The 72,089-nt window shown below is 31.6% G+C and overlaps 4 protein-coding genes across 5 annotated transcripts; 3 read left to right on the top strand and 1 right to left on the bottom strand.

Moving 5' to 3' along the window:
- Positions 1–37,721: 37,721 nt before the first annotated feature.
- On the top strand, positions 37,722–48,719 carry LOC107951191 (protein NETWORKED 1D). The gene is made up of 5 exons (XM_016886138.2): positions 37,722–38,043; positions 38,340–38,418; positions 38,541–38,833; positions 39,243–46,597; positions 47,282–48,719. Exons 3-5 carry the CDS (start codon positions 38,731–38,733, stop codon positions 48,476–48,478), a joined length of 8,655 nt encoding a protein of 2,884 aa, XP_016741627.1. The 5' UTR covers positions 37,722–38,043; positions 38,340–38,418; positions 38,541–38,730; the 3' UTR covers positions 48,479–48,719.
- Positions 48,720–50,444: 1,725 nt separating this feature from the next.
- Positions 50,445–56,884, top strand: LOC107951203 (serine/threonine-protein kinase Nek4). The gene is made up of 16 exons (XM_016886157.2): positions 50,445–50,614; positions 50,697–50,798; positions 51,414–51,552; positions 51,773–51,839; positions 52,077–52,142; positions 52,258–52,304; positions 52,428–52,473; positions 52,567–52,647; positions 52,731–52,773; positions 52,895–52,944; positions 53,028–53,109; positions 53,228–53,277; positions 54,195–54,268; positions 54,433–54,484; positions 54,965–55,411; positions 56,025–56,884. Exons 3-16 carry the CDS (start codon positions 51,467–51,469, stop codon positions 56,655–56,657), a joined length of 1,824 nt encoding a protein of 607 aa, XP_016741646.1. The 5' UTR covers positions 50,445–50,614; positions 50,697–50,798; positions 51,414–51,466; the 3' UTR covers positions 56,658–56,884.
- A 6,845-nt stretch (positions 56,885–63,729) lies between these two features.
- LOC107951215 (VAN3-binding protein) lies at positions 63,730–66,983 on the top strand. Its single transcript, XM_016886166.2, has 6 exons — positions 63,730–64,291; positions 64,377–64,481; positions 65,421–65,865; positions 65,952–66,170; positions 66,260–66,367; positions 66,461–66,983. Exons 1-6 carry the CDS (start codon positions 63,893–63,895, stop codon positions 66,721–66,723), a joined length of 1,539 nt encoding a protein of 512 aa, XP_016741655.1. The 5' UTR covers positions 63,730–63,892; the 3' UTR covers positions 66,724–66,983.
- LOC107951221 (protein LIFEGUARD 2) lies at positions 66,907–69,700 on the bottom strand. 2 transcript variants are annotated; one of them, XM_016886188.2, is made up of 4 exons: positions 69,087–69,700; positions 68,876–68,989; positions 67,411–67,568; positions 66,907–67,325 (listed from the first exon to the last, which is right to left on the bottom strand). In XM_016886188.2, the coding sequence occupies exons 1-4, from the start codon at positions 69,334–69,336 to the stop codon at positions 67,119–67,121; spliced, it is 729 nt and encodes a 242-aa protein (XP_016741677.2). In that variant the 5' UTR covers positions 69,337–69,700; the 3' UTR covers positions 66,907–67,118. The 2 variants fall into 2 exon arrangements, with proteins under 2 accessions (XP_016741677.2, XP_016741668.2); XM_016886179.2 differs by having other exon boundaries at positions 68,876–69,010; positions 69,087–69,597.
- Positions 69,701–72,089: the final 2,389 nt, after the last annotated feature.

The following is a 72,089-nucleotide window of genomic DNA, read 5'->3' as shown; positions in this document are numbered from 1 at the left end:
TAGTTTAAAATGATAGACTAAATTATTAATTGAGAAAAATTAGCTCAATTGAGGGTTAATTGAGCAAGGACTGAATTGTATGAACTGTGAAATTTGGGGTAAAATGGAAATCAACATTTTGCATTAAAACTGTTTTGGACAGCAGCAGTCTAACTTTGAAAAATCACCAAAAATTGTAGAAATCGAATGAGAGGATGAATAAAATATGAAATTAAAGCTTATTGAGTCTAGTTTCTTATAGAAGAAACGATGTAAGCAATGAAATTGTAAATTGTGAGATATAGTAAATTTTGTGAGATAAGGTCAGAATAATTTCGGGTTCCCCTATTTTGAATTTGGAAAATTATAAAAAATTGAAAAAAAATAATTATGGAATTAAATTTATATTTTTTAGAATCCTGAATGAGTCTATTTTCAAGAGAAATAAGTGAGAACATTGTTCAAATCCCGTAAGAGGAGATAATTAATTTTTAGTGAAGAAGGGTCAGAACTGTCAGACAACAGAACAAGGGTGATTTTAAAGAATTAACTGTACTTATTGGCTAAACCAAAAATTCTGAAAATTTAAAGGTAAGAAGATATGTAAGTCTAGTTTCAGAAAAAATTAGCAGATCTTAATTTGGATCTCTAAAGCTCAAGTTAGAAATAATTTAGTGACTATGACATGGATGGATAGCTTTGGAATATAAATATAAGTAAATAGTGAAATTATAGATAATGTTACTTATAATCGTGTTATATACATTTGGTAAATGTTAAACTTTGTTAAAATTAAAATTGTTATAAATTCATGTTTGAATTAAATGTTATATATGTTAAAGAATAATTTGAATATTTGATATTGCCTAATAAATGAATATCCGATATTACTTAGTAAATGTTAAGCCAAATATTAAAAAAAAATATGTTATAAGTGGAACATGTATGAAAGAATGTGGTAAGTATTTTCATGGTTATTATTACGCTCATTCACATGAATCTGTCATTTGAAATTGTGATAGACAGGAAGAAATAGTGAATGACATGCTTATGTATGGTTATATATATTTATCTGAAACACAAGAAAATGATGGTTATATATTTGATATATGGAGACATAAGACTATGATATATGAACATGGAATATATTTTATAAATGTGTTCATTCATAACTATAGAATTGTGCAACTCAAGTGTACTATTTGTATAAAGATAGTATTTCAAATGATTTGATGAGTAAAGCTCCAATGTGAGATAGTCTGAAATCAAGACAAATTGTTATGAAAGCGTATTTAAAATACATAGATATGATTGTTATAAGTTATGTGAGTAAATGATGTGTAAAAGTATATGCATATGAGAAATTTAATGAAAGTTGAGCCCATACATGTTTCTTAATATTAGGTATTAGGGCTCATGATAGCTCATATTAGTAGACGAACCTAGTTTAATTGGAAATTAGCAAACTGATTAAAAGATTAATATGTTGTCTATCAAGTCCAATTGAGAATATGCCTTGTCTTGGGCGTCGGAGCGGATGAATCTCAAAAGATAGAAACATAAATATGACTGAATGGACTGACAGTACATGAGACAGGACCCAAGCATAATAGATCTTGAATCCGTTTATGGGTTTATTCACTTGTGATGTTCATGGTGTGGCACGGACTATGTATGTGTAACTCATACACTTTGATGTAAGTAAAAGCCTGAGTTCAAATAAATAAGGAATTGAAAGCTGGTGTGTTGGGTGTATGGCTTCTATAGCATGTAGCGTCATTCACAATAGTGAAATTAATAGCCCAAAACATGGGTAAATGATATCATTTCATTGGCATTACATGGTTTAAGAAAAGTAAACATGGTCACAGGTCGTTCGTCTTTGTGATGGAAGACTTGATTACTATTTGATAGTGATTGACTTTTCGTAAAGGAAGATGTAATGGTTACCATGAGATAAAATAAAATCATGTTGGGAGAACGAATATTATCCCAAAGAGATCAATGATATTCTATGAGGATAACACACTTATCACAATGTCATTGGACAAGCATTGAGTAGTTGCTTTCATAATGGTATGTCGTTGTGGAGAGCTCAGTCACGATATTATAGTGGAGTGACTTTGTGACTAAATGAGTTTATAATTAATAGGAGAAAAGCCGGACTTAATTATAAATCATTTGAGCCTCAACTATATATGTCCAATCGATCCCTCCGCTAGCTCGTTGAAAGCATAAATGAATTGCATATTTGAATAGAAATGAATGGAATGAATAGGAAAAGAGAAATGAAAAACATTCAGGGATGATTATGGTTTTCTCCGAAATGGAGAATTGGAATCATTTGGAAGTGAATGTAGGTTTCTAAAAATGGAAATGATCCATTTGCAATCATATATGGATTATTTAAAAAATGATCAGAAAAATGTAGGGGTGAGCAAAACTCGATTCGACTCGAAAAAATCGAAAAAAAATCGAATTTTGAATTAAACGAATAGAGTTATTTGAGTTAATCGAGTCAACTCAAAATTTTTTTTCGAATTTCGAGTTCGAATCAAGTTGAGCTTTCGAATTCGAATAATTCGAATATTAAACTATAATATTTTACATTTTTACCCTAAACTCCCAAACTTTTTTACTTTTCCCTCAAAACTTTTACTCCTTCCCACTTTCCCCTCAAAACCTTTACTCCCCTCCCATCCCAACCCCCCATCTACCCAAAATTCATTTCCCACCAAAATTTTACTCTTCCATTTACTTTTCCTCAAAATTTTACTCCCAAAAACCCTTAAAATTTTTTATTTTTCTCCAAAATTTTTACTCTCTCCTACTTCCCCCTAAAACTTTTACTCCATTTCCTTTCCATCTCACCTTCAATCTACCCCAAACCCATCCCCTCTCCCATTTTTTTAATATTTTCCCTTCAAATTTTTACTCCCCCTATTTACTTTCCCTCAAACTTTTACTCCTCAAAATTTTTTATTTTCCTCCTAAATTTTTACTTCTCACCCTTTACTCCCAAATAAAAAATGAAAATTATCCAAAAAAATCCCTAAACATAAATAGTAATAATTTTTTTTATATCTACTATTTATATTATTAAATTAAATTTCACATTTTATATTATTTATATTATTGAATTGTTTAGTCATATTGAATATTTATATTAAAATTGAATTATTAATGATACCATCAAATATTCGTGTTAAAATTTTATATTGGTATCAATTTCACATTTTATATTTAAAATAACTTTTATTAAAAAATCATATTTTTACATTTAATATATTTTTTTAATTCCAAAATACATAGTGACAAGAATCTGAAGATAATTGAAACAACTAAGCAAGTAAAGAAGTTAAGCCGTATATAAAAGATTAATAAATAAATTATGAAGTGATGAAAGTTAATAAAAAATTTGATTACGGTGGGCAAATTTGATTACGGTGGGTGACAGTGTTTACAATGACCCAAAATTATTTTTTAAAATTTAACTCGAACAAATATATTCAATTCGATTCGAATTCCATCTCACTCGACTCGATTCGAGAAAGTTTCAAATCAAATTAGGATGATAAAATATGATTTGTCAACTCGATTAACTCGAATTTTTTTCATTCGATTCGATTCGATTCTATCGAATGCTCACCCCTAGAAGAATGAGTTTATATTTTTGGACTGTTTTGAAGTCTGCTAAATTAGCTTTATTTAATAAATTATTTTGATATAAAAAAATTAAATAAAAATTTGTTTTTAGAACAAAGAATTAATAAAGTTCAAAGCATAAAAATTATTTCAAGACTTCTTAGAAAATGTATTGAACACTTAAAATATTTTGGACAAAGTTCAAAAACAATTTTAAACTCTTGAACTTGATTGAAACAATATTAAATCAATTGAAAAAACCACTCCCTGCAAAAAGTATCAATACTTTTCAAAATGTATCGATACCAAAATTGCTCTCTGACTTGAATAAAAAACTAAACAAAAATAATAAATATCGATAGCTACTGAATTTTATCGATACATTATTTTATATCGATACTGTTTTTGCATATGTTTTTATGATCTTTCGAACAATGACAAAAAGTACTGATGACCATTAAAAATATATTCATACCTTCTATCGGGTATCAATTAATCATTCTTGGTATCGTTGGAAACTAATTCTTGGTATCGTTGGAAACTAACTTTAACAGTCACTAAATCAGGCATTATATGCTACTAGTATCGATACTCGTAGAAAAAGTATCGATACTTTTTGTTGTAGGTGAATTTAATGATCTGGTATTTTCATCCCCAACGACTCTATTTATTTTATCTGCAACCACAACGGTTAAAAATAAATTGGAGGGTATAAATATCAGCTTTTAAAGGTCTTACAATAACAAGAAAGCATATTCAAGCAAAAAGATCAATCAAACAACCTTTATGCCAAATATTTCCATACTTTTCTTTCATACACTTGTAAGCTTTATTTCCATTCTATTTGCTCAAGTGTTTTTCATTGTAATTGATCTTAATTTGCAAATATATTGATCTTGTAAGAATTATTTCTTTGTTTGCTTCTTTGTATCTCTTTGAGAGGGTTTGTATTAGAAACCTTAAAGGGAATTTGTAAGGTTAAACCTTATTCTTAAAAGGTTATCAAATAGGTAAATTTGGGAAAATCCTTAGTAGTGGAAAGCTAAGGTAGTGGAGTAGACAATTGGGGCCAAACCTGTAACACCCCCTACCAGTATCCATTGCCAGAATAGGTACGAGGCATTACCGGAGTTTATTGAACATTTTCAGATAATTCTGAGTAATTTATTATTCATATTCTGAAAATAATCATAGCGTCTCTCTATTGGGCCCTTGAAGCCCCAAACTTACATTAAAAACCAACAGGAATTAAATCGGAATCATAAAAAAATTTCGCAAAATCTTAAATATTTTCATCTAAGTACTTACCATTTCAATGCTTCTTATAATTAAACATGTTGCCATTCAATCAATAGCTTGACACTTGTCTAAGCGTCAAACAACATCGTTGTTAGTATACTTGCACATATTTCATATAAATTCAACATTGATATACTTATTTTCTCGACATGTCACGCTTGAGTTTAATAATTGTCTTTACTTACATAATTTCCTTGTATCAACATATCAAAGATAATCATATATGTACATGTCATGAAACATATCATTCTCTTACCGTTTCTTCATAAGTATATATCATTCATTGCATTATATCAATATTCCATGCTCCATCATTTCCATTTATTTTATGTATATTTGTTCCGGTAAAGTTTATATCAAACTTAACATAAATTATATTCCATGTTTTTATTCTTATTTCATTTATCTATCTTCATAATTATTTCATACAACTATTTTGTATATACATTTCCATATGACCAGTTCTTTTAAACATTTCACACAACCATTTCATATAACCATTCGTCATCTGATACATATTACCTGAATATCAATTGTTCAATAGATGTCATCGCGTCTCCCATCCACGGTCTTATTTATCTTTGACATGATGCCATAGTGTCTTTCAACTATGGTTTTACTCATTTTCTGTCAGGTTGTCATAGTATCTTTCAACCATGGTCTTGTTCATTTCATGTTACATTGCCATGGTATCTTTCAACCATGGTCTTATTCATTCCCGTCATGTTGCCATGGTATCTTTCAACCATGGTCTTACACATTTTATATCCTGTTGTCATGGTATCTTTCAACCATGGTCTTACACATTTCATATAATGTTGCCATAGTATCTTTCAACCATGGTCTTACACATTTCATATCATGTTGCCATGGTGTCTTTCAACCATGGTCTTACACATTTTATATCATGTTGCCATGGTGTCTTTCAACCATGGTCTTACACATTTCATATCATGTTGCCATGGTATCTTTCAGCCATGGTCTTACACATTTCATTTCAGAAAGCACACTCCCGCGAACCTCATCCTTACAGTGGGATTACCAGTCCAGGCTAAATCCCCTGTAATATAAACTCATAGAGTATTGTCGGGATTAACAGTCCAGGCTAAATCCCCTGCAACGACAATTACTTTAATGAGTTTGGATCTGAATTACCAGTCCAGGCTAAATTCAGACCCTAATTTGGATTACCCATCCGGGCTAAATCCATTTTACACGTATTCTTCGGGAGGGCTATATCTGAATAGGATCACCCGTCCGGGCTAGATCCTTTTTACGGTCAATTCCTTTTCCAATGATCCATCGAATTCCATTCCATTCAACCGGGATTTATTTTCAATTTATATCAAGTATTATTAATATTTCATCAATTATCATGAATTGAACATTCAAATCATATTTTCATCACATAACCACATATTTCAAGTATTTAAAAATACAATTCAAGTTACACAAACTTACCTCATTGCTTGTTTGTGTTTATAATTTCATTAATCCGATATCTTTTCTTTTCCACGATCAAGTCTCGTATTTGAGTCGTCCGGATCTTTATAAATAAATTTGATCATCATCTTCATTCATTTTATATTCTAATGCATTTAATTAATGCTCTAGGCAAAATTACCGTTTTGCCCCTAAACTTTTAATTAATGACGATTTCATCCTTAGGGTCGGGAAAATAAAATTCTTGCAAATTTAATCATTATTTCCAGCTATTATTCTCATACATATTGATAACAGTCCATGAATTCTATAAAATATCAGAATTTTCCATAATTTCAACTCTTTTCAATTTAATCCATAAAACATGTTTTCCCCCAATCTTGAACTAAATTAATAATTTCATTCAATTTTATACTTTAAATAATAAAATAATCCATTTCATGCAATTTGGTCATTTCTGACATTTTTACAAAATTACCCATAAAGTTTTACTTTTATTCAATTTAGTCCCTGAGCCTAAAATATGCAAATTAGCCATGCTAGATGAATTCCTCCTCCTCCTCTCCATTCTACATCCTCAATGTATATACACACTTGTAAGTAACATTATCTATAATTTTTATTATTTACTTTTATGAATATTCAAGTTGTCTATCTGCGTCATAATTACTAAATTATTTATATCTGGAGATATAGAACTCCAAATTAAGATCTGCTAATTTTTCCTGAAACTAGAATTATATATATTATTTCCATAAAATTTTCATAATTTTTGGTTTAGCCAATAATTACATTTTATTCTTTAAAGTCACCCTTATCCTGCTGTCTGACAGTTGTGACCCTTCTTCACTAAAAATTAATTATCTCCTCATACAGAATTCGAATGATGTTCCTGTTTATTTCTATTAAAAATATACTCAATCAGGATTATAAATATATAAATTTAAGCCCATAATTATTTTTATCCAATTTTTTATGATTTTACAAAGTTAGAACAGGGGAACCCGAAATCATTTTGACCTTGTCTCACAAAATTCATCATATATCATGATTTACAATTTCATTGCTTACATAATTTATTCTATAAGAAACTAGACTTAATAAGATTTAATTTCATATTTTATTCAGCCTATAATTAGAATTCTACAATTTTTGATGATTTTTCAAAGTTAGACTACTGCTGCTGTCCAAAACTGTTTTAGTGCAAGATATTAATTACCATGTTATAACACCCTTATTTTCTTTTTCTACACCATTTCTCATCACTTTCTCTTATTTTCTCTTCACTAACATATCAAGAATATAGGACCTTATGTAAGAAAACTCTAAAAACATATTGAAATCTTGATGTACTTACCTTGTTCTATTGATACTAATCTTTAACTTGATTTTCTCTCTCCTCCAGCTTCTATTTCTTGAATCCAACTTAATATTCTAACTCCTCATAGTCTCCTTAACATTTTTCTCTCTTACTAACTATGGAAATTCTTTTGATTTCTAGGTGAAAATGGTGAATTTTTAGTGGAATGACCAAATTATAAAGAAAGAAAACTTCTTTTCTTCTTCCTCTCTCTCACGTTGGTTTGCATGGAAAAGAAAAGATGATGATTCTTCATCTTTCTTTCCTTATATATACTAAATAAAATAATAATAAAATAATAAAATATCATTTAAAAATTAATTTAAAGTATTAATAAACTAATATTTATTTATTTAATTTATCTAAAATATCTCCAACATCATCATTGTCTCTAGATTTCTCTCTCTTCCAATTGACCATTTTTCCCTTAGTGATATTTTAAAATTTCATTCTTGAGTCATCACTTAATTTGGTAAAATTCAATTTAATCCCTCATAATTCTTCACCTATTCAATTTGGTCCTAATTCATCAATTTTCCTTGGTTTCTAGATCATTCCACCCTTAAAATATTTACACTATTAGTCCTTCAACTTTTCATATTTACATTTTAATCCCTCAAATTTTGAGTATTTACTCTTGGGCCATAAAACTTTTCTCACTTTTACAATTTAGTCATTTTCTTAAATCAGTATATCATAATATACTTCCCAGTGACATAACTCAATTTTTCCTCTTCTTGTCACTTTATTTCCTTATTTTACTATATTAAAGATAATATCTTACTGTAGAAATTTTCAAGGTGTTACAAAACCATTCTAAATTCTTGTGTCAAATTGTCAAATTTTTTATCCTTTCTCTCTAGATTTCACAAATTTTTTAAAAGCCAATTCACCCCCTCTTGGTAATTTCAATTTGATTATTTGAGCTAACAAAGATCGAAAATGAAAATAAATCATTCAATCATAGTGGACATGTTGAGTTGTCAAATTTGAACATATTTTCTCGAAATTTTACCAGAGGCAAAATTGTCAAAATTTTACTAGGGGTAAAATCATCAAAATTTTGCTAGGGGTAAAATAGGGATGAGAAAGTTATTTTATATATAAATATTAAATTTTATTTTGGGAAATAGAAAAACGGAATCAGTTTGGATCACATTACAGAGTATTGAGTCAAAAAGGCCCAATAAATACTCGTAATTGGACTTAATGTGAGAGAGGCCCAAAAACCCTCATGGACATGAAGAGGGCGGCAACCCTAGTAGGAATACTAAGGTGTGTCGTCCACCTTAGTCCTATTCTAAGTAGGATGTTAATTTTATGTTTGAAATAAACCAGTACAACTCAACAAGGGTTCTACCTTCTTTCCTTATAAATAGATGGCATCGGTAGAGCTATTAACACAACTTTGAGATATTGTTATTCTGCCAAAAAATAGAGAGAATTTATTCTTAACTATTACATTTTTTTCCGAAATAACAATTCTACTGGTTTCTATTAAGAAGAGAGAACTTTCATTTTCACCCCTAAAAGGAGAGAACTTTTTCTAGTTCTTTGTTTTGATTCAATTAGTTCAAGCGCACACTCGAAGCAGCTTATGGTACAAGAATAGTGAAGAAGATTGTTTGGTTGAAAGCCAAGAACAACGAACGTCCGCTAAACCAAAAACACAAGTGTGAATTCGACTAAGGTTTATTGCTATAAATATCACAAATCGGGCCAGTTTTCAAAATTTTAATTTTTCATTGTACAAGAAAATCGTTTTCAAACCGGGATTTTTTCCAACAAGTCCCTTGTAAACAAATTGAATCCATAATCAGGCTATCAGACCTTATTCTGTCTACAACTTTTGTCATTACTTTAGCTACAGACTCACGAGCAAAAACCCTCACCTTAAATTTGCTCATTTTACCTCATGCGGTGTGAAACCTCTCCTCAAATGTTTAGGGTCCTTAGTTTTCAATGAAGACAAAATATTAAAATATTCATCTTGTATTGGTAAAGGATTAATAGAAATCATATCTCTCATGGGAATATTAGGATTCTGATTTTCAATAAAATTAATGACTGAATGATAATCCGAGTTTAAAGTGGTCGCACATGTCTTTTCCGCAATCTCATGGCTTGGCCTTTGCATCAATGAAACAATTTTGCTATTAGAATTCTCATTTGACGATTAATTTAAAATGCCCCTAAAATTAATAACACTCATATTAGCCAAATGAGAGTTGGATTTTAGTTTAAAACTATTAAAGCTAACAGCCATGAGACACTCATTTAACTCAACAAGCCCGAAGCTCGTCTTAGGGGACCCACCAACTGCCTAATTCTAATTCCTTTGAGATTCAATTCTAACACTTGGACCAGCCAATCTAAGCCCAAGTATTTTTAAAGGTTTCTCCTTGAAAGAAAGACATAAGGTTTGGTAAAAAATGGAAGCTAAACCTGTGTTTCATAAGACTATATAAGATTCTGGAACAAATTAATCTAGTGGCTTATAGACTAGCGCTGCCACCAAAGTTGTCAAATATGCATAATGTATTTCATGTGTCCATGTTAAGAAGATACCGATCCAACCTAGATCACGTGGTGCAAGTCAAAGCACTAGAAGTGGAACCAAACTTGTCTTGTAAAGAAGTACTTGTTCGCATTTAGCAAGAGAAGTAAAAGAGTTGAGAAACAAAATAATATCATTGGTAAAAATATTACGGAAAAAGCACAATATGGGAAAAAGCCACCTGGGAAAGAAAAAGTTTAATAAAAGAGCAATACCCACAACTTTTCGCAGGTAATAATTTTGAGGACAAAATTTTTTAAGTGGTCGAGAACTGTAACAGCTTGCCCGCCAGAAACTATATCAAGTTACTGTTTGGCGTATAAGTTAGTTAAGTCAAGGGTAAAAAGTGAGTAAGTTAGTGAAGTGTTTGTTTTTTACTGTGTGGCATATTCAGTAGGATTTGCCATTTGGCGAACTCCAGGATTTGGTGAAATCTAGGGTTTGGCAGACTCTTCCGTTAAGTTATTTGTCAACCCCAGATGTTATGGCCGAACTCGTTAGTTCGCAGCTTGATGATGTGTTTCTGTATTTAGTATATTTTGTGATGGCTCGGTTAGTAATGTTGAGATTTAGTTGAAACCTAGTTAGAACTAAATTACAGTACTATAGATGATTAGGTTCTTAATTATTTCATTCTCAAACTTTTAGAGTGATCGTGGGATCCTCTAACTTTCCACTAAGTTTTGTTCCTAGTTATTTCTACTATATAAGGATAGCTAGCTAGCACTTCTTCTTCATTGCGGTATTCACTAAAGTTTTAGAAATTTCTAAGTTGGAATCGTCAACGAGGAGTTCCAGATCTAGCTGACTCCATCATTAGTATCAATTTATTGGTAATTTCTAGTAAACCCTTAGATTATTTTCGAATGAATTTATGTATTTACAGTAAAGCATGCATAAGTTTTAAAACTGCTTGTGAGGAAGGAAACTTTTTAATTCTGAGTTGCATGCTATCGGTTCATGCATACATGTTAAATTTTAATAGTTTAATGATTTAATAGATATATTTGTCTCTCTTTTTAGCTCAAGAAGCTAATGAAGGTCCAAGTGTCATAGGGCTAGAACTTTCATCTCGCGATCCATGCGGCCTTAGGCAATCTGTTCGTTCCAAACTCGCCTAAGTCAGCCTAAACACCACAAGTGAGGATTCCTTTAGAATTCCTCCTAAGCACCAATTTGTATAGCGAAAGCAATTATGCCAAAAGAAGCCATAAAAGAACAACAAAAAGCCACAAAAAAGAATGCACGAGAGGTGTTTGAGTTAATGTTCTCAATATTTCTATTATTCATAAAGAATAAAGAAACAACAAAGAATGGAGTGAGTACAAATTAATAGGAGGCTCTCTATTTATAGTTGAGCTCCCTAAGAATCGACGGTCAAGATCAAGTTACATCGACAAATGAGATTAATCATATCCCTTAAATTATGAAATTTACAAGATATACCATATCAAATCTAATCTAATCTTTGCAATATATGATTTCTATCAATATCTTGAGATTAGTTACCAAGATAGCCTATGTTGCCATATCTTTATCATTGGACCACTCAGGCTTCAATCTAACAGGCTTCTCCAATAGCTTACTGAATCGGGCCAGTTCTTATGGTCCAAATGATCCCCATCTAACCAATAGACCTCTATTGGTTGCATTTGATGTGTTAGTCACGGGTTTTGAACTATAGCCCGTGATACAAGTAACAAGGGGAAATGACCTGCTGAGTATATTACTGTAGTAGACTTTCTGGTGAGTTCCTTCTTACTCCCATATGTTATAGATCCTATTGTTATATAAATTATGTAAGGTAAGTGCTCTTTTTTAATAACATAATATGTGGTATATGGTTTTGTGATGTTAAATCAGTATTGTCAGCATAAGTATGATCAATTCATGTTTCAATGTAAAATATCCTCCATATTGTACAAACCCAGTATCGTCTATATGTGAAACGTGATATATGATAAATGAAAATGAAATATGTTTATGATACCTTCAGTAGGGCAATTGTATTGCAAATCGGACTGGTAGATCACGAGAAATCATGATTACTTAAACCGAAATTATATAAGGAGTTAATGGGTGAAATGTATGTATATGAATACTACTGATTCATATAATTCTAAATCTATATTCTAGGTCTGAGTCTGGCACAAGTATAGGTCATGTGTAAAACATGTGTATTGTATTAAGTTACGGTTTAATAGACGGATAGTGTTCGCCCATGTGGCGTGTTAAGTTGACAGATTGAGTCCGTCTAAGAACTGTGAACACTAATTGGCATATTATGTTTAGTATGTGTAAACATTGTCGAAAGGTTGAGTACCATTACGAGTACTAATGCTTGTCTACCAGTAGTATCCATGTATATCGTTTATGCTACCTTTATTAATGGAACTCACTAAGTTTATTTGAACTTACTTTTTTAGCCTTTAATTCTCAGGCGTGTTGATTGAATAAAGAGATTCTATAGAAAGGACTACGCCAGAGTTACTATTGATAGTGAACCACTTGCCTATTCGTGTATCATGCATGACCTTTTAAAATGGTGACGTGTAGATTTGTTTATAATCAAACTTGTAATAATTTACAACTTTTGTCAAAACACTATTTTATGAGAACTTTTACAAACTCTATAAATATATGTTTAATCCAAAGAATTATGGTTTATGATATTGTCTTTTAGACGGATATGCCAAACTGTTTTGAATGATATTTAATGACCAATGGTGCACTTGAAACTTTTTGTATAGGAAAATAAGTCATCTTGCATTTTAAATAAATTGTCTACTCTTATAAGGCTTCCGCAAATTGTTTGTCTAAAATTGTTTGACTTGGTGTATAATTGATTTGATTGTTTTGTTATTGTTATACTGGGGTTTATGCCAAATTTAGAGTACACGCCAATACCCTATTACTTTTAAAATTTTCAAGAATTTTTTGTCAAATTCATTTGTCGTTTAAGTTGTAACACATCATACTTGGATTTGGTAATTGGGTAGGGTGTGGGTGTTACACCATCCACCTTAACTTTAGAAACTAATGGCTTGTTAAGATCGAAAAGGATCGCTATACGAACGAATCGACCCCTATGCACACTACCAGTATTATCATCAAGTTTAATGACATGACCAATTGTCTCCCCAATGCTCGTTAAGATACTCTTCCAATACAAAAAACTGGGGATACTCAGAAGGCGAATCCAAGCTACCACCTTCGACGGATAAGTTTGACTAGTTAAGAAGAATTCTGACCAGGGTTGAACAGTTAAATATTGCCCAAAAACAATCCACGATATCCATCTTCAGTATAATTTTATTAAATAGAATTTTTACTGTAATCCCATATTTTATGATCTGCTAGATGATTTGGCTACATCCATGCTTGTCCTATTGTTGCAAACTAAGTCTCATGCATATCGTATTAGCATAGATTGTAATAAAACACAATATAAATTAATGGAAAAAAACAAAGAAATACCATGATGCATAAGAAATATATAAAATATATTAATGAGGATTAGGTAGATAGAAATGTCATCAAGAAGTATGCTGCTTGTGTTGACCATTTGTGATTTGAACAACTTATTTTTAATGATATGTTATAGACTGAAAGATCTTTGATATGTGAGGTAAATACCACTTCTTAGCACTAGTTAACGTTGTATACATTTGATTAATTAGTCTTTAAAATATATTTGTATAAAGTATCTTAATTTTTTTACTAATTTAAATAAATTTTTATATTTTTATATTTGTAAAAGAAATTAGTTATAAAATAAATAAAATTAGAATTTAGTTTGGTTCAGATGATTATAGTTTTCTAACTTACAAATAGTGAATCAAATTGAAATCAATTTATTTGAATAAATTGAAATTAAATTGAAATAACCAATAAAATGGTCAAATTATAGTTTTGTCCCTCTATCATGCTAAAATTTAATATTTAATCCTCATCTTTTGATTTGACATAATTTAATTTAATTGGTATCTGTTAGTTCAATCAATTAGTATTGTTGATTCTATCAAAATGCTAATTCGAATTTTATTATTAGAATATATATATATTTTTTAAAAATATAAATTTTAGCATTTTAGCCATAATAGTTAATATTGTTAATTGACTATTGAATTAATTGATTAAATTATATCAAATTAATTGAATGAGCTCTTTGTCATAATCATTATTGGTTAATTTGATGTTTCTCTCTAAAATTTTTATGACATAACAATTTTATTCTAAAGAATCTTGGGCATTTATTTATAAGCATTGGCTTTTCTTTTAAATCCTTCATGTTTTGTGCAAGGAGAGCCGTCTCTACACTTGTGGGCTATACACAGTGCGTCTCCTCTATATCCATTTTTTGTTTCATTTGCATGCACTTGTGTTCTATGTTTGGATGTACCATTTTTGTTCATCCGAGAAAAAAGGGTAAAAGGATACTATTTCTTAGGTTGCTTTCATTTATTTCACTTCCCTGACCCAGTCCCTCTTTTGTTTTCATGCACAATTCTGTGGCAAGGCCCTCAATTGCATTGATATAGGAGGTGAAGGATTGGCTCTCATCACAACTGGTGGTTCCGATCCAGTTCTTAGAATATGGGATCCTCGTAAACCAGGTCTGTCGTTCATAATTTCATGTATGATATTATATTTTTTTTCTTTTCACTTCTTTTTCTCCTACTTGTTGCATGTGCAGATACATGAAACCACTGAAACTCCATCTCACTTGAAACTTTTTTTCTACTTTTCAAGGAACATCGGCAATTGTGTTTCAGTTCTCTTCACATAGTTATTGGATTTCAGCTTGCAAGTGGCACAATACGTCTCTTCTTCATTTACTTTTGTCATCTTATGATGGGAAAGTAATGTTGTGGGATCTAAGAACATCGATATTGTTTTGTATTCTCTATATTCTCACAATTTAACTGTATATTATTTTTTTGGATATCGTTTTGATGATTACTTTTTATGTGGCAATAGCTGTTTTATGTTTTGACTAGTAGCAAATGGAACAGGAAAAAACAACTACACTAGATTGTGGTCCAAGAACAATTTGCAGAAGGCACATAATGACTGGCTCCTACCTCTATGAATACTTGTGGGAGGCATTGCAGCAGCGAATAAGAATGGTATTGATCAACATGCAATTAACATCGTATGTGCTCTGAATCCGAATTCAGGTGTGAGTTTCAGATATTTTATGTGCAAAAAAGTATTAGAGTGCCTTATGTTTGTATGTTAGTTAAGCAGATTATAGATAAAACCTGCAGTAGGATCAACTAATTAGTTGATCAAAAACTATACCCAGTTTTGTAATCGTCTACTTGCATATTTGCATATACTTAATAATAATCTCGTGTCAACTAATTATTCTATTTTTTATTTAATTGTTTTGTTTTCAACATTTTATTTTTATTTGAGTTGAAAGAAGAAAAACACGAATTGCAATTTTGACTTATAAAAGAGAACATTCATTAGCAGCTTAATCAATTTAAATAATCAATGTTGATATTTCACATGGAAATGGATATTCAAATCTTATATTTTACATGGTTATGATTTAAGTCCTTATTTCATTTAAGTAACTTCATTATAATATCTTATTTTATTAATATTTATTTTAGTTTTGATTCTAAATTTTTATTTTTATTTTTATTTTAATATTTAAGATAACTTGAGTTCTAACTTTTAGATTTTAATTGTATTATTAATTTATTATTTTAAATTCTAAATTTAAATTCATTAATTTTTATATTTAGTTTTAAAGTTAAAATTTTAATAGAAAATTTAATTTAATTAATATTTTTTTTATTTATCCTTAAAAGTATATAGAAATAAATATTATTTAATTAAAATATTTTTTTAAAGGTCATGTTCTTTAGCGGCGTTCGTGAGAAAAGTGCCGCTAAAGGTCTGTTCTATAGCGGCGTTTGTGGGAAAAGCGTCATTAAAGGTCATGTTCTTTAGCGGCGTTTGTAAAAAAAGCGCCACTAAAGGCCATGTTATTTAGTAGTGTTTGTGAGAAAAGTATAACTAAATGTCATGTTCTTTAGCGCGTTTGCGGTAAAGCACCGATAAAAGTCATGTTCTATAGCGGTGTTTGTGGAAAAAGCACCGCTAAAGTTTATGTTCTATAGAGGGGTGAGACTGCAAGCCTATTGTTTCAGTATAAATAACTATTTTTTTTAATATCGCATGTGTTACCTATTTATGTTTTTAAATTCATTAATTACATGCAAATTAATATTATTTTAATTGTTCAACATTAATAATTAAAAAATAAATCAAAATATTACAACCATAAAGTAATGAAATGAATAATGAGATTTTTAATTACTAATTAAATGAAAATACCTCAACATTGAACGTTAATGTATTGGTAATTCTTAATTTTATGTTATTAAAAAGTCAATAAAGGTGCAACTCAAATTTGAATAATTTTAAATCATAGCTAAAGTATAAATTATCATGAATGCAAAGCATACTTTTTCATTTTTGATAAATTATTTTTTTAATTTTCAAAATTAAATAAAAATAAATATTATTATAACATCAATGTAATAACATAATGAATAATACAAATATTTTAATCAAAAATTTCAAACTCCTGCTTTTTGCAATTTTAAACAAAAGTAACATATGTTTTTTTTCTCTTTTTCCTTAATGAAAATTTCAATATAAAATTCAACAATTTTAATAATTATTATATAAATATGTTTTGACAAAAATCTTTAGAAAAATCAAAATTATTATTTATAAGTATTTTAATTTTTTATAAAATAAAATTATATAACCAAATATTTAATAAAATTAAATTTATTATTTATAGCTGTGATAAATCTATAAATAATAAAAAATATTTTGAATGAAATAAAATAATAATATAATAAAAATAATTACAATTAAATGTTTTTTTCCAAACTTATGCTCATTTATAATGGTAGATAGATGAAAATAGATTATTCCATCAGAGTGTTTCGGTTGTCTACTGGCTTATGTTAGATTCACCAACCAGTCAATATACTTTGAAATCTACTAACCAAATTTTCGACTCTTATCTAATTTTTAGACTTCATTCGGATTTAAAATTATTGATAAAATATATTTAGATTCAATAGTAATATTGAAGAGATTAGAGTAATTAAAATTATTAAAAATATTATGGTATTTGCTATTACTGGCTTGTTACCTGATTAGGTTTTGATCCGTTGACCCACGTGGTTCGCACGTGAAATGTTTGCACTCTTCTATGGGATCGCATTATGTGGGTTCACACCACCATGTAGGCAAACTCACATCTAGAAAACATATGTTAATTCTAGAAAATGATACATATTAGCATGCATAGCGACCTACTTACGATATCACGATCATAAATAGTAACCCTTTTAAAGAGGACACATGTAACACCCCCTAACCCTAAACCGTCGCCAGAACAGGGTTACGAGGCATTACCAAACCTATCAGACAATTTACAATTAATACACACATAAAATAATCTTAAAATCTCATAGATAGACCCTCGAGGTCTAATATAAACAGTAGAATCAGTTCGAGACTAAATTAAAATCACTACTAATTTTTTTTAATAACCCGAATTTTACAGTTACCGAAAAAGTACATTTTCGGATCTCCGTTTCTGAAAAATGGATTCGCAAATATTTATTAAAAATATTTACGAAGTTAAGTGAGTGGTTAATTAAAATTTAATTAAGTAAATTTAACTTAATTAAGGATAATTGGATAAAATGATTAAATTAAATATAGTGTGACAATTTAGTTCTAAAGTAATAGAAAATAAAAAGGATCAAAATGGCAATTAAGCCATACCCATGAAATGAGGCTGTGAATGGAAGAAAATTAAAAAATTTTCTTGAATTATGTATATTAAATGTTATAATTGTTATTATTATTATGGTTTTATTATTATTATTATTAGTATTAAGTTAAAATATTTACTAAATGAAATAAATAAAAGAAAGATAAGTGTATGGTAAAAATAAAATATATGTGTAATAAATATTGTACATACAATTATAATACATTTATGTATTTACTTATTATTTAAGTAAATATTAATATAATTATTATTTAATTGATATTATATTATGAAATAAATTAAATAAAGACAAATGTATAGTAATGATTGGATACAAGTGTATTAATGAAAATACATACAATTGTAATACATGTGTTTAATTATTAAAAGATAATTATTATTTATAAAATATATTTATATGATAAATAAAGAAAAAAAAGACAAATGTATGGTATGTATAATGACATGTGTAATATTGATATACATGCATTTGTAAAATACATGTATGTTTACTTATTATATAAGTATATTATTAAGTTATTATATATATATAAGAAAAGAAAAACAAGTGTATAAAAATGATTGGTGAAAGTGTTAAATAAATATTTGTTATTAAATAGATTTTTATTATAGTTATTATTGTTATTATATATATAAAAGAAACAAAAGAATAAAAAGAAGGAAAGAAACAAAAGAATAAAAAGAAGGAAAGAAACAGAATAGCAGGGATAAAACAGAGAAGGGAGAAAGAAAGAAAAGAAAAAGGAAAAAATAAGATTTTAAAGGTTTCAAGTTAATTTGGTAAGTCAATTTATCCCCCTTTTCTTATGATTTTTGAGTTTTTGGAATCCTAGAGATAAATACTTGTTTTAAGTGAAAATTTTGAAAGTTATTAGATTTCTAAGTATGGTTCATGTTGAATAAAATGATGGAATTGAGGGTTTATTTGATAGAAATTTTGATTGGAATTGAATAAAGGATTGAATTGTAAACTAAGCTATAAGTTTTGAGTTTTAGGGATTAAATGGAAATAAATTCAAAATTATGAAAATATGCTGAAATTTTAATAGTTAAATTTGAGTTTGGATAAAATTTGAATGGAAATAAAAAGTGAATTTAATTAGGAAAGTGAGTAAATTTAGTAAGGATTAAATTGGGAATAAAGTGAGAATTGATTAGAAATTTAATTATTTATTATATTAATACTGTAATTAATAGTACAATTATTTTAATTACCGTAGCTAACATTGTGCTGGAAGCCTCAGCTAAGCAAGGAAAAAGGCAAAGACAACGGGAGTTAGCTTGGAAATTACAGTTTGTATTTCTATAATCCGAACTTAGTCTTTAATTGTTGTATTTTTATTTAATGCATATAGAAATTGTTAATGTGAGAATTATTGTGTTTTATAATTGAAATGGATTGATTTTATATATAATGAATTTATTGAATTTATATTGATTGAATTGAATTGAATTTATATGTTATATGTGAGTGAGGTAAAAATTTAATATTGAATATATGTTATATTGAAAAATTTAATGATTAAGAATATGATGAAATTGATATGATTATTCTGAAAAATGTGTAAATAAATGGATTGGATATAATGATTGAATTGAAAATGTGAGAAATTGTGATTGAAATAAGATTAAATGAGATTTAGATACCCTATTAACAGTATCGGGCTCGGTCAGATATAGTTGGCATGCCATAGGATTCGAAGTGTTCAGGAATACTTCGACCTCAAGTCGATGAGACACTGGGTGTCACTATATTTCTTCAGATAGATTCAATGAGGTATTGGGTTCCAACTTTACTTCGGCTAGGCCGATGAGACATGGGTGTCAACTATTGCTTCGAACTATCCAATGAGGCACTGGGTGCCAATTTGGTGTGTTTGGTTGGATCCGTGTATCTGCCAAGGTCCGAGTCTTGTTAATAGGGGTAAATAAATGAAGAGATAAATCGAATAAATTTGATTGATTGAGCTATTGAAATGAAATGAGAAATTGAATTGAGAATTGAAATTGAGATATGAGATTGAAACATGAACCAAAGGTTCATGAAATGATTGAAGTTCGAATTGATGACATTTGATGCCACTTGATGAATTGAAATGTGAATTGAGATATATGAATCGAATGTATATAGTGGAAGTTATTTGGAATAGCAAGATAATGATATGATATGAATAATAATAACTGTTAAGGAAATAAATAAGTATAGAACGGTGATTGAGAAGTGAATAATATGATTGTTTTAAAATGACGTGTGAACGGATTACGGAAAGCTATACAGGTTAGTAAGTAAAAAGAATGAAATAAGTTATAAAGAATTTATCTACGAATTAAATAATTGAATAATTCTAATTGTTTTATGATTTTTAAGTGTTTGTTATATTTTCATTTTATTTGGTGTTCGGATTATAGAAATACCACTGAGTATATCCATACTCAGCGTACAGTTTGTTTCTGTGCACAGGATAAGTTAAAGCTAGAACGTTAAATCAGCATCCCAAGCCGATCCCTAATTCAATAAGGTAAAGTGTGTTAATTATTGGTAATGGCATGTACCTAGGGTGTCTTATGTGTATGTCATTTTGAATTGAGAATGTAATGATGAAATAAGTAGATTTAGATTTGGTAATGGTATATAATAGGATTTGGCTAATTTGGTGTGAATTTGAATTATTTGATGATATTTGATAAATGATTAGAATTGAATATTGATAATATATAAAATGTTTAAATTTGGCAAATTATGAGCGTATTTGATTGTGTTTGGATTGATGGAACATAAGTATTTTATGTTGATTGTGGTTGAAATTTGCAGAGTTGGAAAATTAAGTGTTAAATACTCATTTTGAGTCTGCACGGCATGGCACACGGGCATGTGGCCAGACCGTGTGAACCCTGCATCTTGAATTTTAGCTTCGAATTGAGCCCACGAGCAAAGACACGGGCATGTGTCTCAGTCGTGTGAAGGACACGATCTAAAACACGGGCGTGCAATACGGCCGTGTGAAATCCACTTGATGACGATGTCATAAACAGAGAGTTACACGGGCTCTCAACATGTCCGTGTGACTTAATGACAAGGCCGTGTGAGTCACACGGGCAATCCACACGGGCGTGTGGATACTGCTCATAAGAATAATTTTGAAATTTAAAAAAAAATCATAGTGATTTTAATTTAGTCTCGAACTGATTCTACTGTTTATATTGGACCTCGAGGGTCTATCTATGGGACTTTAAGATTATTTTATGTGTGTATTAATTGTAAATTGTCTGATAGATCCGGTAATACATCGTAACCCTATTCTGGCGACGATTTAGGGTTGGGGGTGTTACAATTGTTGTGCTCTAAAACACTAAAAAAACATTAAATTGTAATTTTTAAAATAAATGATCAAATATTATATTTAAATTAAATAATAAATGTAAATTATATTCGTATGGAGATTTTTCTAAAGGCAGATGCACGTAGTGAATTAAGACAACTATATGGTAAATGTTTGCTTTGGCTCCACTCTACCTGTCTTTTAAAATTATCATTTTACTATAATATTTGGTATATGACATTTTTTTTAAAGTTAGTATTTACTTTTTTTTAGTTCAATTTGGTATCTAAATTTGACATTTTTTTTTAATTTGGTACCAAAACTTGACATTTTTTCTTAAGTTGGTACTTAATCTTTGTTGGGATCCAATTTGGTATTGAACCTGACTTTTTTTTTCCTAATGTGGTACTTAATCTTTTTTTTTGTTCGATTTTGTACTTGAAGTTGTCAAACATTTTACAAATTACTCAAATATACTAATAATGTTATTTTTTATGAGATAGCAAAAATAATCAATGTATGATCGAGATGTGATAGATGGCATGATTTTTTTTATTTTATAAGTTCAATTACTTTTAATTTTATTTATTTATTTATTTTACTAATTTAAAATAATGTATTTCTTTTAATTTGGGTTTTTTAAAATTTCTTCTAATTCATTAAGCATAGCTCAATACCTAATTTTTTAAATATGAATTTCCTCTGATATTGACGATATTTTTGTAGCATAACAAAATAATAATAATACCGTTAGTGCTTTGCATAATTTGTATAATATTTAATAGGTTTAGGTACCAAATTAAATTTAAAAAAAGGCTTATGTAATAGGTAAATTTTGGCCTGGGCCCTAAAAAAATAATAACTGAAGCTGAAGGCTGCAATCGGTCAGAAATAAGTTAAAAAGGGGCCAAATTGAAAGACAATCATTAAATTGTGGCCAAATCAAAAAGATGGAGAAAGCCAAGGAGTTATCAAATTTTTTTGACTTGGTAAAAGGCTAAAAATAGGAAGATATAATTTTTATTTTATTTTATTTTATTTTATTATTAAATTATTTAGGCTATTTTTAGTAAACCTCATGTATATAAATAGGGGTATTTTGTTCTTTGAAGGGGAACCAATTATTTTTGGGAGGACTTTTGGTATTCCTATTTTAATTTTGAATTTGATTATTCTCTCTTTTCCTATTTCCATTGGAATTAAATTATTTTCTTTTCTCTCTCAATTACGTGGGAATTTTTTTCATTTCATTTCAATTTCTTTTGTTTTTTTCTAAATTCGTCCAATTGCTTTTAGCCCTTCTGTTTTTTATTTGTTTTGCAATTAAGTTTTCATTATTCTTAATTTTGGCCCTAAAATTTGTTTTGACTACATTTTGGTCTTCCTTGAAGCTATGTGTTTTGGAGGGTGGAGATTATTTCCTTTTTGATCCCTCCTTGTTAGTCGCACATTCAAATTGGTCCATTTTCTTTTATTTATTTCTGATTTGCCTTAGAATTTTGCTTTAAGGTTCGATTTAATCCTTTTTTATTTTCCCTATTTTATTATAAAATTAACTAATTTAATATATTATTGCTATTATTTTCATGTTTCTATTTATATTTATTTTGTTATTCTAATATTATTATTTATCTAATTTTTATTTATCTATTTATATTTCTACTATTATTATATTTCTATTTGTTATATTTTTATTTCTATTTATATACTAATATTATTTTCATTATTATTTTTCTTATATATGTTTTTCACTCTTGTTATTAACATTCTATTTATTTATCTATTTTTTTACTTTTTTTTGTTATTATCTATTTTAAATTTTTATATAACGCTCATTTCAAATTTTTATACATTATTTGCTTTAATATTTTCATATATTATATATTTCAAACTTTTTTTACACATTATATATTTTGAATTGTTTATATATTATTTTTAAAGAGTTTTATATATTATTTTATCTTGAATGGATACTTTTTTTAAAAAAAATATTTTATATACTTTAGATCACTTTTATAATCATCCTCATTTTAAAAAACCTCTCAAAATAAGGAAATATTTTGTGTTTGGAAATTCGAGAAATCGTGCCCAATCGTGCTGGGTTTCGACTTACCGTTTGACCAGATAGCCGAATATCCTTTTGAAATTTCAAATGCATGAGTTTTTGAAATTATAAAATGATCTTGTATCGAGGGTTTGAAATGTTGTGTCCTATCGTGTTGGATATGATATTTTATTCCTTTTAAGCGAGAGAATCTCAATATCCAATTCAAGTTATCAAAACGTTTTAAATTAATTGTATTTTAAAATCTTTTTCAAATTTTCAACATTAGGACGTTAATTGATCAATACGGTACCAATTTTGGGCGTTGCGAGGGTGCTAATCCTTCCTCGTGCGTAACTAACTCCCGAATCTGTTTTCTAGTTTTTCGTAGACCAAAAACGTTGTTTTAATAAACCGAAATGCTTTATTAAAATGATCAATCACAAGGTGACCCGATCACACCTAAACAAAAAGGATGGGTGGCAACTCCATTTTCGTTTTAAAGTCGACCTCCATTTTTCAAAATAAAAATGGTTTCGACAGCTTAGGTACTAAGTTAGGAACAAAATGGCAAGTTCAAGTACCAAATTGAGCCAAAAAAAAGTTTAGGTACCAAATTAGGAAAAAGTGTCAAGTTCAAGTACCAAATTGGATAACAAAATTTAGGTACCAAATTAAAAAAAATGTCGAATTTATATACCAAATGTATAAATATTAGTAAAACAAATAAAATGAAACAGTGTGTAGGATAAAACCAACGTCTAGGAATGATTTCATAGAAGTAGCTAGATTTGGCAACAAATAACATGCATGCATGCATTCACTCCCATTTGTTTCCGTTGAATGCAGTGAGAAGGGTCCAAAGTAAAATTGGAACTCCAACTCATCTTAAATGTTTCATAATGAGAAGCACCAAATCTTTACCAGTAATTAATCACCATAAAAAGCTTCAAATAATATAAAGTTAACCTAACCCAATATTTAAATCAAATTTATTAGCATAATTAAGAATGGAAATTTTGACATACATCTTCAACTCTATCATCGGTTGTGCCGACATAAAATTTTATTTCTAAAAGTCCGAATTAAACTTTTTTAAATTTTTTAATATAAAAATAAATTTAAAAAATATAATACATCAAATACGCATAAAAATATTAAAATAAATATTTTTAACGAATTGAAAATACATTAAAAAAGTTTTATACTTAAATAATATTAAAGTAGTAGCAAAATTAATAAAACAAGAGATATAATATCCAAACAATAACAATAAAATATTAGTAATATAATCATGAGATGGTAGCAAAATAACTAATTTAGGTCGGGTTTGGGCAAAAACATCTTACTGAAGGTTCAGCCCGTTTAAAAAACGGACTTTATTTTTTATCTAAATCTATTTTTTAGGCCTATAATTTTACTAATATCTTCCCACTTTTTAGACAACTTACTCCACTAATTATCAAATCTATTTATGACATATTTATTTAGAAACTTATGGATATGAAAAGTGGGCCTCTCCTCTTTAGCTATCAATTTTAGAGGAGGGGAGCCAAGGCTTTGATGCTTTGTGGTGGGATTTGGTGGAGACATGTGCGCTTGCTCGTTGCTATTTACAACGTCTATTTCCAAATTCAACGTACGATTCGAGTTAGCATTTTCGCTCTTTTGCAAATGCAAGCATTGAAGGCCCCATCACCTTTTTTTTTTCTTTTCACTGCTTTCGATACAGTGTTTTTTTTTCCCTTTAACATGGGTTTGATGAGATCTTAAGTAAAATAGGTATGGTGGTGTGGCCATATGATGGGGGTGAATTGATGAGTGCATCATTATGTCAGTCAGAGAGCTAAATTTGTCATTGGAAAACCCTAATTACCGAATGAATAAAAAAGAGAGAGAGATTAGAAGCTGTTACTGAGAAAGGTCTAATTATGAAAACTATCTCTTTACTGTATGGAAACTGATAACTTTGTTCATCTATTACTTTATCAAATTTTAATTTTTGTAGTTTATGAATATATGAATTTGAACTACATATAAATTATTATATGTAAATTGTGGAATTGTTAATTTTCATTTAGTAATTCAAAGATAAGATTTAACATTGTTACCCAATAAGATTAGTTTTTTGATTTTCATAAAATATAATAATTAAATTATCAAATTTTGAAAAGTAGAGAAACCAATAAATCTTGATTTAATGGTAATGTTGAAATCTCGAAATCTCATACTTTTATATGTAAAATTTCACTAATCAATCCAATCAAATTTTAGTAGAATTATTATTATAATTATATTTGTTCCTTAAAAATAGATTAATTATTGATTTTCAATACAATTGATTATGTCAAAATATTTTATATATCAATATTAGTTAAGTGATTGTGTTGAATATAAAATTTTAAATATATATATCTAAAAGAAAAACCAAATAAGCTAATTCACCCATTACTTTATTGATAAATTTACTGAATTTAAAGAATCATAAAATTTGGGTTCAATTTTCAACTTTAAAATTCGTAATGAATGCCTATACTTTTAATGAAATTAAGTAATGCGTTCAATAATTGAATTGAGGCAAACGACATTCCAGGCTGGCTTTTGTTCTTTTGTATGCGTATCCATCATTGTTTTTCTATCCGGAAGCACCCCCTTTTCCTTCCAAGATGATGCTTTCACTTAAATTACATTAATGCAATAAATTTATTTCTTTTTTAGGTTTATAATAATTACGACTCATACATACCTCCAATCATAATAAAAATCAAACGTGTAAAAATAATCTTCACACCATTTACGATAAAAGTGTCATAAAAATCTCTATATTAGAAATCATAGTGTGTTTTCATCTTATTTTCAAAAAGTAAATAAAATAATTTATTATAACTTTTTATTAATATTTTAATATATGAAATATAAATTTTATTTTTTTAAGCAATAAATATTAATTCTTTATAAAATTTAATTAGAATATATAAACTATATTTTAACTATTAAATATTTATAATTAGATATTAACACAATTGTATTATTTTAAAAAATATTTTTTTATTTTTTTAATTAATGGTTTTAACACATTTGTAATTAAGTACCAAGAAAAAAAAGTAATGTACTAAGTTGTTGGAGAGGTGAAAAAGTAATTAAACACCAAAAGTATTTTTGGGGGAGGAAAAGTTAAAAATTTTAGCTTCTCATTCTTAAAAATGTTTTTCAAAAATAAAAAATTTCAGCCAAAAGCAGCTTATTTAGCACCGTTTTTCTTCCAAAAGTGCTTTTTTAAGCACTACTAAACAAACCCTTAGTCATGTTAGTTTTTAATAGAACAAATAGATGAATTTTTTGAATGAAATGATTAATTTACTCTTTAATTTAACGTACAAAGACTAATTTACTCGTTTTTTAGTAAAAGAGATAGAATGCAATTTATATGTTAAATCAAAGAGTAAATTGGTCATTTTATTAAAAATATATCTATTTTCGCTGGTAAAAATTGATTCTTGTATTTCAGTATGAGGTATACAAAACATATCACGTGTCAATATCTGATTATTCTGTTAATCATGTCAACTTTTAATAATACAAAAAGATGAAATTTTTAAAAAAAAATCAAATTACACTATAATCTAATATACAAAAATTAAAAATAAAATACAACACACTTCTATAATACTTTTGCCCATCATTTACTTAAAATAAAATTCCAACTTAAAACATTAAAATCTCAAAGCCTATACTTTTGCTAAGATTAATGCAATTAACTTACATTGTTTTGGGACCCATTAAATTTTAAAAGTGTCGTAATTTTAGGTTAGAATAAATGATTCAGTGTGTTTTTGAAATCTAACATCACCCGTAAAATTTTATTAAAGTAGGGTTAGGTTTAGGGTTTTTATCCATGTTGTTAGTGAAGAGGAATTTTATTAAGATTGTCAAATCAACTTCATTCACTCTTAAGCAATCTCAAAATTAATGTATTTATCAAATATCACTTTTTTTTAATTAAAGGAAAAAATTAATAATTTTTTGAGTTTTTTTTAAAAATAACTCATTAATTAATTTATTTAATGAATGAAATAATATAATTTAGAAGAAAAAAATAACAAACACTCATTATAGATGATAAATGACAACCTCCATTAACACAATAAAGGTTTTAGCCTCAGCATCAATAAAACATCATGACACATTGATAATTGACATTATCGCAACTCAAGCACGACATATTTGAAGTGATTATAAGCACTTAACATGATAAGAAAATTAGCCCTGGATGGTCCAAAGCGGCGAGCAAAAATCGACAAAAAAGTTGAGTATTCATCAAACTAGAGAGGACAACAACAAAACCATTCATAAAATCACTTGTAAAACTAAGGTTACATGCATAAACAAGACTTAAAAACGTGCTACAAAAGTAGACGAATATTTCTAAAACTGAAACTTATTAAACAATGGAAAAATAAATAAAACTTAAGATAATACAGGTCCAAATCGACTCGTGAAATCATTTATTATTCTGAAACACTCTCAAAACAGAAACAGATCAAGAAGCTGACTAGCCACCTACTTTTTAAGAAAAACTACTGGTGGCTAGTAGAGTTTTAGCGAACAATAGGCGCTGTCATTTGTCCATCACAACTTCTGAAGACAATAAAGATACCCACAAAATAGATCTGTAAACTGAATAGAGAGAAAACATATGAAGTGAATGAGAAAAAAAAAAGAAAAGGCTGGTGAGAGAGAAAAAAGTGAACGATAGTTAACCAAAGACTGATACTATTGCTGAGCAAAATAAAAAATAAACAAATGGCTGGAAGAACAAATTAGGAAAGGTTTTAAGATTTTTCCAAGTCAAACAACTTTCTAGTCATCAATAAAAAGAAAGTTTAAGTGTTTAAGATTTTAACTTAAAATTACTAACTGCTATTTAAGAAAAGAGTTGTAATAATCCATTAGGATTAAGTGAAAATTTGAAAATTTATTTAAATATTGAATTTATTAATTAACCCGCGATAATTATTTAAATCGAATTGAATCAAATCAAATCAAATTTTTATTTTTTTATAATTTAAAAATAAGAAAATGTAGTTTTAATGTGTGACAACAATTGAAAATACTATACAATGAAATGAATTGATCTAAACTAGTGGAAATCGATTCGTGCCAATTATCTTTTATATTCGGTTTGATTTTTTAATATAAGGTCAAAATTGATTTAAATTGAACTTAAAATTAATTTCTTTACACTATTATTTAAGTTCTTGATTGACTTAGTATCACAAATCAACTGAACATTAATTTTATTAGAAAATAATTAAAAAAAACTATTAATTAACAAAATAAGTTATATTATTACGAAAGTATTTTTATATAAAATCAATAAAAATATTTATAAGATTTCAACTTAAAATATTATAATATTTAAACATTCAATTTTATCATTCAAATAAAAACTTTATTTAATATTTATTTTTACGTCTAGTAAATATAATTTTTATATAAATTTATTTGTGTATCATAATGTAACATATATGACTGAACTTAGAAGTTATGACATCCATCCATCCCTGGTGGTTGATGGATGAGAAGGTGAACATGCTTGACATGGAGGCTTTTTAACAACCACTCTTGACATTGACGTATACACACTGTATACGTATTTGAGTACCAATTTCCAATTTCTTTATCTTATCTTCCTATCAATTATAATCTACATTTTGGCTCACCATAAATAAAACAAAATCATGACAATTTTTACTAAAAAAATATGTTAGATTAAAAAGTAAATTGATTATTTTATTAAAATTTTATTTATTTTTATTGTTAAAAAATAATCCTTGTACGTTAGGACTAGAGGTGTGCATGGGCCGGGCCGGGTTGGGTTCGGGCCAGGCCTCCTGGCCCGGCCCACAAAAAATTCTAGGCCCGAACTGGCCTGAAATATGGGCCTAAAAATTTGCCCAAGCCCCTCCCGAAATAAAATTGTTAAGCTCGAGCCCGGCCCGGCCCGGCCCGGCCCATATTAAATTTTTTTAACTTATTTTATTAAATAAAAAATTTTAAAATATATTAAATAATCAAATACACTTAAAACAAATATTAAAACAAGAAACAAATAAAAAATATATTAAAACAATTCTTAAAACAATACACAATTTGAAAAATATAATAAAAATTGATTATATTAAAATTAAAATATAAATATAATTAAAAATGAAAAATATATATTTATTATATAATTTGGGCCGGGTCAGGCCGGGCCTGGGCTAAAAAAATTTTACCTGAGCCCGGCCCATTTTCTAAACTGGCCTCGTTTTTGTGCCCAAACCCATATTTCGGGCCTATATTTTTTACCCAAACCCTCCCATTTTTCGGGCGGGCCTTCCAGGCCCGGCCCATGAACACCTCTAGCTAGGACGAAGTACATGTGATATGCCATATATAATTGTATAGTTTACTCTTTGATGTAACATATATGATATTAATGTTAGTAAAATGAGCAAAATATAATTTGATTCTTAATACAAGGGTCTCTACGATTCTTTTGTTATTAAAATATATTTTAAGTACATTTGTAATTTAGTTCTTTTACTTTTTATTTCAAAAAAATATTTTTTTTTATTTTTAGATTTTAAAATTTAAGTTCAATTGTAATATCACTAAAATTCTTCTATTAAATTTAATTCTATTACAATCACAATTTTTTCTTGTTACATCATTAAAAAATGAATATTACTCGTTGAGTTTAATGAAAGAAACAATTAAATTTTAATTTTATAATTTATAAAAGTAAAGAGATTATATTAAGAAAAAATTAAGTTCTAAATATATAAAAAATACAAAAACTTATTAAAAATAAATAAAAAATACAAAAACTTATAACATATTTTAACCAATTAAAAATACAAATTTTATTTTTTAATTGTCCTTTTAGAAAACGACACCGTGTTCTACCTGCCAAGGGCCTAGTTTTGAATAGACCGACGCACTCCTCTCCTCTCCAGTTTTTGTTTTTGTTTTTTTTCCCCTTTTTGAAGTTTCGGTTTAATTATTATTTGTTTAGTCAGAAATGTAAATGGCCTTTTGGCCCTGGAAATATCATTAGGAAGTATGAAGTTGTGGGGGTTAATATGTACTTCATCATAGTCGAGTTACATTCAAATCGGGTTGACATAAATTTTATTCATTTTCTAAATTGAGGTTTATTCTAGAAAATAAGTTTAAAATTTTGTCTAAGTCTGATTCAGATAAAAAAAAATTTAAATCTGAATTATATAATATTTAAACAAAAATAATAAAATAATAATAAGATAACAGTAAAATGATAACAAAACAACGACAACAAAAAATTTAGATAGATTCAGGCTGGACCAAGTTCGGGCCAAAAAATCTTACCTGATGTCTAACTCGTTTAGAAAACAAACCGTATTTTTTATTAAAATCTATTTTTCGAACATTCATTTTTGCTTAAGCCCTATTACTTTTTAAAAGAATCTTTAAACCTGAATGGATGACTTAATCCATGATAGGTCTAGATGCATACTTTTCAATATATTTATGAGCTCTCCAAATAATTGTATAAATTTAAGTATAATCTTGTTAACATATAATGATTTATAAGATTTAAAACAATAAAAGTAAATCTGTAGCTTTAAAATTTATTGAGTAAGCTTTTAAAATTAATGAAGTATTTGAAACTTGAATTAATTAATTTATACAATATCTATATCTATAATATATTGATTATGACATATAACAAGTCTTTTATCCAAATAATGGCTAAAATAAGAGGATTATAAATTTATGTTTAATTGTATATTTAACTAGGTTTGGTTATGTTGAGGTTCTCTCTTGTCTCTCTTTCTTAACATCATTTTTCTCATATTTATAAGGTATAATTTTTTGATGTGACGTATTAGGAGATCGCTAAGTGTTATGCACAAGACATGTTCACCTCTTTAGGTTAGAGACGTATCTTGAAACGTGTCTCCTCCCGCGAGAATGTGAGGTGCTAGTGGCAGACGGTTTGTGACCTCTTGAGGTAGTGAGATGAGATGATCATCTCGCGAGGTGGACTCGTGAGGAAGTGTGAGAAGGATTGGATGAACTTTGAAGTGATCCTGCGAAGTGGTGATGCATGACACTTCACAAGGTAATGAGGTATTTTGCGAGGCCTTGACTGATCGCAAAATGGATTGGGCCTTCCAATTCATGTAATCGAGTCGGATTTCGAATTTAACTAATTACTAATCTCAAAGGTTTTTTTTTAAATATTAAGATTCTCAAGAGCATGATTGAAGAAGTAATTTTACATTAATAGAGTCTAAAAGTCTTTAAAATTTGTTACTAATTTTTTTAAATAAATGTTTTTTAGACCCTAAGAAATGCTTGTTGACTTAACTATGTTGAATTAACTATTAAAATAACTAAAAAATTAATAGCCAAAAGTATTGTTTTATAATACACCTAATTTTTAATATGGTAAATTTTGTTGAAATATGTATATATTTTAAATTTATTTAGGTAGATAAAACTTAGGTATTCTAATAAACTACTAAAATATAAACGAAAATAGTTCCCTTATTCTAATAAACTACTAAAAGATAAAATAAAAAAATTCCTAGAATATGAATGAAACTTATCTACCTAAATAAGATTTATCTACCTAAATAAATTTAAAATATATACATATTTCAACACCCTCCCTCAAGTTGGTGCATATATATCAATCATGCCCAACTTGCTTACAAGAAAATCAAAGTTTGTCTTAGAGAGTCCTTTGGTGAGTATGTCAGCAACCTGTTGTTTTGAAGGAACAAACGGCATGCACACTTGGCCTTCTTCAATCTTTTCCTTGATAAAGTGTCTATCAATCTCAACATGTTTAGTCCTGTCATGTTGGACTGGATTGTGAGTAATACTAATGGCAGCTTTGCTATCACAGTACAACTTCATTGGTGAAGTTATTGGTTTCCTCAGCTCTTCCATAATTCTTTTTAACCACATCATTTCACAAATTCCTTGAGCCATTGATCTAAACTCAACCTCTGCACTACTTCTTGCTACAACACTTTATTTTTTGCTTCGCCAAGTCACAAGGTTTCCCCAAACAAATGTACAGTATCCTAATGTAGATCTTCTATCTGTTATTGAGCCTGCCTAATCTGCATCTGTATAAGCTTCAATTCCTCTTTGTTTGGATTTCTTGAAGAATAAGTCATTTCCCGGTGAACTCTTCAAGTATCTTAGAATTTGGAACACTGCTTCTTCATGTTCCTCTATTGGGGAGTGCATAAATTGACTCACTAAGCTCACTGCAAAAGCTATGTCTAGCCTTGTATGTGATAAGTAAATTAACTTACCAACTAATCTTTGGTACTGCCCTTTATCAACTAATCGACCTTTTTTATTCCCGAATTTTACATTTGGATCAATTGGTGTGTTAGCTGGGCGGCAACCACTCATCCCAGCCTCTTTTAAAAGATCAATCACATATTTTTTCTGAGAGACCACAAGACCCTTCTTTGATCGAGCAACTTCCATTCCAAGAAAGTATTTCAAATGACCCAAGTCTTTAATCTCAAACTCCAATTCTAGATGCTCCTTGAGACGCCTTATTTCATCCACATCATCTCTTGTAAGAATGATATCATCGACATAAACTATAATAACTGCTATTCTACCTTTTTGTGAATGTCGATCGAACATTGTGTGATCAGCTTGCCCTTGTGAGTAACCTTATTTTTTAACAACTTGAGTGAATCGTTCAAACCAAGCTCGAGGAGACTGGTTCAGACCATACAAAGATTTCTTGAGTTTACATACTCGAGTTCCAAATTTTTCTTCAAAACCTGGAAGAGGATCCATGTAAACTTCTTCTTCAAGTTTTCCATTTAGGAAAGCATTCTTCACATCTAACTACTGTAAAGACCAATCAAGATTAACAGCAATTGATAAAAGAACTTTAACGGAATTTAATTTGGCCACCGGAGCAAACGTTTCAAGATAATCTATCCCGTATGTTTGAGTGTACCCTTTAGCCACCAACCGGGTTTTGTATCTATCTAAAGATCCATCTGGTTTGAATTTGGTTGTGAACACCTATTTATAGCCCACTATTTTTTTCCCTACAGGTAATTCCATTGTTTTCCATGTACATGTTTTTTCAAGAGCGCGCATCTCCTTTAAAATAGCCTACTTCCACTCAGGAACCTGTAAAGTATCTTTCACATTTTTGGGTATTTGTACAGTATCGAGACACGAAACAAAGGTTGAGAATGTCAAAGACAAGGCTTTATAGGATACAAAGTTAGACATGGGATATTTGACAATATTTCTAACACCTTTTTTTTGGCAATTGGAATATCTAAATCAGAAAATTTATTGACTGGATTATGAGTTTTACCTGGACTTTTGACAGGATCTTGCGGGTCGGATTCTTGGTGATAAATCTGGTGGATTCCACTTTCCTGATTTCGATTTCTTCTTGAGTAAACAATTAACTCTTTTGTTTGTTTTTTATTCTCATGATTAGACTCTACACCTTCATCCTCCTTTTCATTAACATTAACATCATTAATTTCTGTGTTAATTATAAATTCGCCTTCCCCATTATTAGAATCCCTATGTTGTATATTCCTAATCTTTTCTTGATCAATTATAGAATCTTCCTTAGTATAATTCCCTCCCTGAAGATTAGAATAAAAATAAGATTCTATTTCAACAAATGTGACATCTATGGTAACAATAATCTTCCTATCAATTGGATCATAACATTTTTAACCCTTTTTATTAGAAGCATAACCAACAAAGACACATTTTTTTGCTCTAGGATCTAATTTACCTTGGTTGTGAAAATGAACAAAAACACTACACCCAAAAACTCAAAGGGATAAATCTGTGATCAATTTAGAGTTAGGAAAATTATCTTTAAAGAGACGAAAAGGAGTTCTATAGTTTAGAGTTTTACTAGGCATTCTATTAATAAGATATGTAGCTGTTAACAATGTTTCGCCCCAAATATAACATGGTACCTGACTAGTGAACATCAAGGCTCTAGTTACTTCCAAAAGATGTCGGTTTTTCTTTCTGCAATCTAATTTTGTTGTGGTGTATTTGTACAAGAACTGTGGTGGACTATTCCATGTTTGGTTAAGAAAACACCTAATTGGTCGCTAAAAAATTCCCCACTATTGTCAATCCGAAATACTTCTATTTTTACACCAAATTGTGTTTTCACCATAGCATAAAAAGACTGAAACACATTTTTAACTTCAGACTTATCTTTTAATAAAAACACCCAACAAAGTCGAGTATGATCATCAATAAAAGTGACAAACCAACGTTTTCCTGAAAAGGTCGAGACTCTTGAAGGTCCCCAAACATTACTATGAATTAACGAAAAAGGTTTGGAGGCTTTATATTTTTGAGGTGGAAAGAATGACCGATGATATTTAGCCAATTCACAAAATTCACAATGATATGAAGAAGGACTTTTATTTTTAAATAGATTAGGTAACAAATATCTTAAATAGTAAAAATTAGGATGTCTAAGCCTATAATGCCAAATCATAACCTTATCAGAAACAGAATTTAAACATAAAGTAGTTGTTGGTTGACTTAGATGGTCGTCTTCAAGAAAGTAAATTCCACCAAATTCTTTAGCATTACCAATCATCCTCCCCGAGACCATGTCCTGAAACTTACACATAGAAGAGTCAAATATAACATGACAATTTGAGGACTGGGATAATTTACTGACCGATATGAGATTACAAGCTAGATTTGGCACATGTAAAACATCATGTAAAACCAAGAAAGATGAAATTTTAACAGTGCTTTTCCCGGCTATTGCCGAGAAGGACCCATCTGCTACTTTGATCTTTTTGTTTCCTGCGCAAGGTGTGTAAGTTGAAAAAAGAAAATGACTACTAGTCATGTGATCACTAGCTCCAGAATCAACGATCCATGTGCTTGTTTTACAAGGCTTGACACTGAAAAAAAAAAGAAAAATCAGTACTTGATTGGGTAAAAGAGGAAGAAGGATTATTGGATGAGTTAGGAATTGAAGAATTCATCCGAAATTGTGGTAATTGAAAAAACTTGTGTAGATGCTCTAATTGTTCCTTAGTGAATGGAGACCCTTCCAGAGAACTTTGGCCCTTATAATTTCCATTAGTTGTTTGGAAAGCTCTGCTATCCCCAGATTGTGAACCACGATTATTGCCACTCTTTTTCCTTCTATTTTTCGGTTTCCCCTAAAGCTTCCAACACGTTTCTCGAGTGTGCCAATATTTTTTGTAGTGATCACACCAATGTTTTTTCTTATCTCTAGTGAAGGCTGTTTTAACCATAATGTTATTAGAGATTTTAACCTAGCTCAGATGCCATGAAAGTTTTCAAGAGAGGTTTTAATAAAACTATTCTTTATTATTAATTGAAGAATTGAACTTAAATAGAGAAAAGAGTCCTAATCCTAATTGGGAAAATAGTTCCCTTATTCTAATAAACTACTTAAATATAAAAGAAAATAGTTCCCTTATTCTAATAAACTATTAAAAGATAAAATAAAAATATTCCTAAAATATGAATAAAACTTATCTACCTAAATAAATTTAAAATATATACATATTTCAACAAATTTAACTATAATTTAAAAGTTTTTTTAATTATTATGATAATTGATTTATTCTAAATATATTCTAACAATTTGAATGATAAATATTATATTATGTTAATTATATTAATTAATTAAAAATTGAAAAGAAAATAATTAATATACGATAAGAGAGCTGGGCATAACAAGTGGATATAAAATATAGAAAAAAAAATACAAAAAACAATAGACATGGTAATTTTTTAACTCCATTTGGTAGAGTTAAAAAATGTGTTGTATCAAATATTAATTTAAAATTTTAAACACATAAAATCAATAGAAAGGCGGATAAAAATTATTTTTTTAATATGAGTTAGAATTTTTTAGTCACATTTTTTAAAGAATCACATATGTTTTCATCTGTTTTATGGTCTGAAATCAATTTTATTCGGGTCGAGAGTGACATTGAAGTAAAGCCCTCCCAGCAGAGAAATTATTTATGGACTCTTTCCACCACATCATTCATGGTCCATTTCTAATTATTTATTGACATTTCAACAAAATTTTCATGTAATTTACACATGATTTTGACAAATTTTTACCCCGAACCTTGAACCCCGAACCCTGAATTATGACCCCAAACTCTAAATCCAAAACTTTTAACCCTAACCATGAATTAAGGTTCAAAGATTAGGACTTGAGTTTGAGATTCGAGGTTCGAGTTTAGAGTTTAAGGTTTGGAGGTTTATTATTTTGGGTTTATGGGTTAGGGTTAGAGTGATTCTGAATTCAAGGTTTTGAGATTGAGATTCCGGATTTTGGGTAAAAAATTTATTAAAATTGTATGTCAATAACATAAAAAAAATAATGAAATGTCATTAAATAATTAAAAAGAAAGCATGGATGATGTGGTGGAAATGGTACACAAAATAATTTCTCCTTCCAATGCTAATAATTTCAATATTAAAATTTGATCCAAATGCTTTGTGAAATTTTTTTTAAAATAATATTATTAATTGATTTTAAAAGATAAATTAAAATAGTTACTAAAATCTGCAAGCCTTAAATGGATAAACATATAATGTTTGACAATGTTCATGTGACTCAATGATGAAATTGAACAGTATATTGGAGGTTTCTATTATTTTTTTTCTAATTAATATGAAGGTTGAATAAATTGGACAAAACAACAAAAAGGCCACTTAAAAAGAGAGAGGAACAACTAATAATATCATGGTTTTCGGTCTTCATTTTTCTCCTTTCTAAGATAGGTCGGTTATATTATTTTGTATTATTTGAATTTTTTGTTTAATGGTGAAATTGATTTTTTTTAAATATTTTTATTATGAATTTAGTTGTATTTTGTAATTTTAATTTTAATTATTTGTATTTCAAATGCTTATATTTATACTTAATAAAAAATGATAATAGAAATGGAAATTTTGTATTAAAAAAAAAGAGAGAGTTAAAACTCCGGCCTAAGGAACAACACTACACGAGGAGGAACAGCATTATTTCTTGAAACCTTCAAGGCCAAACTCCCAAGTCTCCCAAGGGACAAGTCTGTCATTTTACTTTCACAAAATCTCTGTGTTTTTTTTTAATCGAATATACGCAAGGAATACGAAGTAAACACATAAAAACGGATTTTTAGTCATTTTAAGACTTGTTGATTTCTTTGTTTGTTAGGTGCTTCACTGTTTTTAATGGGTATTCATTTTTGTCTCCTGCCCCTCTGTTTTTGTTTTCTTCCCCCCCCCCCCCATTGACATGTTTTTCACATAGCACCAAAACCCAGCACTGAAAAAGGCAACCACAAACAGCTGACAAAGAGAAAGTAAAGGAGAGTTGCACCATTGAAAGATCATTCAAAGAAATGGGTTGAGAATCGAAAATGCCAAACCCCAGCAGCTAATAATCAAAACCCAGAATTCATTTCGTCTTTTTATTATACAGATTCTATGGTAATTAAAAAAATCTATTCTACATTACATGTTTGCTGAATTTTGATGGTCCTGCATATCATTTCTTTTTCTACTTCATGATATTTTGGTTTTTTTTCTTTGGTAACTTAGTTGTTTTCTTTGAGTAAGTTCAATGTTGCTGATTTAATGTCGATCGCATGGTTGTTGGTGATTTAGATGCCTTGTTTGATTGTGAATCTGTAATTTTCCTTAAAGCATCTTTACGTTTGATTAATCAAATTGTACCTTACTACTGTATTAACCACCGGTTTTTGATTTTGTGGTTTCTTGATCAGGTTACTTGTGAGGCAATAGTTACCAGTAATTACTTGCTTTGTTTCATATGTATTTGGACCGTTGGATTCTCTTGATCAGGTTATTTTTCATCATGTTTCTTCTTGATCTTTTTCTTTTATTATGTTCATGCTCATCTGATGAAGTTGTGATTTTCCTTAATGTCATAAATGAATTATTTGGCTTTTGTTTGCTGTTTTCAGGAATTAAGCACGGGTACTGACTGTGACATTTGAAGACTTGCATATTGTTTCTTAAAATCGAAAATGGTTGCTTTGTTTTCATAAAAAAAACTGGTTTTCTTCTGATCCATCACCTCGTTTTTGGAATCAAGAGTTGTAAACCGTAATCTGTGGTTGGAATAAGGAGGTGGTGGTGTTGAGTACTTAAGCCATGGCAACTGTGAAGCACGCGGATTCTAAAGGCATGTATTCATGGTGGTGGAACAGCCACATAAGCCCTAAAAATTCAAAATGGCTTCAGGAGAATCTCACAGGTACATTATCATCATTGCAGTATTCAAAATGCATCCATATTCCTATTATTACCATTGTGTCTACTATTTAATTGTTACAGAAAAAATGATATGATGAGCCGTGTACAGTTGAGTGATAAAAGTTAACATTAAAATGAGTATAGAATTCTGGTTTAGAAGCTTGATGAGTTATGTTATCTGGTATTGCTCTGCAAGTTAAAGTCTACAAACATCTTTGCTTAGTGGTTTTCGCTAACCATACTAAGTCTGAAAGAGTTAATTGATTAATGAAAGCCGATGAGGTTTCACCTAGTGGTAATGAGATTGTGGTTTCCTATGTTTCATAATTTTGTCTAATTTCAGCTTTGCAATTTCAATCTTTCTCTGTATACCTATATTTTGACCATCAAAATATCTTTATCTTGAACAGACATGGATGCTAAAGTCAAGCAAATGATCAAACTCATTGAAGAAGATGCTGATTCCTTTGCTAGGCGAGCAGAGATGTATTACAAGAAACGCCCAGAGTTAATGAAATTGGTAGAAGAGTTTTATCGTGCATACCGTGCATTGGCTGAAAGATATGATCATGCTACCGGGGTGCTTCGTCAGGCTCATCAGACCATGACAGAAGCATTTCCAAGTCAAGTTCCCATCGCATTTGCAGATGACTCACCTGGAGGTTCTGCTACTGAGGTTTACCCCCGAACACCTGAGATGCCACCACCAGTAAGGGCACTATTGGAGCCTGACGAGCTGCAGAAGGGTGCTTTGGGACTCTCTTCACATGCTATCAAGAGGAATGGAGCTTTCACAGAAGGATCCGAATCTGTAACAAACAGGAAGGGTCTGAAACAATTCCATGACTTGTTTGGTTCTGAAGAATCTACAAACCGTGTGAAGTTTATGGAAGGTAGGGCAAGAAAAGGCCTTAACTTTCATGATAGCGGGGAGAAAAAACAAAGTCTCCCAAACAATGGGGGCCCTGATCTTAGGGCTCGAGTCCCTTCCGAATCTGAGAGAGTGACTAAAGCTGAAATGGAAATTTCCACCTTGAAGAATGCTCTTTCTAAATTAGAAGCTGAAAAAGAAGCTGGCCTACTAGAGTACCAGCACAGTTTGGAGAGATTGTCTAGTCTAGAGAGAGAAGTCTCTCGTGCACAAGAAGATTCCTGGGGACTTAATGAACGAGTAAGTCAAGCTGAAGCTGAAGTTCAGACTTTGAAGGATGCCCTCACCAAAGCAGAGGCTGAAAGGGACGCAAATCTTGTTCAATACCAACAGTGCTTGGAAAAAGTAAATAATCTTGAGAATAGTATTTCTCATGTGCAAAAGGATGCTGGAGAACTGAATCAGCGAGCTAGTAAAGCTGAAACTGAAGCCCAAGCCTTAAAGCAGGATATTGCCCGAGTAGAAGCTGAAAAGGAGGATGCTCTTGCCCGTTACAAGCAGTGTTCAGAGACAATAATCAATCTGGAAGAAAAGTTATTGAATGCTGAACAAAGTTTCAGAAGGATGACTGAACGAGCAGAGAAAGCTGAAAGTGAACTTGAAACTTTAAAACAAGTAGTTTTTGAGCTCACCAAAGATAAGGAAGTAGCTGAGCTTCAGTACCAGCGGTGCTTAGAGACAATTTCTAGCCTGGAACACAAACTTGCTTGTGCTCAGGAGGAGGCTCAAAGGCTCAACAGTAAGATAGATGATGGGGCTGCAAGCTTAAAAGGTGCTGAAGAAAGGTGTAGTCTGTTGGAGAGGACCAATCAGAGTCTGCATACTGAATTGGAGTCTTTGGTGCAGAAGGTGGGGGATCAAAGTCAAGAACTAACAGAGAAGCAGAAGGAGTTGGGGGGACTTTGGACTTCCCTACAAGAGGAGCGCTTGAGGTTCATGGAGGCTGAAACAGCATTTCAAACTCTTCAGCACCTGCACTCTCTATCTCAAGAAGAACTCAGATCACTGGCGATGGAGCTTGAGAATAGGGCTCAAATCTTACAGGTCACTGAAACTTGTAAGCGGAATTTAGAGGAAGAACTACAGAGGGTCAAGGAGGAGAACAAGGGCCTGAATGAACTCAATTTAAGTTCAGTAATGTCCATCAAGAATTTGCAAGATGAGATCTTAAGCTTAAGGGAGGCTATAGCTAAACTTGAAGCAGAAGTTGCACTTAGAGTGGATCAAAGAAATGCACTTCAGCAAGAAATTTACTGTTTGAAAGAGGAACTCAATGCCTTTAGCAAGAGACACCAAGATATGACAGGGCACTTGGAGTCAGTTGGCTTAAATCCAGAAACCTTTGCATCAACTGTGAAGGAATTACAGGATGAGAACACAGAGCTAAAATATGCCTGTGAAAGAGACAGAAATGAAAAGGTGGATCTCCTAGGGAAGTTGAAAACAATGGAGAAACTTATTGAGAAAAATGCCCTTTTAGAGAATTCATTGTCAGATTTGAATGTCATGCTAGAAAGCGTTCATGGGAGAGTAAAGGCATTGGAAGAATCCTGTCAATCTCTTTTGACAGAGAAATCCACACTTGCTGCTGAGAAGGACGCACTTATCTCTCAGTTACAGATTGCAACTGAGAATCTGGGGAAGCTTTCAGAGAAGAATAACGTGCTGGAGAATTCCCTTTTTGATGCACATGCTGAACTTGGAGGATTGAGGGTAAAGGTAATGAGCTTAGAAAACTCATGCCTGCTGCTTGGTGATGAGAAGTCTGCCCTGATAAGACAAAGAGAAGGCTTGATTTCTGAGTTGAGTATCAGTCAGGAAAGGTTGGAAGATTCGGAAAAAAGATATCAGGGTTTAGAAGAAAAATACATGGGCCTGGAGAAAGAGAGAGAATTAACACTTAGTGAAGTAGAAGAGCTACAAAAGTCACTAGATGTGGAAAAGCAAGAATATGCCAGTTTCATGCAGTTGAATGAAACCCGAGTTACTGCTATGGAATCTCAGATCAGTTTTCTACAAGGGGAAAGTCTGTGCAGAAAGAAAGAATATGAAGAGGAACTGGACAGGTCCATGAATGCTCATGTAGAAACCTTCATCTTGCAGAAATGTGCACAAGATATGGAAGAGAAGAATTTATCCCTATTGTTTGAGTGTAGGAAACTCCTGGAAGCCTCCAATTTTTCTGAAAAACTTATCTCTGAATTGGAGCTCAGAAATTCCAAAAAAGAGATGGAGATAAAATCCTTATTTGATCGAATTACTATACTGAGGATGGGGCTTTATCAAATGCTGAAGGCTCTTGAAATTGATGTCCATGGTTATGATGATAAGATCAAACAAGACCAATTAGTCCTTGACTGTATATTTGGAGGGATCCAAAAGATGAAGAACTCACATTTAAAGTCTCTGGATGATAATCAGCAATTCATAATTGAGAATTCAGTTCTTATTGGATTGCTTGGGCAACTGAAACTTGAGGCAGAAAATCTTGCCACAGAGAAGAACTCACTGCACCAGGAGTTGAAGGTTCAGTTCGAGAAGTTCTCAGAATTGGAGACTTCCCTTTTTAATACAAATGCTGAACTTGAAATATCAAGAGCGAAACTTAAGAGCTTAGAAAGTTCATGCCTGCTGCTTGGTGAAGAGAAGTCTGGCCTGCTAACACAGAGAGAAGGTTTGATATCTGAGTTGAATGTCAGTCAGAAAAGGCTGGAAGATTTGGAGGAAAGATATCAGGGATTAGAGGAAAAATATGTGGGTCTGGAGAAAGTGAGAGAATCAACACTTTGTGAAGTAGAAGAGCTACAAAAGTCACTAGATGCGGAAAAGCAAGAACATGCTAGATTTGTGAAGTCGAATGAAGTCCGAGTCACTTCTATGGAATCTCAAATCCATTTTCTACAAGGAGAAAGTCTATGCAGGAAGAAAGAATACGAGAAGGAACTGGACAAGGCCATGAATGCTCATGTAGAAACCTTCATTTTGCAGAGATGTGCACAAGATCTCGAAGTGAAGAATTTATCCCTATTGCGTGAGTGTAGCAAACTCTTGGAAGCCTCCAGATTATCCAAAAAACTTATCTCTGAGTTGGAGCTTGGAAATTCCCAAAAACAGGTGGAGATAGAATCCTTATCTGATCAAATCACTTTACTGAGGATGGGGCTCTATCAGATGTTGAGGACTCTTGGTTTTGATGGTATCCGTGGTTATGATGATACAATCAAACAAGATCAATCAGTACTTGACTGTATATCAGGCAGGCTCCAAAAGATGCAAAATTCACTTCTAAAGTCTCTGGACGAAAATCAGCAGTTCATAATTGAGAATTCAGTTCTTATTGGATTGCTTGGGCAACTGGAACTAGAGGCTGAAAATCTTGCAACAGAAAATAATTCACTGCATCAGGAGCTGAAGGTTCAGTCCGAGCAATTTTCAGAAGTGGAGAATCATCTTTGTGATGCAAATGCTGAAGTTGAAGGTTTGAAGGAAAAATTAAAGAGCTTAGAAATTTCATACCAGCTGCTTGGTGATGAGAAGTTTGGTCTGCTAACACAGAGAGAAGGTTTGACTTCTGAGTTGAATGTCAGCCAGAAAAGGCTGAAAGATTTGGAAAAACGATATCAGGAATTAGAAGAAAAATATGTGGGTTTGGAGAAAGAGAGAGAATCAGCACTTCATGGAGTACAAAAGCTACAAAAGTCATTGGATGCTGAAATGGAAGAACATGCTAGTTTTGTGAAGTTGAATGAAACCCGAGTTACTTCTATGGTATCTCAGATCCATTTTCTACAAGGGGAACTTGACAAGGCCATGGATGCTCATGTAGAAACCTTCGTTTTGCAGAGATGTGCACGAGATCTGGAAGAGAATAATTTATCCCTATTGCTTGAGTGTAGGAAGCTCTTGGAAGCGTTGAAATTGTCTGAAATACTTATCTCTGAATTGGAGCTAGGAAATTCCAGAAAACAGATGGAGATAAAATCCTTATTTGATCTAATTACCATATTAAGGATGGGGCTTAATCAGATGTTGAGGACTCTTGGGATTGATGCTATCCATAGTTATGATGACATGATCAAACAAGACCAATCAGTTCTTGACTGTATATTTGGCAGACTCCAAAAGATGCAAAATTCACTTTTGAAGTCTCTGGATGAAAATCAGCAAATCATAATTGAGAATTCAGTTCTTATTGGATTGCTTGGGCAACTGAAGCTAGAGGCTGAAAATCTTGCAACAGAAAATAACTCACTGCATCAGGAATTGAAGGTTCAGTCTGAGCAGTTTTCAGAAGTGAAGAATTATCTTTGTGATGCAAATGCTGAAGTTGAAGGATTGAGTACAAAATTAAAGAGCTTAGAAATTTCATACCAGCTGCTTGGTGATGAGAAGTCTGGTTTGCTAACACAGAGAGAAGGTTTGATTTCTGAGTTGAATATCAGTCAGAAAAGGATGGAAGATTTGGAAAATAGATATCAGGGATTAGAAGAAAAGTATGAGGTCCTGGAGAAAGAGAGAGAATCAATGCTTCATGAAGTAGAAGAACTACAAAGGTCATTAGATGCTGAAAAGCAGCAACATGCTAGTTTTGTGAAGTTGAATGAAACCAGGGCTACTTCTATGGAATCTCAGATCCATTTCCTACAAGGAGAAAGTCTGCGCATGAAAAAAGAATACGAAGAGGAGCTAGATAAGGCCATGAATGCTCATGTAGAAACCTTCATCTTGCAAAAATGTGCACAAGATCTGGAAGAGAAGAATTTATCCTTGGTGCTTGAGTGTAGGAACCTCTTGGAAGCCTCTAAATTATCAAAAGAACTTATCTCAGAATTGGAGCTTGGAAATTCCATAAAACAGACACAGATAAAAGCCTTATTTGATCAAATTTCTGTACTGAGGATGGGGATTTATCAGATGTTGAGGACTCTTGAAGTTGATGCTATCTGTGGTTATGATGATACGATCAAACATGACCAATCAGTTCTTGACTGTATATTTGGCAGGCTCCAAAAGATGCAAAATTCACTTCTAATGTCTCTGGATGAAAATCAACAATTCATAATTGAGAATTCAGTTCTTATTGTAATTCTTAGGCAACTGAAACTAGAGGCTGAAAATCTTGCAACTGAGAATAGTTCACTACGTATGGAGTCGAAGGTTCAGTGTGAGCAGATTTCAGAACTTCAGAACAAAGCTGAAAAACTTGCAGATATGAATGAAGAATTGAGATTAAAAGTGATAGAGGGAGTTCAAAGAGAAGAAAGTTTGCGGACAGAAATAGGGAGTGTTTGTGGGCAACTATCAGAGTTGCAAAGGGCATATCAAAGTTCAATTGAAGAGAACCACAAGGTGCTAGACGAGAAAAGGACTTTGATGAAGGAAGTTTCAGATTTGGGCAAGGAGAAACACAATCTAGAAGAGGAAAATTGTGCTGTCTTTGCCGAAGCAATATCTCAAAGTAACATTGCTCTTATTCTCAAGAACATTATTACTGATAATTTTGTGGAAATAAAGCATCTCAGTGCCAATCTGGATAAACTCAAATGTTTCAATGACAATCTTGAGGGAAAACTGAGGATAATGGAGATCAAGCTTGAAGAAACACAAATGGTAAACTTACATCTCAAGGATACAGTGCAGAACTTGGAGAATGGGCTAGTTTCAGTTAGATCTGTTTGCAATCAGTTAAATGATGAAGTTGTGAAGGGAAAGGATCTATTATGCCTGAAGGAGAAGGAGCTTTTGGAAGCAGAGAAGATGCTCAGTGCAACTCAAGAGGAGAGAAACCAACTGCAAAGCGCATATCAAAGTTCAGTTGAAGAGAACCACAAGGTGCTAGATGAGAAAAGGACTTTGATGAAGTTTGTTTCAGACTTGGGCAAGGAGAAACACAATCTAGAAGAGGAAAACTGCGCTGTCTTTGCTGAAGCAGTATCTCAAAGTAACATTTCGCTTATTCTCAAGGACATTATTACTGATAATTTTGTTGAAATAAAGCATCTCATGGCCAATCTGGATAAACTCAAATGTTTCAATGATGATCTTGAGGGAAAACTGAGGATAATGGGGATCAAGTTTGAAGAAACGCAAATGGTAAACTCACATCTCAAGGATAAGGTGCAGAACTTGGAGAATGAGCTAGTTTCAGTTAAATCTGTTTGCAATCAGTTAAATGACGAAGTCGTGAAGGGAAAGGATCTACTATGCCAGAAGGAGAATGAGCTTCTGGAAGCAGGGCAGCTGCTCAGTGCAACTCAAGAGGAGAGAACCCAACTGCATGAAGTTGTGGAGGATCTGAAGACTAAATATGTGGAAGTCAAGCTGATAGGAGAAGATCAAAAGAAGCAAATTCTGAAACTCTCTGGAGACTATGATATTCAAAACAAGGAGATTGAAAGCATTCGTCAGGCTAATCAGAGTTTTGAGGCTGAGTTATCAAAATTGCATGAAGAACTTGAAGAATGGAAATGTAGGGAAGAGAGTTTGTGTGTTGAACTACAAAAGGGAAGAAATGAGGTTGAACTTTGGGAGACTCAAGCTACTGCATTGTTTGATGAGCTACAGATTTCTACTGTCCGTGGAGCATTGCTTGAGGAGAAGGCTTGTGAGCTCAGTGCAGAATGTGAAGTCCTTGAAAGTAGAAGCAAGTCCAATGCTATGGAAGCAGAAGAGCTGGAAAAAAGTGTTAGAATCTTGGAATGTGAGAATGGAGGACTTAAAGCTCAGTTGGCAGTATATGTTCCAGCTGTTGTTTCTCTCTCGGACAGTGTGACATCTTTGGAGAGTCGAACTCTCTTGAATCCTAAACTTACCACAGATCATAACCAAGTAAAGGTAACATACGTTTGTTTGCTTATGACTTTATGTCACTATTTAAATTTTAATAAACCAAAGCAATATGGCTGTTGTCATACTATTTGGTTGAACTAACAACTTCAGTGCTAACTTGGCCATGCATGTTTGTGACCTGAATGTGCATCTGGTGGCTTATTTAAACCAGCAATTTCCCATCTTTGTACTGTCTTAATTGCTTTTTATTTCACTTTAAAAATTTTGACTGGAAATTTATGCACCTAAATGTCGAAGTTTGCACCCACATGCTGTTACTAAAATGATCTCTTTTTGAAACTTTGTTTCTAATGAGAAAGCTATTTAGTACTTATGCTGAAGTGATGTATGGAGAGCAGTTTCTTTTAGGGGCCATATTAGCTGTTACTATATAATGAATTTCATGCGCACTTTTAACTTGCTTTCTTAATTCCTGTTAATTGAATATGTGGTTTCTGATATTGTTTTGCTTCTACAATGTCAAGATTTTGTGTATAATATTACCAAGATATTTTGCAAGACTAAAAGCATGTAAAAAATTTGTGAAAGTGTAAGCTAGTTCTGTTTAGAAGAAATAGGCTGGATATAAATGAGACCTTGTCAGTAAATTATCATTTATGTTAACAATGTGATGGATCTTTGGTGGTTATGAGCTGTGATTCTTTCACTTACTGCTATCTTGTTTTCCAGAACGCCACTCCGGGGACTGACTTGCATGCTGATAACTGTCAACAAACAAATGAAGTTCAAATTGCCACAGTTCCAGATGGTTGTTCTGACTTGCAGGGTATCAACATGAGAATTAAAGCTATTGAAAAAGCAGTGTTGGAAATGGAAAAGCTTGCAATGACGGAAAACTTAAATCTCAGTTCCAAACTAGAGACTGCTATGAAGCAGATTGAAGATTTAAGAAATGGAAGCAGCTCAGGTCAAGAAAATGTTGGAGAAAAGAGGCATGTGAATGATAAACAAGGACTGGAACATGGCCAGGGACTCGGTAACAATGTCAAAACGCAGAGACTAATACCTGAAATCATTGAAGAGGACAATGAGATGATGACAAAAGATATTATGCTTGACCAGATATCTGAGTGCTCATCTCATGGGTTAAGCCGGAGAGAAACTTCAGAGGCTGATGATCAGATGCTTGGGTTGTGGGAAGCCAGTGACCGTGATGGTACAATTGATTTGAGTGGTGATAAGGCCCAGAAGATTGTCACGGGACCATCTGACCATCAACAAATTGATACAGTAAAGGTACACAAGGGCAGTCAGCACTCTACGAAATCTCATGTCAAGGAGTTGGGTGTAGATAAAGAGAAATCTAAGAGATATACAGAGCCAAACCAAGAAGAAAAGAAGAGGAAGATTTTAGAAAGACTTGATTCTGATGCTCAAAAGTTGGCTAATCTTCAGATAACTGTGCAGGACCTGAAGAGGAAGGTAGAGATAACTGAGAAGGGCAAAAAGGGGAAAGGAATTGAATATGGTACGGTAAAAGAGCAGCTAGAAGAAGCTGAGGAAGCTATCACGAAACTATCTGATTTTAATCGCAAATTGATAGTGCATGCTGGAGACCCTTCACGGTCCCTTCTTGATGGGAAACCTGCAATAGATTCGGATGGGAGCGGAAGTGGTAGGAGGCAGCGAATATCAGAACAAGCTCGAAAAGGGTCAGAAAAGATTGGGCGCTTGCAGTTGGAGGTGCAGAAAATTCAATTTCTCTTATTGAAGCTTGACGATGAAAAAGAAAGTAGAGGTCGAACCAAAATCACCGAACACAAAACAACTGTTTTATTGCGAGACTATCTTTACGGTGGTGTAAGAAACATCAAGAAGAGGAAGAACTCACTCTTTTGTGCATGCGTGCGACCCCAAACTAAATGAGATCGAGGCAATTAATCATGGGCACATAATCAGTGTAGTTTACCGATAATGAGACTAGTTGCATTGTCAATAAAGTTCACCTTCCTAGTTTTGCATTTCACATATTTAATGTCTTAGAGAAGCTTTCATCTTCTTTAGTTTCGAGATCCTGCTGTATATTTCAGGCACATCAAAGTGAAAAGAAGCTGCACTTTTATAGCCTAAAAACTTCCTTTTATTTATAAATTTACCTTGGTATAAATCCTGGATTTCATTAGAAATGATTTTCTTCAGGGCCAATAAATATTGCTTTGCAATGCTTTATACTAGCTTTTGAAGTTATTTCACTTTGTTGTGGAGTGAGCTCTTTTACAGGGAAACATTTGAAGTCATAGCATTTTCGGCTCGGATTTAGGTTCTTTAATGTCTGTAAAACCCTGGAATGAAATTATTGCCATAGCTGTTTTCAGGTTTTTAGACAGTCCAGTTTAGATGCAATCTTAATGGAACATGTGATGCATACATTACAACCCTGTCCAGCTTATGGATAAGACCTTTCATCCCATTTCTGCAACTCATTTTGTCATATTGGGTTTGGCTATCATTATCAAGATTACATGTCTCTGGTGATAAGTGTGAATGACTTTTAATATACCTAGACTTTGACATTGCTCCTTTAAAAGAAACAAAATTTAAAGAAAAATGGTGGGCATTGTCCTGAGAACCAATCAAATCTTTTAATTAGAAAAGTTTTGGACTGCTACAATCACTTGATTTTATGTTCATTGTTGTCTTTTTTAACAAGGGTCTTATATATGGTAGATTGGTACCAAGGACATTTTCAACCAAATTTGAAAGGTTGGAAGCTCATTATCAAGCACTAAATTATAAAATTTCACACCAAAAAACATGTATATTAAAAAAAAATCAAGTTTTGAATATATATATGTGTGTGTGAGTAATTTTTTTAATTAGATTGCAATATTTAAATTATAATATCATCGATTTTTTTTGTAAAAAAAAACCGACTTCCCTCACAAAAAAAAAATCATACAATATGAATACCAATTACCTAATTGGACCTAATGGGGCCTTCTACTCTTTGGTTCCTTAAAACTTCTACTCGGCCTTCTTATTTGTTCTTTCAAAATTTGAAATAAATAATAACGATATTTATTTATTCTTTTTTAAATACAAAATGAAATAATAAATTAATAAATAAAAAGGTAGAAAATCTTGAGGAGTCCAAATGGAATCTTTTTTAAGGTGAGGAGTCAACGTAGAGGTGGGGTAGCAAAATCACTCACCGTCACAAGGCCATTCGCAGAACCAGTTTGAAACGCTGTCGTTTAACATCATAAACTACCCCGATACAATATTCTAATTTTAAAACAATTCAAACCCATATAGAATTAAATATCAAAGATAATCCAATCTGCGCCAAACAATTTGATATCATCAGTTTTCAAATTTTTCACAAATTTAATATATAAAACATTTATTTTTTAATTATAAAATTAAAACTTAATTATTAATTAAATAAAAAATAATATCCTGCTTGACCTACATAATTATGAATAAAAAACCAAATTAACAAAATTAAATTAAATATTAATGTTTATCAATATTCAATATTTTTTATATTTTAATTAATTTCATGAATCAATACAAAAACGAAGGTTTTAAAATCATATAGTAGTCAAATTAACTAGATTATTTCAATTAAATAAATTATTGAAAATTTGAAAATAAAAATTATTTAAAAAATTTAAAAACCTGACTTAATCAATTCGCGGTTTAATGGGTTTAACCAATCCCCCGTGCACCGCCTTGTAGAGAATCCGGAAACTCTACCTTACTCGCCCGTGCACTTTCTTTTGTACCTTTCCCTTTGCTGTCGTTAGCAGGAAACCCCCCACCCCGGCCCGCCCTATCCAAAAAGAAAAAACGTATAAAAACAACATTACTTGAAAAAGCCATTTGACCTCTCTCTCTTCTGGAAATAGTGCATTTTGAATTTTAAATTCTTCACCACTTTTCTTTTCTTTTCTTTTTTTTTTCTTGTCCTTCCACTGTTCGTTCAGCTTCATCTCTCTTTCTCTTTCTCCCAAAATTAGTATAAAAAATTATTTTGATAATAATGTTGCTTTAAATTAGGTAAGAGTCTTCCACGTTTTTTTTCAAACTTCTGTTTTTATGCTATCAAATTCAAAAACTAATGTAGGTTTTTTTTTTTTAGCCAAGTGAAGTGAAGAAATTCTTTTATCCTTTGCTTCGAAGAACTTCAAAAGAGATCCCCGTTTGGTCTCTTTCAGCTGCCTTTTTGTGTTTTTCACTCCAGGTAACTTTTTTTTTTGTGGATTAATTATCTTGTTTTCTTCTTCGATTTTTCATTTCTCAAGCAATTTACGTCGTTAATGCATAATAGAGTGAATAAACTGTTCTCTCTTTTTATTTTTCTTAATTTTAGTTGGTATGAATAAGTAGAGTAGACGAGAGTGAAACTTTTTCTTTTTTACTTAGGTCTGTTACTTAACGGCTCTTGCTTAAATGCCGCTAGAAACATTTCCTTTTTTACAAAAAAAATTAAAATTTAAAGTTACTTGATTAATTTTGGCTGAACATGTTGTAGGAATGAAAAATATTTCGTTGAACTTTCAGGCTTAGAGGTTGAGCGCTAACCAAATTGCCTTCATAAAACGGCAGAAATTAGCGTTTTTAAAGCTGTATTGGCCTTTTTTTAAAGGATTTTTCTAGTATAGATATTGCTTTTCTGGTAGTTCTGTACATTATTGCCACTGCAAATTACATTTATTTGATTTATTACGGTAGATAGCTATACGCTCATGTACTAATGTTTCACCATTGGGAAATCATTAATTCTCTTGTTCTTTTGTCATTACTGCTTGCAGTTAAATTGGAACTAACTTTTATCTGGTAAATTTACTTGTTACAGTAACAGTTGGAAACTCTTCGACTTTGCCTCAAGGGGGGGGGGGAATCTTCAATATGGAGCAGTATGAAATTCTAGAGCAGATTGGGAAAGGATCTTTTGGCTCTGCTCTGCTTGTGAGACATAAACATGAAAAGAAGAAGTGAGTTTGCTTGCACTTCAGTTTAGCTCTCTCTATAGTTCAAATTTCAACGCTCACACATGCCTTTGCATGTGCTCTTTCGTGTGTGACTAAATGCATGTATTGAACTGTGCTATATTTGTTTTGCATATTTGATTTTCATTGTGGGAGTGTGTGGAATGAGGTGATTTGTTTTCCATTTATTATATCAACATTGCCTTAATTCTTCTTTATCCGTCAGGTATGTCCTAAAAAAGATTCGCCTTGCTCGGCAGACTGATAGGGCTCGTAGATCTGCCCATCAAGAGGTCAGCTCTTTTTATGTGCTCCTTTTATTCTTATTATAATAATGTGAAGTGTCACATTGGCCTCTAAAAAGGCAGTTGATATATGCATAAATTTTCTTTCTCAATGTGAAGAATTCATTGAAAATTGAGAGCAAATTCAAAAGGAAAGATTGGCATCTTTTATGCTCCAAAAATTTGCCCCATTGATCAAAGAAATATTTCTGTTGTTAAAATGTCCTTTTGGTTTCCTTGATGCAGATGGAGCTTATTTCTAAGGTGAAGAATCCTTTTATTGTGGAATACAAAGATTCCTGGGTAGAGAGGGTTAGTAGATAGTGTTGTTCTTCTCTTTTTATTCCGCATCATGCTTCTTTATTTCAAAGTTTACGTTAATAATGAATTTTCCCACTAAATGTTGTTTTTCTTTTTTATTTTGCAGGGTTGCTATGTTTGCATAATTATAGGATTCTGTGAAGGTGGAGATATGTAAGTTTTCTTTGTTATTTAATTGGGTATGTTGAAATTGTTTGGCAAATGAGAATTTCTTAAGGCATGATTTATCTTGCTCTTGTTTCTAACTTCTGTACATTGATATTGCTCATTATACAGGGCAGAAGCTATAAAGAGAGCCAATGGTGTGCATTTCTCTGAGGAGGTAGTAAAACTTTAGGCCACCTTTGCAAAGACTTAGCTGTCTATAATACTTTAAAAAGTAATTGCTGTTTTCCCCCTTATAAATTATACACAGAAACTTTGCAAGTGGCTAGTTCAACTCCTAATGGCACTTGATTACTTGCATGCCAATCATATTCTACATCGTGATGTAAAGGTCAGCGGTAATTCTTACTGAAGATTGGTCAGTTTAATTTATGTGATTTTGGGCTTACGCATCTGAACTTAATTTTGTTTCAGTGCTCAAATATATTTTTGACAAAAGATCAAGATATACGGCTAGGTAATAACCCTTTTGTGCCTAATTTCATGATTTGGTTTGTTTAACATGTGTCAGTTATGCCTCTGTGTTTAGCTTTCCATCTTTTAAACATATCGAGTTTCTATGTTGTGCACCTATGCAGGTGATTTTGGTCTTGCTAAAATGTTGACTTCTGATGACCTTGCTTCATCTGTGAGTATCAGACAAATGGTACTGTTTTTATATGGTTTCACCTTTTGCTTTGTTTTAATAATACAGTTTTGCTCTAAATACAGGTTGTGGGAACTCCTAGTTATATGTGCCCTGAGCTACTTGCTGATATACCTTATGGTTCCAAGTCAGATATTTGGTCTTTAGGTGTGTTGCAATTATTGAAATTTTAGAAATATCTTAATTTGATTGCTAATCTCTTCTTCTTCCTCCTCCTCCCCCTCCTCTCTATTCTACACATATCTAATGCAATGCATCTTTTCAGGATGCTGCCTGTATGAAATGACTGCTCACAAACCTGCATTTAAAGCTTTTGTAAGTTTCTGATCTTCTGTTAATTAAGACCTTGGCATGGCCAAAATCATCGTTTCTTAGAATGTGGAATTTGATGAACTGGTTATCACAAACTATTCTTTTAATCAATTGCTCTTGAGTGCCTCAAAAATGAGCATCTAGTTATTGACTCCTATGAGATATGAAAGAAGTGCTCATGCCAGTTCTGGTCTTAAAGGATTCTGTTGTTGTACGATTTAAAATCTAGTCCTTGTTTAGCACAGCTTTTCTGTTCTTTTTCCCTCCTCATTCCCACTTAATGTTCTTGTGGTGCTATGATTTGATAATTCTCATTAAGAACTTAAGCTGGATAGCATTTTTCGTGGTCAGGGTTTCATTGTTGGAAAATATAATCACCCTAGTGATACTAACTTGAGATTTGTTTCTTAAATTAAGATTTTCTTGAAAATCGTTTGCTTACCATGAAGTTTGGTATCTGTGCTCATATGTTGAAGAAGCAAATTTATCTTCAAGGATGGACCCATAGTAGTAAAGATTATCACCTTACACTCAATTATCAATTAGCACCTAATCTTAACATCCTAGTGTTAAGCTGAGTGGCTTATCATGTTTTCAGATGATGGAATCACATATAAAGATAGATGCTTATTTCATATGCTACTTGTAGGACAATGAACTAGTATATATCTATGGTCTTGCATGTTCCTTACACTCAATTATCAATTAGCACCTAATCTTAACATCCTAGTGTTATGTTGAATGGCTTATCATGTTTTCAGATGATGGAATCACATAAAGATAAATGCTTATTTCATATGCTACTTTTAGGACAAGGAACCACTATATATCCATGGTCTTGCATGTTCCATAAATGGTCATCCATCCGTTTGGATTTGGTTAACCCTAACGGCTACCTTCTGTTTGCATCTTCTTATCAGGATATGCGGGCTCTGATTAACAAAATAAATAGGTCTATAGTGTCTCCTTTACCAACCATGTACACCGGTGCATTGTGAGTCTACTATCCTCTATATGTATATAAATGACTTGTTCTCAATACCATTTGACTTTTTAAAATAATTTCTTTTTATCGTTGTGGTTATTTTTATTGTTGCACTCTTGTCTCAATCAATAAAATTTGCTTACCTGTCTAATTTTTTTTTTCTCTTGCTTCAGTCGAGGACTTATAAAAAGCATGCTACGAAAGAATCCCGAACTTAGACCAAGTGTATGTTTCTTTCCCCTTCTCATTTCATCTTTTACAGTTTTTACAGACACAAGTATGAGGGGATATCCTCAATAGGAATAACATTTACTAGGAAAAAAGTAGTAGTTGGACTTGTTTACGAGTATAATAGTACTTTACTTTCAGTAGTAGGTCAAGTTATCAACAACTGAGATCAGGCTGACAGATAGGTTTTCAAACGTGAGTGATATGACACCTTCCCTTGTAGATTAGCATGTAAAGAAATTTTAGAACTCTTGCTTGAATCAACATTTCTTTTAAAGAGATTTAGTATTCTCTTGAACTTTGAACTAGTGGCCTCAAGGTTGAGATGTAAAAGAGCTCAAAATTCAATATGTATTTTGTATATATAAGACAATTTTTTTTTGCTCCATTAGCTTTCTGGTTGAAGTATGGTTTTGCCAAACTTATATCCTTCCTTTTTTATAAATTAAATACCTCAATAAATGGAAATGCACCCAGGCTTCGGAGTTGCTCTCTCATCCACATCTTCAGCCATATGTTCTCAAAGTTCATCTGAAATTAAATAGCCCACGGTGCAACAATATACCCACTCGGTGGTCTGATTTAAATTTTGTAAAGAAAACTAGATTTGTTGAGCAAGATGTCATAGGCAGAAGGCGGTCATTCAGCAATGATAGGGCCTTGAACCCCAGTGTATCTGAAACTGAACAAGAATCCTTAACTTATATTCAAAGAGAGCAAGAAATTCCAAGTTATTTGTTTGAGAAGTTCACAGAATTTTCTGTTGGCTTTGACAATGAAGAGATTACTACTGTTGACAAGTCAGCAGCCATAAAGTTTCCCACTGCTGTTAAGACCCCAAGAGTGACGCCTGCAGTATCTGGCACTCCAAGGAAGCATACAATACCTGCTAAAAAATCCCAGACTGGTCAAAAACATGATTTGGTAAGTTACATATTTCTTTATATCTGTGTTAAATAGAGAAATTAATCTTCATTTCTTTCGTGGATTGGGGATGACTTGGAAATGACATCTCTTAAGTTCTCTATCTTTCAAATTTCAAAGGGATTGAGAATGGGACCTTCGTACTTAGTTGGTTTTTTGTTCTTCCTGAGATGTTTGCCTAGCAACACTAGTGCAAAAGCATGCACATTTTCATTTTCTTATCTAGTAGGATTCAGTGTTGACCGAGTCTAGCCTCCTAGATGATAGCTGTCTTCTGCTTTTGGTCTTTCACATTTTCATCCCATGCAATGATGCATTTGTTTCATCTTTTCTTTGATGTAAAATTTGTGATTAATTCTTGGACGACATCATGTTCTTTTCTTATCTAGTAGGATTTTTGGTGTTGGTGTGCTTAAAAATTAGTTGGTGTATTTGAAACTGAGAATTCAGTAATTTCTGTGGAGACTAAAACTAAACTTAAAGTGGAAATTGTTGGCCATTTTCTTGGAAATGAAATAATTTTGTTAAACTGAGAACAGTAATCTTTCAATGGTGGGTTAATTTTGTAGGATGAATTATGGATGCATTTTACTTATACTGGTAGGATGTGCAGGTTCCAATATCAAAAACACCAGTAAGGAAATCTTCCTACTCATTGCGCCGAGAATCTCTTCCATTGCCAACAAGGACTGCAGCCTTGGTGACCCCCTATAGAGCCAATGTCGGTTTGCTTCGCAGCATTAACTCCCCTGATGTTTCTGTTAATACACCACGAATTGACAAAATAGCAGAGTTCCCTTTAGCTCCTTCTGATGGTCCCCTTTTTTGCGTTCGTGGAACCTCATCAACATCCGCGAAGTGCTCTTCTTCGTCAATCGACAGTGCCAACCATTCTATAACAAAGGACAACTGCACAGTTCAGACTCTGGACAAAGTTATCACAACATCCAATGGCAGTGACCAAAGTCTAGGAGTTGGACGAGATGATGGTGAAGGCTCAGAACATGATCATGCTGCTGCATCCACTCATTCATCTTCTGATTCACGACAGCGGCGGTTCAACACCTCGTCGTACCGGCAGCGAGCAGAGGCATTAGAAGGGTTGCTTGAGTTCAGTGCAAGACTCTTACAACATCAAAGGTATGACGAGCTTGGGGTGCTTTTGAAACCATTCGGAACTGAGAAAGTTTCTCCTAGGGAAACTGCCATCTGGTTGGCTAAGAGCTTCAAGGAGACCCAAGCCTAAGCTAAAATTACTAATTTGATATGAACTCAAGCAGCCTTTCTAACTCCAGCTTGGGTAATTCGTGATGTGGATTTGTGTCTTTTCATTAACCCCCTCCATAAGTGTGGTTGTGTTTGAAATATGTAATTTCTGTTGGAAAGAGAAAATGAAAATTTTCTGGAATTGTTTGCAGTGTATAATCAGACCCTTGGTCACCCGGAGAAAAAAAATGTATATATTGAATCCAAGACCAGTTAATTTATTTGATATTTGAAATGGTTTGGATAAAAATATGAGACCCTTTTGAAAATTAAGTAGAACTTTAGGTGTATTAGTAACATAGTATTCAGTGGGGTTCAGCAAGATTTGCAGGTACGGGGAAAACATTGATTGTCCAGCAGATAAGAAATGGAATTTAAAATCTGTAATGGTTACTGTCATCTGTAGTGGGGGCAAGTTTTAGCATCTCAAGCAGAAATGCTAGCCGCATATAGTATTTGATGTCTGTTTCTCTCTGCTTTTGAAACATTGAAGAACAGATTGGGGCGTTTTGATGCAAGGTGTTTGGGCCATTGTGCTTGGTCTGGACCTACAAGGAAGTGAGCTATGGGGTGTTTGACTCTTACTTGAAGGTTGACTTTTGACTTGAGAGGACAAGAGTACATGGGATTGGCTCATTCTTATTGTCTTTGGTGGGTCAATTTGGCAGAGTAAGGTATATACTTGATAAGATTGTGGCAATGACGGTCGTTTCTCTGCCATGATTGTCGTGAAGTGGTTATGTATGAAGTTATGGGATCTTGGTACCACAGAACCTTACTGCTCATGCACATTGGTTTTTGCCTCCCATTGTGTGGGTTGTGTTGAAATGCAATCATAAGTGGTAAATAGTAAATGGCTATTTTGGCTTATATCTTCCTTAGCTAATATGCTTGGGTAGTTTTTCCCTTCTGTTACAAGTTTATCATATAATAAGTTGTTTTATGTGTCTACGTATAAAATGCAATTTTATAAAATTATTATAACTTGGATCTATTTTCCAATTATTTTAACAAAAGTTCGTAATAAGCATATGAATATTTGATTCAGTTATGTGAGTAATCCTTGACTTCGCTTATATTTCCATTAAGCCTATCTTTTCTTAATAAAAACTGAAAATTCGATTATTAGATGTCAAAAGATTTAGAAAACACGTGGAAAGAAGAAAAAAGAAAAAGAATGGGACGGCAAAGTTGAGTTTGAGGTTAAATGATATCTACTTATAGACGGATTTAACTATTTAGATTCGTCCGAAAAGTAAGAAGGTTTAGGCAAAAATTTAAATTTAAAAAATAGGTTTGGACTAAAAATAAGGTTCTTTTTTAAACGGACTGAGTCTCGAGTTAATTTTTTTGGTCAGGCTTAAATTAACTTAAACTTTTTTTTTGCTGTTATTTTGTTGTCATCTCGTTAATATATTGTTACTATTTTATTGTTATTATTTCGATACTATATAATTATTATTTTATTGTTAATTCTGTTATTATTTTAAATATATTTACTTTTGTTAAGTTACAACTATTTAGTATAATTTAAATATATATATTTTTAATGTATTTCAGTCTATTTAATGTATTATTTTAAAAAAAATATTTTTATATAAAAAGTAATCTAAAAAAATTAGTAAAGATAATTTGTACAGAATTTTAAACTAAATTTTTGAGCCTGATTTGACCCTAAAAAGCAGAACTAAATATTTAGGTGATGAGGTGTAGGTTAGACTAAAAGATTCCATTAAAATGCTAAAGTAGTATGTACTTGAAACAGATCTTGCATTGCTTAAAGAGTAAAGAGAAAGAAGTTTGATTAAAGCAGTGTGAGTGATCCTCCCTTTTTGTAATTCAAATAAAGAAGGGGGTTTGTAAATTTAGGGTGTAAAAATCAAAACCCTGATTTTGCTTTGTCTTCTGGGAAATCGAACCTTTTTCCTAAAGCAGGTATTTCGTGGTGAAATCAAATTCATGAAGCAAGGAAAGGACATCCTCTTTTGGAAATATAAACAGTAAATGATTGAAGGGAAAACGTAAATCGGAAGTGAGATTGAAACCAAAGGTGATGCTTGTTTGCTCCTTGCAATCTCATTCTTTTTTCGCAACTTTTATTTATTTATTGAATTTTCCCAAGTCATAAAGGATAAAGATTGTCCAAATCCCATTTGTTACTTTTATTAATAATTTATTTGCTTATCCCTTACAATAATCGCTAGAAATTCAGTTTAATTTAATAATCAAAATAAAAATTATTTAATTAAAAAAAAGCCATAATTAAACCTAAGTTTATTTATTTAAATGTTGAGATCCTTTTATAAATAATTAAGTACTTCATGTTTCAGTGTAATTTTCTCTTGAACACAAAAGAAACATCAAGTTCCTTAAAAGAAATTGTTCAGTTATTACAAAATTATAAAAGCCTACAAATATTGGTTTTCTTTGTGCCAACAAAAGAAACACAAAAAAGGGGAAAGCTGATCGCTACTAATCTGGCTTTGGCCTTTTGCTCAGAAAATTAAAGCCAAAGAAAACGAAAAAAAAGGTAGAATTATGTTATGTGTGTGTTTTGTAAGTAAATGTAATTAGAGGTCCCTACAACGATTTATTAAATTATTGTATTATTAAAAAAATATAAATTTTATTGTCTTAAAAGAGTATTATTTATTATTTAACATAGTTTATAATTTTAAAGTTTTTAACTAGTTTTTTTATTCCAATAATATAAAAAAATTATTAACTGAAATGGTATTCAATAAGATTATTTATTAAAATAGACCGTTTGCATCAGTGTCCATGGGTGGTGCCTTATAAGGTGGCGGTACCACCCAAATTTTCCTATAAACATCATGCCATGATTAGGTCATAATTGGATTAAAAAAATCATATTTTATTGGTGGAGGGTATCTATACGGCGGCACTAGTATGCTCATATGGCTCATTAGAAAATTCATTTTTAATGGTTGGAGGAGAGGCGTCAGGCAGCACCAGAGGCCTGGAGGAGGGTTGTCGAGCGGCAACGACTAGATGGAGGGAACCTGTCAGGCAACATCTACGGCAAGCATAACCTAATAGTCACGGGGTTCTATTTTTTTGACAGCTCGAACCCTTACTTTCACGGGAAAAAAATAAAGGCCCTTTATAAGATTATGGTCCCTTCAGCCATGGTGCTGTAAAAAAAAAAGATAGTAGTTCAGGAAGAAAGAAGAGAGAAGAGAATAGAAGAGGGTGGAGCTATAACAAAAAAACAAAGTAATAATTTAGGAAGAAAAAATAGAGGGTTTTAGGGTTTTGAAAGGGAAAAGACGACATAGGGTTGTTTTGAAAGGTAATTTTTTTAATTATTATATATTTGTTTAGGATTTTGATTTACTTATTATTTGTTTGATTTTATAGTTTTGGGAAGAGAGGATGCATTAACAAATTTGTTTTAAAGGTAATTTTATTTTGTAATTATTATTTATTTGTTTAGGGTTTGGGTTCCTTATTATTTGTTTGATTTTGTCGTTTTGGAAGCAGTAAGTTAATTGGGTTTGAAGGTACATTTTTAAATTTTTTTTGTAATTATTATTTTTTTTGTTTTATAATCTTTATTATTTGTCCGAATTTATGGTGTTGTACTGTGTTATTTATTAGTTGGATGTAGCTCTTTAGTTGAAGTTAGATTTTAGAGTAGTTGGCATGTTTTTTTGTACATTTAGTTGACTTTTTTACCTCAATAATTTAAAAAAATAATTAAATACCAAAATGGGTTACCTTACAAATTAGTTACCGAAATGGGTCGTTTGCTACATTATTAATTACTGAAATGGGTTGTTTGCTACGATATTAGCTACCGAAATGGGTTGTTTGCTACAATATTAATTACCAAAATGGGACGTTTGTTACAAATTTGTAGGGTGACCCATTTTGTCCACCATTGTAGTTCATTGTACTACGCATCCTAATCTCCATACAACTGCTTCATGGCCATCTGTTTAGCTATCCATGCTTTCTGGTATAACACTTGGTATTAGAATCGTTCTTGTATTTCAGCAATCAATATCAATACAGGAATGGCTGAGATGTCCTTCACCATTGACATGGTGCGGTTGTAGATAATTTTGTATCAGGTTTTCTGTGATCTTGTGTCATACGTGCAGAATTTCATGTGTAAGGCCCAATAAATTTTCGGATCTCTCACATTTGTGACCTTTGGATAAATGTAGCTTGAACTTACCAATTGCACTCTTCTGTCGATGTCTAATACTCCCCAATATACAACGTCGATTTAGACATGACGATTTTGTAGTCAGTCAACACATTCATGCTATACCATTTGATGGCAAATATACGTAGCTTTCCTTGGTCACAAATTTTTGTCCCATGAACAACTCCTCACGTTCGGGATCTGTGACCAATCGATGAGTAGGTAATATATCGGGGTACTTAGGGAACTCAGATGCATACGTCGCATCGGGATCTACGATCGATATGTGAGACCCAAGATTATTGCGTATGATAATGCCTCGACTCAGGTTCCCAACTGAAGATGTGTAAACATTTTCATCATTATTCATGCTTTCATCGTCGATATCATTTAGGACCTCGTCTAGATTAGGATCACTAAAATTTTCAACCTCGTGATTAAAAGGGGCATTACTATCATATCCAACTTCACCATTTGCATCGATCTCAATCGTCACTGGATGTATCTATAAACGAGGACCCAAGTTAAGGTTCTTAAACGCAAGTGAAGCATTAAGATTGATGTCGAACTTGCGTACAGACGATCGCTTATAAGCAAATGCTTTCGAAACTTCCGTACATAAATCTTGAGCTCCATATTCTTAACTTAATTGAGTGAAATCTTTAGTTGGCTCTATATCAACTAACTCAGCAAACAACTAAATCGATTTAATGTGGCCACTCTGATTCTAATAATAAAGTGCGACTACTGTCTCCACATTTTTCATTGTCTATAAATTTCATCTCAGTGAATTTGATGGGATTTGATTGAGAATTTTAGAATAGTTTTGAGATCATCCTCCCACAACGTTTAACAAATTTTGCATTAATTCTTTCTTTCAAATAATCAAACGATATATTTCTATTAAATTTCATTGTTATTTTTTGGCGACATTCAAATATACAACCAATTATTGTTGTTAAAATTATATCATCGAAATAAACGCATACGGTTATCCATCTTTAATACTAAATCTACAAAAATAATTACATTTCTCAATAATCATTTGAAAAACAAGATTCTACTATAAAAAAAATAATATAATAAAATTAATACTATACTAACCTTACGATTTCTCCTTTGTTTTCTCCTCTTCTACAATTTTATTTCTCCTTTCTTCTTATCAGTTAATTACTAAATAGTTTAAGAAGACAATGTTTAAATAGGGTCTGGTGCTGCCTGACAATGCTCCTCTACTTGGGTGTTGCCTAACATGTCTCATTCACCCTTCCAACCCAATTCAAACTCGTATTTTACTCATATTTAGTAGGTAATAATGGTGTCGCCGTATAGGTACCATCCACTAATAAAATATAATTTTTTAACCTAATTATGGCCTAATAATGGCCTGATGATTATGGGAAATTTTAAGTGGTGCTGCCACCTTGTCAGGCACCACCCATGGTCACTGTTGCAAATGACTCATTTTGGTAAATTATCTGATTGGCATACCATTTCAGTTAATAATTTTTATGTATTAATGGGGTAAGTCTTTTTATCCCTGTCATTGCTAATGTCTGGTTAAAGGTGATCTCTACAAATTGTTTATTATTATTTTAGCTTAGATTTGTCTGTTTGGGTGACGTCCAAATTTGAAAGGCGACTTCGTTTTAAGGGATGCGCGTGTTAATCCCAGTATGGTCTTTGCCGTTTTGTGTTGTTTGCTTTGGAAAAATAGTAATACGTTTATTTTTTTAACAAGGTGCCAGTAGTCTCGAGGAGATTGTTAGAAGATCAGAGTGTTTCGCCATTAGTATCAGTGAGGCAATAATAAGTAGTGATACATTAAGAGTAAGTCGAGGTATGTAATCCAAATTGAGACCTCCCAAATCTGGCTAGATTAAAATAAATACGGATGGTGCCTCTAGTAGAAATAGAAATAAGTCAGCAGTTGGTGGAGTTATAGAAGATTCTTTAGGAAATTGGATGGAAGGATTTAGAAGGTTTATTGGTAGGGACTCTGTTGTTAATTCTGAACTATGGGCCATTCTTTATGGGCTAGAGACAGTAAGGTGCTTATTGATAGTGATTGTAGGGTTGCTATTGAGATGATAAAGAAGAATTCTGTAAATACTCTTTCGATGACTCTTATTAGAAAGATTAATGAAGCAAAAAGAAATACCCAAACAGTAAAATTTCAACATGTTCCAAGAGAAGGAAACATAGTGGCTGATTAGTTAATTAGATATTGTCTTTGCGGTGATGTTAAGCTTGTTATTATTGATTTTCTGGTTTTTTATATTAGGAGAATATTACTAAAAGATAAACTAAGTACTTATCATGTAAGAATAAGTTGATCTAAGGCAATTGATTGCCTTCATTGTAATTGAAAAAACTAAATTTTAAATGTTAATTTTATTACGATTACAATTTATTTTATTTTGTGAATTAATTTATAGGTAGGAGATGAAAATGACGTAAGCAAGCACGCGCATCTTAACATTGGGTTGAAAGATGTGTGGTGTGATTGTGGACATCTCAATCCTTGTCGGCCTTCAACATTCCTAACTCAAAACCCCCCTTGTCAGTACGAGTGTTGGTAAATGTTTGTAGGCTTTGCCTTTGCCCCGGTTCTTCGGTCTGATTCATTGCTTTTTAGTCACATGCATCAATGCCTCCCCATTCTTTTCTTTTCAAGTAGGGCTTCTTTTTCGTTTTAGCCGCAGCCGTCTCTACTTAATTAATTAATCACTTTTATTGAAGTTGATGATTTCACTACATTCCCACCTGCACTCGACCGTAGCTGAACCAAATTTCCTTAGCTTTGACCATTTGACTACTCTCTTTTCCATTATTTAACCTTAGTGGGGGAAGGCCAGTAGGATGATAATCATTGATTTGGGTAATCACAGTTTTTGTCTTCTTACAAATCAATTTTTTTTATTCATTAACTTACTTAAACCATTATGCTGTTGTAATTAGTGACTTCTCTAGTTTATGACTAAATTCCTCACACACACAAACACAACACACTTAAAGCTCATATCCATAGTTCCACTTTCATGGAAGAGGCAAGTCCAAGGACTCGTCGTCGGCCAGACCGCATTACCCAGTTTCCCCTCACTGGAAATCAGCTGCCGGAGAGCCCTAGAGGTCCAATGGAGTTCCTCTCCAGGTCGTGGAGTGCTTCAGCTCTTGAAGTGTCCAAAGCCCTTGCTCATCCACCTCCACCTTCTCTTTCTCATCATCATTATCACCATTATCATCATTCAGCTAGTAGTTCGAGTTCAAGTACAGCTCCCAAGTCTGGCAGCAGCTCTTCTTGCACCACCGCCTCCATACCAGAAGATACCAATGGCGAAACGGAGGAGCTTGATAAGGCTGCTGCAGCCAACCTGCACTTCTCCTTCTCTTCCTCCGCCACTTCACAACTCGTCCTTGAACGCATCATGTCACAATCGGTAATATGGAATACATACATACAGACATACATAAGTTTTAGTTTCATGTTTTACTAATGGGTGTGTATTGTATATATGTATGTAGGAAGTGTCGCCATTAACGTCAGGGAGGCTGTCTCACAGCAGTGGACCTTTGATTAGTGATAGCCCTCCAGTTTCTCCTTCTGAGGAATTCGACGACGTCGTTAAGGTCTTGTACAATTTCCCTCATTCTTCTTCCCTCTCCTCCTTTAATAAATATTATTTTAGTAACTGATACTGAAACGCACTCTTTCATTTATAAATAATACATCAAAGAAAGAGAGATAAAGCAAAGGTTGAACATTAATAATAGATTGGAGAAAACAGGCAGGAAGACAATAGTTCAGCTTTCTGCTCTAACCCACTGCATCACTTGTCCCCTCTTTACTGCCTACTAATCTTTGGGTTACTTTAGTATAATCTGAATAGAGAAGGCCTAATTTTGGTTTTGGTGTTTATTAATCTTAGGAAGAGTTATTTTTTTAAGAAAGAATCATGTTAGTATTTTAATGGATGTTAATTATTTGGATTAATTAATTATATTATAAAAGAATAAAAATCAAATTAAGGAAAACATTGATATGAGTGCGTGGATAATAGTAAGAATTATTAAATTAAAATATAAGTAGTACTAGAAGGATTAAAATTAAAATTTAAGCAGCGGGAACTTTTGTCTTCTTCCAAGAAAAACCCTTTATTTTTTGGTCAAAATAAAAAAGCTTTCATTAATTTCCTTAAGAATCTGCTAAGGTTTTACATTTTTGTCTTATATCAGCTAAAGCTGCCTGTTTTCAGGCACTAAAATCAGATAATTTGTATGGAATTAAACAATGTGATTGGCATGGATGAGTTAAGCTTTAGTCCCAAATGGTTTTTAAAGCCCAAATTTGCGCTTAGTGCTGTACGCTATAAAAAGCCGATGTTTAAGCTGCTTCCATTCGAGTTAATTATCTTAGGTTTTCGATTAATAGTAAACTCTCCACTCAAATTCATGGTTTTAAGCCATTACTCATTAGTTTGATTCTATGGTAAATATCCCTTCTTTATTTTTACTAAGATACTGATAAAAGTTTTAATTTTGGGTTTGTAATTACCATTATTGGTGCAGTATCTCCGTACCCACAACTCCACTCAACCTTTATTCAATGGAGGTCGAGCCGGCGCTGGTAATGGAGTTAATACCCCAAGCGGGGCAAAGACAGTTGGGAGATGGTTAAAGGATAGGAAAGAGAAAAAGAAAGAAGAAACCCGAGCTCACAATGCACAGCTCCACGCTGCTATCTCAGTCGCTGCAGTTGCCTCCGCCATAGCGGCCATTGCAGCTGCCACCGCAACTTCTTCTTCTTCTTCTTCCACCACGCCGGGAAAAAACGAACAGTCGGCAAAGACCGACATGGCCGTCGCATCAGCAGCAACATTAGTAGCGGCGCAATGCGTGGAGGCCGCCGAAGCTATGGGAGCTGAACGCGATCACCTTGCTTCGGTTGTCAGCTCCGCCGTTAATGTTCGTTCCCACGATGATATTCTCACTCTCACCGCCGGTGCCGCTACTGGTAAACAATCTAAACATTATTGCAACTTATTAAGCTTAACATTAGTATTAGAAAATTTAAAAAAAAATTGTTTTGTTTATTGGCAGCATTACGTGGGGCAGCGACATTAAAGGCAAGAGCACTGAAGGAAGTACTGAACATCGCAGCCGTACTTCCATCAGAGAAAGGAATAAGCAATGGATTGTATGGTAAAGTAAATAATGGGCATTTAAACCGCAACTATAGCGGCGAGCTTCCCCCTGGTGCTGCCTGTAACCATGAGCTTCTTGCCAAGGGTACTGAACTTCTCAAAAGAACTCGCAAAGGTTAGTTCATTTTTACAATATGGGTCATGCCTTTTCTACGATATAGATTGCAAGTAATCATGTCTGTCTGTGTGTGTATCCATATGCAGGTGACCTTCACTGGAAAGTTGTGTCTGTTTATATGAATAGGACAGGACAGGTGATATTGAAGATGACAAGCAAGCATGTAGCAGGGACATTCACCAAAAAGAAAAAGAGTAAGTTTTAATGTGATAATGGTAAATATTGAAAGATAAAAACAGTGGATTGGGGTTAGGGTAAGTAAAAGTGTTGTTTGTGGGGATTTGCAGATGTGGTATTGGAGGTGTGTAAGGACATGGCGGCATGGCCAGGGAGGCATATGTTGGAGGGCGGAGAGCAGCGTCGTTACTTTGGATTGAAGACCGAAACGAGAGGACTTGTTGAGTTCGAGTGCAGGAGTCAAAGGGAACACGATATGTGGACTCGAGGTGTGTCGAGGCTGCTGTCTATTGCTGCTGAAACTAATCGAAAGAGACAATGCTCAACTACTTGGAATCATGGCGGCGGCAGTGGCGGAAAGAGTTTGAACTAATTTCGGTCGCTCATTTTTTAGCTTCTAGCTTCTAGATGCTTACTATATAAACTAGTAGTAGTAGATTGATTGGTGCAATCAAATTTCTCTGACTCATTTAATTTTCCGTGACATTTTGGACCGTCTAAATCCTTTAAAAGGAATTCGTTAACATATCCCTTCATCAAAACAATCCTTCAAAAATACACATGTAAATTGGACTGGTGTCCTGGGATTAGAGAAATATATTATGCAAGCAAAACAAAATCTTTACAATTCAATTCAACTACCATATGATATGATACCAGTGTGAAAGAAAACATAAAGATTTTGACTGCGTTTTCAGCCTTGACCTAATTCAACCACCAACAAATTTTAATTAACAGTAAAAGAAGAAAAAAACCCAGCAAGTGGGATTAACCATCAGCAGCTCTCAAAAGAGTAAGGAGGGAGAGGAAGAGATTAATAATGTCGAGATAGAGAGAGACAGCAGCCCAAATGTATTCATCGTAAGAGTGGCGTTTGATCAAGTTGTCGGTGTCGTATACTATATATCCGCAGAATATGATGGCTGCAAACCCACCATACATCATCACTGCTATTCTACCCAGTGGGAAGAATATCTGCTCCCAAACCCAAAACAAACAAAAATGTTTCAATAATGGATCAAAAAGAAAAAGGAAAATGTGAAATAGGAAATAACCATACCTGGATCAAAGCAAAAACAATACAAACAAGGAGAGCCCCAAACAAAAAGGGGCCAAGGCAGCTGAAATCGTGGCCTCTCTTTGCAGCCCAGAAGGTGTACAGAGTCAGACCCACTACCACTGTTGCTGTTAGTATGGTTGCCTCCAATATCACCTTCCCTAAATAAAATATCAATATTATAACTGGTTGATTTTTAATTTTGGTGCTTCCGTTTATGATTTAGTCTCTACACTTTCAATTTAGCATAATTTTGTAGTGATTACGGGTTCAACTAGCATAATGTTCTAAATTAATAATGGGTTTGACAATTTATAAGTAGTTTGATAAAGAAAACAGTGTTGGATTAAAATGCTGACCTTTTTTTTTCTTGACTTATCATATTAAATAAAATATTCAAATGCTAATGCAATTATAGGGTTATCCGTTTGAAATTTAAGAGGATTTAAGTAAAACTATTAAGTTTAAAAAGTAAAAAATTAAGTCCGTTTAAAATACGGATTAGGCTCGGATTTAAACATTTAAGGCTTGAGCCTGACCCAAAATATTTTTAATACTTTATATTATGTAATTTAGAACAAATTAAAAAATATATACTAAATATATAATACTACTTTAGTGTAAATATTAGAATAATGTTAGGATGATTATATAAAAATTTTAATAAATAGAAAATGTATAAATTTATTAAATAAAAACAATATGGACGGGTCTAAAACGGGTTTGAGTTAAACTTTTACAAATATGAGCAGGTTTGATAAGATTTTAGGCTCAGATTTTAGGTTGAGCCTAATTTAGACAAGTATAAAGTATATTAATATCATGTTTAGATTCGACCTAAACCCGACCTAACCTAGCCCATGAGCACATTTAATTATGATGTGAGTAAAAATAAAAAATAATTTAATATTAAAATTAGATTTATTAAAGGAATTACTCATCAGTTGAATTATAAGCAACGTTAAAGTACTTAGGAATAAACCTTGATTAATTCTAGGTTGAATTCCTATACATGTAATTTTAATTGTTTTATTTAAAAATTTCATATAATATGTTTTAAAAAAAGCTATAAAAATAATATTTAAATAATCTCATGATTGAGTTAATTTATTGAATTGATTTGTGAAATTGAATAATCACAGAAGAAAGATATATAAAATCAACAAAAAGACATAAATATTATTATAATAAAATTTATTAATTTTTAAATAATTTTCTAAGTGATTAACCATAAGGATTTTATAAGTAATATAAAATTAGTAACAATTATATAAAATATATACTAAATTATGAAATAATAGTCAAGAAAAATATGAAAAATAAATATATAAAATTATATAAATTAAGATGAAATTTTGATTAAAAGGTAAAATTAAAAATCTTAACATTTAAAGTTTTAAGTTGAATAATAAAAAACATAAAAACATAAGATATTTTGTTGAATGTGTTGTATACACAGATATGATACCTTGAGTAAAAGCGCAGGTCAATCCAATAGCAAACGCGAGAGAAATGGTGAAAATTCCAAGCAGAAGATAGTTCCATGGATGCTTCTGGTGAAAGTAATACAACGGACAAAGAGCTACCAACGCCAAACACATTTCTATCTTATTCACAAATAACCAACAACAAAAATAACAGAAGAATATAAAAGCAAAAAAAAAAAAAAAAGCACGCACTGATGAAAGGCGTGACGATTAGGACTATGTAAAGAGCCAAGCCAGCCCCGGTGCTGACGAAGAAACGAGCTATCGGATGGACAAAAACAACCGTCGCCGCTACCCCCGCCGTAGCCAACAATTGAAGGGCCACGATGGAATAAACTTTCCGAATGAAAGCCCACCTCAACGCCGGCGGTTCCAGCATCATCGGATACAAAGGCTGTGGTCCGGCCTCTGCATCACCTTTCCTCTCCGCCGGACTACACATTATCCTAAAAAATTGAATACAAATTCAAAGTATTAATTCAAAAATAGATAGTTGAAAAACAATGGGGGGAATTGCTTCTAACTTTTGTGCTGGATTTCACTTTTTTTTGTTGGATTGGGTTTTTTTTATCGGTTGCGAAAAAGGATGAAATTTATAGGATCTAATATAAAAACGGCGATTTTATAGTTACGAAAATCTTGTGGGAACTTGATTCTTCAGTCTAAGAAATTGTTATACCAAACTTTTCACTCCGTCAATTAAATTAATTAATCTAGAAAAATTTTATATAACTTCTTTTGTTTCCACAAAAGAAAATTGCGTTTTTTCCTCTATTTACTTTGTGGTTCTTGTAAAAAAAATATATTTTAAGTTTGAATGTGTATTTTTTGTAAATTTAGAATTCAATTTCTTGATTTTTATTTTAGGAATTTAATCTCTTTATTTTTTAGATTTTAAAATTTAGATTCAATTGTTAGTCCTGTTAAATTTTTATTGTTAAATTTGGAATTTATTCTTTTGACTCTTATTTTTAAGAATTTAGTCTCTCTACTTTTATGATTTCGAAATTCAGACCCAATTAGTATTGCTAAATTTTTATTGTTAAATTTGTTGGTATGATATTTTGAAATAAAAAAAATTGCTCACTTAATAGCAATATAACTACAAAAATGATATTATAGTAAACCTAAATTTAACAAAATAATTTTAGCAGTATTACCATTTAGACTTGAATTTTAAAATATGATAAGATGACTAAATTCTTAAATATAAAAGTATATGGATTAAAATTAAAATTTATGAAGAATACAAGAACTTATAACCTATATTTTAACTTTTTTAAGGATAGACTTTTGTAAATATTGATTTCTTTTTCTTATTCTCAAAAAAGTATTGAGAGTGTTTAATAATAAGAGTTTTGGGCTTTTTTTTTACTTGATTTGAGCATAAATAGATGATTGAGTAATCAAACCCTTTAATTGTAATGTTTGGTGAATGGAGATTTATAAGAGAATGTTGAGCTAAAAACTCTAAAATAAAAAACGCAGGGATAAACAATTTTTTTCACAACTGATTGGGAATGAGATATATGAAATGACATATTTGATCACGCTTGTTCAAAAATTACCTCCTTTGTTACATGCTCTCAAACCTAATGAGATATGTTGGAGAAATATGTGATTAGAAATTTTTTTATAAAAATAATATTAAAAAATAATTAAATACAAAAATGGATAGGAAACAAATTAATTACGAAAATGGGGTGTTTATTATAATTAACTTTGGATGTTGCCCTTTTAAAAAAATAAAATGGATTTGGCTAAAAGAGCCAAAAAAAAGTGAAAAAAAATAATTTTTTGATGTCACCTAACACATTAGTGGCACTGATAATTTGTTTTTAAAAAATTCTATTAGAGAAAAAGATGGTTGAAAGTTGTGGTTTCAACACCTGACAATTAATCCCTTATTTTTTCTTTGGTAAAAAGAGGTTTGATAACAAATATTTTATTTTCGTAATTAATTAATTTATTATTTAATTAATTTTTAATGTTATTTATATATATATATATATAAAAGCCGTGATTCTTTTTCGAATTTTGGTTTGTCAATTAATTACTTTTATTGGGTTCTATGATTGTAATGGAATGTTGTCCCATAATGTCAATTAAAATATATTTTATAATGTAACCAATCTAACTTATTGTGGATGTCGCCGAGGAAAGAAGTATATATATATGAAAGCAATTTAATCAAAGCATATACTTTATGAGATGGTTCCTTGTAAGCAAATTCCTGTTTTTTTTCCTTTCAAGAGTTTTCTTCTGAATTTTTATTTTACTTTGTTAGAACTTTCGGTTATTATCTACAATTTACGAATTAAATTAAAATTAGGAGACAAAAAAAAGTTCGATTTTAACTCATCTAAAAAGAAAGAAAAAAAATTATGTCTATTTTTTAAGTTGAACCGAGTTCAAACTTAAAATTTTGTTTCAACTCAAATTCCATCCATGATCATATTTACAATTCAATAATTAAAAAACTTAATGAAGAAAAATATAATTTTTTTTAATTACCTAAAATAAAAACTTATTGTTTATTCTAAAAGAATTGAGTCCACCGGAGCCTAGTTTGAAACTGACGTGGAAAGGTCGCTTTTACACATGGAATTGTGGGTGCATTTATTTCATAACCCAGTTTTCTTAAAGTGTAAGCATAGAGTTAAATGCTTGCACGATGCAAAAACTCCGAAATGGATAGACATTATAGAATTTAATATTTTTAACTATGAAGTGTATTTTATTTTTATTTGTTATTGACGGTAGATATTTTAATTTTAATAAAAATATATTTTTTATGTCAAATATTTATATTATTTATTTAGAGACAAGGTATTAGAAAAGTCGGCAGAGATGTTAGTTTAGAATTTTCTTAAAATTAGAATTTTTTTAAGGTGATAATAATTAAATTATTGTTATAAAATAAAAAGAGATACAAATAATTAAGAATAGAGAAAATATAAAAGTAATAGAAAATGTACTTTACTGATCACAAAAATGGTTACAATACTTCATCAGAGTCTCTATTTATAGACATAATTACATAAGAAGTATAAAAAAAGGTAAAGATTTAATTCTAATAGCTATTAGAATTTAAAGTATATTAAAATATTATCTTAATCATGATGAATATCTACTTAATAAGATATTCATAACACTCCCCCTTAGATGTAAATTGGTAGATAATGTGCCTTGTTA

This window comes from Gossypium hirsutum, chromosome A08, assembly GCF_007990345.1.
Source record: "Gossypium hirsutum isolate 1008001.06 chromosome A08, Gossypium_hirsutum_v2.1, whole genome shotgun sequence".
In the NCBI taxonomy this organism is placed as follows: domain Eukaryota; kingdom Viridiplantae; phylum Streptophyta; class Magnoliopsida; order Malvales; family Malvaceae; genus Gossypium; species Gossypium hirsutum.
This window is presented reverse-complemented; position numbering and strand designations above follow the sequence as displayed.

Bases quoted from the DNA above. Each gene is read 5' to 3' on its own strand.
- LOC107951215 (XM_016886166.2), top strand. From the start codon at position 63,893: ATGGAAGAGGCAAGTCCAAGGACTCGTCGTCGGCCAGACCGCATTACC. The intron at 64,292-64,376 runs GTAATATGGAAT...ATATGTATGTAG, and splicing joins AACGCATCATGTCACAATCG to GAAGTGTCGCCATTAACGTC. The intron at 66,171-66,259 runs GTTAGTTCATTT...ATCCATATGCAG, and splicing joins TCTCAAAAGAACTCGCAAAG to GTGACCTTCACTGGAAAGTT.
- LOC107951221 (XM_016886179.2), bottom strand. From the start codon at position 69,336: ATGTGTAGTCCGGCGGAGAGGAAAGGTGATGCAGAGGCCGGACCACAG. The intron at 69,011-69,086 runs GTGCGTGCTTTT...TGAATAAGATAG, and splicing joins AATCGTCACGCCTTTCATCA to AAATGTGTTTGGCGTTGGTA. The intron at 67,326-67,410 runs GTATGGTTATTT...GTTTGGGAGCAG, and splicing joins TTGTTTTTGCTTTGATCCAG to ATATTCTTCCCACTGGGTAG.
- LOC107951203 (XM_016886157.2), top strand. From the start codon at position 51,467: ATGGAGCAGTATGAAATTCTAGAGCAGATTGGGAAAGGATCTTTTGGC. The intron at 52,648-52,730 runs GTCAGCGGTAAT...ATTTTGTTTCAG, and splicing joins TTCTACATCGTGATGTAAAG to TGCTCAAATATATTTTTGAC. The intron at 52,945-53,027 runs GTGAGTATCAGA...CTCTAAATACAG, and splicing joins CTGATGACCTTGCTTCATCT to GTTGTGGGAACTCCTAGTTA.
- LOC107951191 (XM_016886138.2), top strand. From the start codon at position 38,731: ATGGCAACTGTGAAGCACGCGGATTCTAAAGGCATGTATTCATGGTGG. The intron at 38,834-39,242 runs GTACATTATCAT...TATCTTGAACAG, and splicing joins GCTTCAGGAGAATCTCACAG to ACATGGATGCTAAAGTCAAG. The intron at 46,598-47,281 runs GTAACATACGTT...CTTGTTTTCCAG, and splicing joins CAGATCATAACCAAGTAAAG to AACGCCACTCCGGGGACTGA.